Consider the following 72089-nt stretch of genomic DNA (forward strand, 5'->3'; position numbering starts at 1 on the left):
GAAATTGCACTAGTTTTTGTGTGATAACTAAGGGTGGCCGATTTCTAGAAGTGTTCTACTATTCTCTCAAGTTTCCAAGGTTTGTGGTGATTTGTGACTTCCATTTGAGGCATCTACATTATTGGTGCTAGGCTCTCAAACTCCAAGCAATCAACCACTACTAAAAGGTATGTAACTCTACTAGGTTATTATGTTCCAAAGTTCCCTATGCCATGCTAGTTAGGTTAAGAACCTTGGAAAAGCAAATTTGCATGTATCTTAGTAAAACATAGATCCAAGGTTTCTAGGGTTGCATGTACACCATAGGAGTGTTAGAATGATCAAAACCCTTCAAGAATCACTTTAAATATGGAGTTTTGGAGCCTAGCTTAAGAAGATCTCAGCTTCCAACTATCTTATGGACCTTGGGTATGATTCAAGTTTCCACCTTTATGCTTATAAGTTGCTAGATCCAGATTCTAAGCTTGTTTTTGGTCCACTAAATGAAGATTGTATTGTGGGATGTAATAAAATTTTCAACTTTATCATTCTACCTTGTCACAAGAGTATTTTGGTCTATGGATATGATCTTTCATGATCTTATGGGCACCATGCTTGAAGTTAGGATCTTATTTTGGTTAATTTGACCTAGCTTGTGTTTAAGACATGCATTGGACATGCATGTCTAAAAAGAAATGATTTTTATGTGCATATTGGAATGGATAAAGCCTTCTGGAAAGTTGGAGTTGATGAATTAGTGGATTAAGGACTTAAACCATTAAGATTATGCTTCAGATCATGGTTATGTCATGATCTGGAGAGTGTCACGATGTGACGATGAAGGATCCCACAATTATCTTGCCTTCTTGTGCTCACTATGTGACCAAGGAGGGTTCACATCATGGTGCATTCTCACAACGTGACCAAGGGATGGTTACGATGTGAGGGTCAGCTATTAGTATTGTTGGTTGTTGACTTTGACTTTGACCATTGAATTTTCGCATGGGTTTACTTTTGGTCAAACTAAGGGTTTTGGAATGTATATAGAGAGGGTAATCTTTATTGCTGTTAGATGCCATGTAGGATCAGTCTTTGTTGGGTGAGAGTTGTGGTGTTTAGTTGCTACTTGTGAGGCGAGTCTTCTCATTATACTTACATGTGTGGTAGTATATGCATGTCAACCAGTTGGATCTAATTTGTTGATTTCGGATACATGTAAAAGGAGTTGATGATAGCTTTTTTATTGTTATAATTCCATGGCACAACTGATAACCCGATAGGTGCGCTGCAAATCCATAGGGAGTGCTGTTGGCCCATTGGGGACCGCTCATAGTCTCCAGAGTTTGCTGATAACCTTAGTTGATTATTATGTTGTGTTGTATGTTTTATCTTGGGGAAATCACTAATCTTTGTGCTTACAGTTGTGGATTAAATATTTTTCAGGTACTTATCGAATTGCGAAGGCGTGACTGTACACACACATCAACAGCTTTATGATTCGAGATTTCGCATTATCTTCATTATAACTTTGATTTCAGAATAATGGTTTATGAACAAATGATTTATCCTGAATGTAACTGTGTTAAAAAAGGATGATATATGATGTTAAAAGCAAAAAATTTAACCTAGGTTTTTGGGACGTTACAATTTGGTATCAGAATCCTGGTTTCAGGGATTTGGATGGACATTCGTAGGATTCCAAACTCAAACTATGGAACTGAGTGTTTTACTAAGCATTTTTGGAAAATATTCATTTCAAGAGAAGAAAATAGAAGATGTAATGTGTATAGTCAGTCGGAGCTCATAAAACGATTTCACAAAATATCCATAGTTGTTTTATACGTTGTGATTGACTTGTTGTTATATGTGTTATAGTATGATGTGTATGCTATAAGATAGGCTAAGGATCTACTCAGGGTTGCATGCTAGAGTTCCTGCTAGGAGAGATTCCTTTCTGTGTGTGCTATGTGAGCTGTTAGTGATGCATGTGTAGGCCAAGGATCCTCAGGAATTATGTGTTAGAATTGTCTGACCTTTATGATGCCTTTTTCCTATTGGTTTTTCTTCTCGAATGCTACTTTATTTGTGCTATGTGAAACTTATATTGATGTTAGTTAGCTATTAAGCGAATATGTTAAGTTACATGCCACAAGAATTAAATAGTTTTAGAATGTTTGATTTGGCCTATTGTGCAACTCTTGTTTGAGTCCAACCGTTGTAGTGCAGAATCTTTCAGTAGAAGGACTGTTTAATCCTTGTTGCAATTAATTTTATTTGTAAGATAGTTAGTTAACAATGGTAGTAGTTTCTTTCGCAACTGATAACAGGGTGGGGGTGAGTATTCCTAGTGATCTCGAGGGAGTGTTGGAGTGTGTTAATGTGATCACTTGTGAATGAGGAAGTCTAAGTTGGGAATCTAGGCAGTTTGTGATGACTTTCTAAGCTTTTGGGAGTGCTGATACACCTAGCAGTGGTAGGGTTTCTAGAAAATCATTGTAGTGCGTGCTCATATGTGAGAAGAATCCTATAGGGAGAGATTCTAGGATGAGTGGTAGTGTGTGACTGTGGTGATACAAGTATCTAAGATTGATAGTGGTGTGGTGTAGCGACTTAGGGACTTTGAGACACGTACAGATAGGTGTGGAAGGTAGTAGGGTCCCATACTATTTAAAGCACAAGATCCGTATTGTAACAACCCGTATATTAAATAAATAAATAGATAAGGGTTAATATGAATAATAATCCTAAAGTAAATAATATTTAGCGGGGTGTTGGTGTTGGGGAGCCAATTGATACAATTTTAGAAGTTGGTAAATTATTGGGACTTAATTTGAAGAGATTTGTGAGGCTCAAGGGCTGAATGGTAAGTTTTGGATTTATTAGGAAAAGAATTATAGAAGTAAGGGCTAAAAGGTAAATTTCGGATTTAAAATGAAGAGATTGTGAATGGGAGGGACTGGTTCTGCCATTTTCGTTATCAAGTTTGTTTGGAGCGGGTTTACATCGTGCCTTCCATTCCCGCTGTGATAGAGCACCAATAAACAAACCCTAACCCTAAGGACTAACCACCCGCCACCACCTTGGAAGTGTTCTTCAGCCGCCGCCCCTATTGTGACCAAGCACCACCCTACCGTTGCAGCCTCGCCATTGGACGTCGCCATTGCGACATCTACTGTCGGAGACGTAAAGGAAGTCGGAGGAGCCACCGAGACCTACGAAGGAGGCTATGACCGCCGCTGTTTGAGTATGAACGACCGGAGGCACTCGGTAAATCCACCGCAACCCACCTTCTTTTCTCTCCCTCGTTGTTTCTGTGGGTACGACGCCGGAAGCGTCATGGCCGACCCCGGTAGCCGTGGGGCTGCTGTGTGCGTTTTTCCGACGACACCTGCCGCCTAGGCGGCGGTTGTATGGTTGCATATTCGAATATACTTGTTGATTTCTGTGTTCAAGAGGATTATACAGGTGAGTTTGGCGTGAAAAACACACCATGGCTGCCAACCATGGTGGCTGCCGCCGCGTCACCACTACCAGCCACCATATGGTGGTGGCTGTGTGTAATTGTTGTGATGTTATGAGTATGTCTTGTGGAATAGGACTTGTGTTAGCATTTTTTTGGTGGAGGGATTGAGAGAAAAACCACCACCACCACCGTGAGGTGGTGGCCGCCGCCATGAGCCGCCACTGACCACCACTACCTGAGGTGGTAGTGGGTGGTGCTTGGCATAGTAAACCCTAATCGGCCCAAATGCTTAATCAGGACTAGTTGGATGGTTATTGGGCTAGAAACCCTAATTAGGGTTTAGAAAACCCTAATTTTGGGTTTGTTGGTTTGGGCCTATTGGGACCCGCGTTTGGACCAATGGACTAAAGTTATGACTCATGCCGATTTCGTTGTATGATGGCTTAGTGGAAAAATGGACTTAATGGGTTAAGTCCTTAATGGGTTAAGTGAGAAACACTTAACCCTAATCGTCATTTTATGTGAAAACCCTAATTATGCTTGGGCCTTGAGTTGGGCGTTTCTATTGGGCTTTGGTGATGTGGCTATTGATGGGCCATCCAAGAGCAATCATGTGGAATAAAATATTTAGATGGGCTTTAGGGTAAGGCCCATATGAGGGTTTGGGCGCAATTTGGAAAATTGGGCCATAGTTGGGCCATTAGTGGACTTTTGTGGACCCATTTGGTATTGGGCCTTGGTGGGCCCATTGGGCTTGGGTTATTTATGGATCGGATTGGTGGACCATATTTAGACCTAATATGTGAAGGTTTGGTCTTAGATCCTAGTGGGGTTAATTGTGGGTTTGGCTCAGTGTCAGAAGCCAGAGTACAACAACAACATTTATAGGATCTGTCCGCCATCCGAGGTGATTCTTCTCACTATACTTACATGTATGGTAATTTGTGTCTGACCGGAGGGTCTTGTTGGTGTTATTGACCAGGGGGTCTTATTGGTGTTATTGACCGGAGGGTCTTAGTGCATTGTTGACCGGAGGGTCTTAGTACATTATTGACCGGAGGGTCTTGTTTGTGTATATTGCGAGATGTGTTACTGTGCATACTGTCTTTGTGACTTATGTTGTTATATTATTATGTGTATATGTTGATCCTATGTGTTTATATTGAGTACTGTGATATCCTACTTTATGATTTGTTAATTATACTGTGTATTATTCTGAGCTTATTGAGTTAGGACCAGAGGGTCCACCCGAGTTGTGAGACCGGAGGGTCCCACTGAGACACATTGACCAGAGGGTCTGATTTGAGATATAGCCATGAGAGGCTAATAAGATGTGCGTGGTATTGTGGGGACTCACTAAGCTTTGTGCTTACCGTGTTATGTGTCACACCCCGACTGTCGGCGGAAACACCGGGCAGTGTAACGTCATTTCTTGTATCATAGTTATCAAATATATATTGAACAGTACAAAAGAATTATTGTAAACTACGTACCTTTATTGATAATAGAAAGTTATATTATTCCAGCTTATCAAGTTCCTGAAAACACATGCGTTTTGAAAATACGTCAACATAAAGTTGGTGAGTTCACAGGTTTTGACTCTGAGTAAAAATAGTACTCTTTCCGAGTTCAAAAAGTATAAAACATAGTTTGAAAATATTATTCTGACTCATACTTGTTTCTATATAGTATATATAAATCCTAGGTATAATGGTTTACTTAGTAGTATATCTATAAGTTTCATATACTATGCATATAGGTGTTTTTAATTCCATACAAACAAAGGTTACTACGTATAAATCTTATTTCAATTCTATACGAGTAAAAACCGCTACGTATAAATCTATTTCAATTCTATACGAGTAAAACCGCTACGTATAAATCTATTTCAATTCTATACGAGTAAAACCGCTATGTATAAATCTATTTCAATTCGATATGAGTATGTGTGTTAGGTATAATTATCTACTTAATATACAAGTAGTATACCTACCAGTTTCTTGTACTTAGAGTATAAGTGTTTCAGAAACTTATACTTAACATTCATACTTGTATATCGACAAAGTATAATGCTTCTAAAGTTTTGCTACCATGAGTCCGTAACCGCGGTTGTATGACTAGTTTCAAACCTCAGCTTGATGCTACAAGTTTCGCATCTTAAGATAAGTTCCACACGCTTCATCAGCGTCGGAACAATAAACAAATAAAAGGATAGTTCGTCACTAGCTTAAGTTTGGTTGTAGCTAGAAACCACGAGTGGGGTTGTCAACCCGTATCTTATTCATACACCACTTCCTCGCTCGCACGGGAATAGCGGTTACAGGTCAGAGGATTTTCCCTAAGAATTTCCAATCTTTGTTGATGAATACAATAACTCATGTAGACTTGTCGAGTTCCGTTAGTTCTAGTAGTAAAAACATATTCGTGTCTAAAACCCTAAGTTATTAGACTATGCTTTAAGCATTACTCCTAATATTTATAATACTTAGGCAGTACAACAGCTGTAATTAGAATTAAAACCAGGTTTTATCTTAACATAAAACAAATAATAACAACATATAACGTTCCTATTTTTATCTTGACATAAAACCAACAATAACAACATACATATCAATTAACATATAGAACTTCCGAGTATAAATCTGGAACTATATCGCACACGAAATATATATAGAATCCTAAGTATAAATCAAGATCTACATTAGTATACTACTATAACAATAACATGCTAACAAGTTTACGATAGTTGTATAGATACAAAATAATTATATCCTGATTAACGAACATACTATCATATAAATATAGTATTAACTTGTATTCAATATTTAGCATGCGTTTTCCCCCAAAAACATTAAAAAGTGGGGCCGTGAAACTCACCCTAGTAGCGTGATTTTATGTAATCTAACTAGAAACATTCAGCGGTTCGCGATCACCGGGCTCGGGATGCAAGATGGCTTCAGCAAAGGACAACGGAGAGAAAAGAAATGGTGTAAGGAGAGAGGAGGCCGGACTTGCTATTTATAGGCTGTCCAAGACAAGTTCACGTCGTGAACTTGAGGTTCACGTCGTGAATTTGAGTTGAGTCATGTCGTAGACTTGCCATTTGCGTCCTAGCTTCGGAAGGTGTCACGATTCTAGTTTCACGTCGTGTCTTTGATGTTCACGTCGTGAGGATTGAACACCTCATTCCCGTAGACTTCGCACGTGTTTTGTAGCTCCGAAATGTGTCCTGGATTACTTTCACGTCATGAACTTAATGTTCACGTCGTGAATCCAGACAGCTAGGGTTTCCTGCCACGTGTCATGCTCTAAGACAGCTGCATCTTCAGAAGGTCATAACGTTTGCATATGAACTCCGTTTTTGACGTTATTTATATCCACGCGTAGGTAATTCCGAGTACTACAACTCTATATTAGATTCCAATAGCTAATTCTAAGCCTATTTTAAATTCCTATTGTTATAGAGATTTTATAGTGTTCGGTTTATCATAACTTCTTCACGCGAAGTCAGATTTAGATGTTCTCTATATTTTTGGAATCGTATGGACGTATACTTTGATTTATACTATAAAGTATGTATGAAAGTTCATATTTATATTAGGATTATCATGAAATACATAGTGAGTTTACTACATTACCTATTTTGACAAAGTCACATTACATGATTGGTATAATCACATATGATTGTTATTGACCTATTTTGACTAGTGTTACATTATGTGATATGTGTTTCAGGTACTTCTCAGGATCACGGGAAGGCGTCGGCTTGATTGTACACATGAGATGGAGTTGTGTTTCGAGGATCCTGGATTTTAGTCAAATGATTATGAACACGTGTTTTGATAATTGATATATTGAGATTTTGTGAGATGTGTTGATGACACTTATGTGATTTTAAAAATGAAAAATTTGCTATGAAAATTTATGGTGTTACAAGTTGGTATCAGAGCCTTGGTTTGAGGGATTCGGATGTGCTCTCGGGTATGTCTGAACTCAAACTGGGGATTTGAGAAAATTTTCTAAAAAGAAACGATTTTTCTAAAAACGAGAAATAGTTTTAAAGAGAAAAAGAGAAGGAGCAGTGTGTACAATCAGCCAGAGCCCGAATGGTGATTTCCCAAAATACCATTATTTGTTTATATTATGAGATATTTATGAGATACCAGAGCTGCATGCTAGAAGGTAGGCTAGGTATTTCAGAAATTAGGTTTAGAGTTGCCTGATTTATGATGCCTTAGCCTAGGGGATGCTATTGATTGATATTATCTGCTATTTGTTCTGTGTGTACTGAGTAGAAGTACTTAGCAGTAATCTTTTAGAGAGAGTCTTGAGTCGAGGATTAATCTAGGAGAGATACCTAGACGAGCGTTTGAGGAATCTACTAAGAGATTAGTTAGAGATCCACGAGAGGTAAGATTTCCTGAGTCAGTGATGCCTTTTGAGTTATGAAAAGAGTGAGTGGAGTGGTATGCTAGAGTGGTTTCATGTGCTGGTTATTCGATGCCCGAATGCGGCTTTCTTTGTGCTTTGTGGAACTCTCGAATGATCGGAGTCAGCTACTAAGTGAATATGACTATATTCAGGATGTAGATGGCTAGCATCACTAGGAGTTCTTCAGTAGCTGATGGCAGAGAAGTGTGAGAACCTAGGGAGTAATTCCAGACCGAGGAGTACGTTGTTTTAGAGATGAGTATTCTCTTGAGAGCGAACATGTGTAATGGGAATTAGAGGTGGACAAAAGAACCAATCCAAACCGATCCAAAAAAGATGCATATGGACTGAACCAGTCCTGAACCAATCCTGGACCGGTCAGTCCTTTTAACAGTCCACACCGCAGTCCTTAATCAGTCCTTAAAATTGATATACGTGGTAGTCCAGACCAGTCCTAAGCCAGTCCACAATTGAACCGGTCCAAAAATAAACCAGTCCATTTTTTGGACAGCTCCCAATCCAAATCGGTCCAGCCGGTCCAGAAAATGAAAAACATTTGGTAGCCCAATTAAATATGAGGCCTCCAAAATTAAGGTTTTGTTTCAATTTTTTCATGCGAATAGAGTTTCCTTTACATCCTTTTTATATTGCTCCCAGCTTCCTTATCTTTTGTAATACAAGCGATGTGGGACAAAGTGACTAACACAAACTCCATTCGTCCCTACTCCCTGACTCCATTCCTTTGCTTTTTTCTTTTTTACTCTAATAACTAATAATATAATAATAATAATAATAATAACTAATTAATAGAATACTCAACGGCTAGTATAAATGCGATTGTATACAGGCTGATTTGCTTTTTCAAGAAGTTTACAACGGTTAGATTTAAAGCCAACGACTATAAATGTTTTTAATTTGCTGATTTTTTTTACACTATAAATACTTATTTATATCCAAATATTTTTCTCACCTCAAATTCTATCCCTTACTCAAAATGTCTCTAAATTTACACTACAAAGCTTGAAGTTTCCACATCCGGATAATGTCGGGTGGCGAAGAAAGTAGTTCCCGTCTCGTTGGTCGCTCCAGTTTTGATCCGAACCAACCATTTGATGAAATTAGCAAAGAAAATCGTACCGCACCTGTTTGGAATAATTTTGCGCAACTACGTCAACAGAAAAAATTATACGGTAGATGCTATCGGTGTGGAAAAGTTTATGCCGGTGCAAATGCGACACTAGAACGACATGATGTAAGTTTTCTTATTTTTTTATTATCGCTTTAATAGTTTCTTATGTTTAATTAGTTTACTTTAATTTGTTTCGTTTATTTAGAAGTAATTTAATTTATGATTAAGTTAGTTTAGTTTATGATTAATACTAGTCGATATAACCAAGACAATGCAAGTTATTAATTATAAATTATACTAAATTATGTATAATAACTTAGGTTTTGTTTCGTTAATTGTACTAATGTAGTTTATTTTGAAATTATTAGATCTCATGTAGAAAGAAACATGAGAATGCAATTGCGCAAACACAAGTTGATAATGATGGAGTATCTTGGCATTACGATAATGATCTAGTACGCCAATTATCTATGCAACTAGTTATACAAGAAAGTCTTCCATTTGATTTTTTCTCTCGGCCGAGAGTTATTAGATTCATCAATAAAGCTCTACAACCAGATTATTGTCATGTAAGTCGTACAACCCTAAAACGTGATGCAATGAACAAATTTAAAAAAATCCATGAGGATTTAAAGAGGTTCTGTACGAGCTTCTCGGGAAGAGTCTCTTTAACCACCGACGTTTGGACCGCTCCACATGGTACCACTCTATCATTTATTTGCATCACGGTACATTGGATCGATCCAAAAACATGGATTATGCATAAACGAATTCTTGCTTTTGAACAATTTCCTCACCCACACAGGGGTGAACAAATATATGAGATTTTAATTAGAATCATGAACGCTTTTGGTATAAAAGATAAAATACTTTCTATAACACTCGACAATGCTAGTAACAATACTAATGCAATGAATCGAGTGAAACGAGCTTTAAATCCAATATGTGATGGCAAATTTTATCATGTGCGATGTTGTTGTCATATTTTCAATTTGGCGGTTCAACATGGTGTTTCAGTAATGGAAACTCGTCTTTCAAAATTTAGAGATCTAAATGCATCAATTTTTAGAAGTGGGCCTATTGAACAACAAAAATACAAACAATTTTGCAAAAGGAAAGGAAAAAGAGCTTTAAAAATGGCCGCGGATTTGCCAACTAGGTGGAACTCTCTTTACTTAATGATTGAACGTTTATTAAAACAAAAAGATTTATTAAGCGAATATCATAGAGAACATATTCCCCATGAATTGGATGCAGATATTACCGAGATGGATTGGACTCTTCTCCTTGAGTTACATACGGCTTTAGGAGTACTATATCAAGCAACGTTTATGTTGTCACAAACATATAGTCCAACATCTAACATTTCTTTGATTATTATTACTCAAATAATAAAAACATTAGCCGATTTTGAGGGGTTGGATCCGCAATGGGAGAAAATTGTTTCTCTAATGATGGAAAAGCTTGAAAAATATTTTGAAGAATTTCCACCGATTTTTATGATCGCTTCAGCACTAAATCCATATGTGAATTTTAAAGGTGTAACAGATAGTATACTTAGTATCGGCAATCTTTTGGGATCAGATGATATTGACATAACTAAAAATATATCAGTTTTTGAAGACACGATTAAACAATTATATATGATATATGATAATGAATATGCAATTCGAAATTCGTCAACTTTTATCCCGAGGCCACCAACTCAACAAACTAGTTCTTTAACCTCTATCATGAGGCCACCTAGTTCCTTGAGTATCGGATCCTTATGGTTTAGGGATAGTCAATCAAAATGTCCATGATACAATCAAACGTCTTTAGATGAACTTTCAATGTATAAAGATTCTGATTACGCTTCTAATATAACCGATGAACAATTTTCACAATTGGATGTTTTAAAGTGGTGGGAAGATAGAGAACGGTTAGGTCAATATAAAGTCCTAGCCTCAATGGCTAGGGATGTACTAACGGTCCAAGCTAGTAGCGTAGCTTCGGAATGTTGTTTTTCTCTTAGTGGCAGGATATTAAGTGCTCGAAGGTGTATGCTAACCGATAAATCGGTGCAAATGTCGGTGATGCTAAAGGACTACTATGATTCAATGGAGAGAGCACAAAATAGCGCAGATCTTGAAGAAGGGTTAACCTATATGGAAACCGAGATTTTGGTAGATGAAATGGAAAAACGAGGCGCGGAAGTGTCATCATACACTAACACCGATGTTGATGAAGATATTGTCGACACTCAAGAAGCACGCAATGCAAATTTTACAAGTACATCATCTAACATCACTCCCGGCCAAGATTACTCCAACCCCGACCAAGAAGTTCTTTATTCCGACGACAACTACAACTTTTGGAATTTCCCTCCAAATATGACATTCTGATGATATATTTATGTTTTAGAAATTATCACTAATGTTATGAACTTATTTATATTTACTAAGTCTTTTATGCAATGTTATGAACCCAATTTCTCTTTGTTTTCTATGTAATATTATGAACTTAATTTTTAAGTTTATATGTTAATGATATGTCGAAGTTATGAAATCTTGGAATTATTACATATGTATTTGATGGATGATGATTTATAATGTTATGAAATGTATCATAAGACAATTGAAGTGAAATAAAAAACTATAAAAACCAAAACCTAAAAAAATCCGAAACTGAACCCGAAAAAAATCCGAAACCGAACCGAAAACAAAAAACCGAAACCGAACCGAAAAAAGACCGGTATCGGACTAGTTTATAGCAAAACCGATCCGAAAAAAACCGATCCATAAAAAGACTGATCCAAAAAAGGACGGGACCGAAAAAGGACCGACCGAGGACCGATCGGGACCGGTCTAAAAAAGACCGCTCCAAAAAAAGACCGATCCAAAAAAAAAAGATCGACTTAGGACCGATCCAGGACCGGTTCAGGATCGATTTTTGTGCACCTCTAATGGGAATGGTGATCGAGAAGGTTGGGCAGCTACTTAGAAGATCTGGGATGATCCGTGTGGAAAGTATGGGTAGATGTGGCAAGTAGTATGGGCCCGTACTACTGAAACCAGAGGACCCATACTCGAAACAGGGAGAATTCTGGAGGTTCTAAGTAGCAGGATGAGGAGAAATAATATGGTTAAGGTACCATGATTCGTAGCAGAGTGTGTTTTCGCCTTTATCAGTTATCCGGTTGTGATTATTCAGACTGGGAGTGGATATGGGAGATTGTAGGGCCAGAGGGCCATGTCGATTGAGCTTAAATGGAGTATGCCTTGGGTTGGAAAGTTTAAGTTTAGATATTGAGGGCTTTGACTGGTGAGGTGCTAGTTGGAGTCGCAAGACTCAAATAGGGGGTGGAGATGATGCATCGTGGAGGATTGCAGTCTGAGTTGAGTGGTCGGGCGATGGTCTGTGATGCCAAGGTTCTATATTGAGGATTATATTGTTCCTGTTCCCCATTTTGAGAGGATGGGTGAGTGACTTTTTGATGTCAGAGATTAGAAGAAGACCCTGTAGGGCACCAGGTAGTTGCGATATTGGCATCTTGTTGTATGAGAGCATTGAGTTACATTCTTATGTCGGGAAGGAGTCATCGGTGGGGACTGTGACCAACGAGGGCTCGAGTATGCCTTGTTTGAGTTTGGTAAGTCGTATACCAGCAACTGTTTCAGGAAAACGAGAGGAGTATATCGAGATGACGGTTTTCGTGGCTATGCAGCGGATCGACTGTGAGAGTGAGGTCTCCCATGCTATGTCGATTCTTGTAGTGGGGTGATGACTGAGGATTCAGAGAATGAAGTGGGTGATAGCCCATTATTTCCAGAAAATGAGGAAATGCTATTCTAGGACCGTCAGAATAATTGCATGTGCAGTCGGACAAGGTTCTGGGTGACTGGAGACAGTCACATAGGGAAGTTCCGAGGATTTCATCCGAGATTCGGGATATATGGAGTTGCTTGGTATTTCTTTGGAAGATCACCAAGTGTTACGTAGTACGTTCCAAGAGTCAAGTGTGGTGTATCTAGTGAAACATCCTGTAGAGTAGACTGTTGATATGTCAATTGGTGATGGTTGAACCCTGAGTGGGGGAGAACTGGGTATTCTGTTGAAAGGATCAACAATCTGTTCAAGTTGCGGTTAGAAGATTTGGTTATGGGGATTTGCGGTACGGACATATGAGACTTGAGTTATTGGTGGACGAGGCAAGGTGCAGAGCGAGATGATGCATATTGTACGTGTTCAGAAAGGAATGAGTGTATCCACAGCGAGTAGTCGTGGGTCAGGGGTCTTATGGTTGTTAGGGACTCTTCGGGGTTGTAATGGTTGAGTTCGAGGCGGTTGGTGCGTTGAGGTCCAGTTTCAATTGCTGGGATTTGCCAGTTCAATGTGTAGAGTGTTATCTATATTCCAGGAGGAGCAGCAATCGATTTGTCAATTAGTTTCAGAGTCGGTATGAGTAGCTCCGCATGGGTTTTGATCTGTAAGAGGATGGGGTTTCGGATGGTCGTCAACGTGTTCTCAGTCATTCACGATTCCTCCGTGTTCTAATTTGTGAGTGGAGTATTTTGAGGTTATGAGTTGTGCGAGAGGGAAGATCAATGGTCATAGCAAGACATTATGAGATTTTGTGATGGTGTATCTGTAACAACGTAATTTTCAAAACAATTTTTCATTTTATAAAACATAATTCCAATCATAAGATATCATAAAAATCCATTGTATCACATGTCATCATAATAAAACAAATCCCAAGATCTCTAATACATAAATCCCATTCGTGTGTACAGATCATGCCGGCGCCTTCCCGCGACCCTCATTGGTACCTGAAACACATCACACAAACACTGTAAGCATAAATTATAACATCGTAAATTCCAAAACAATTTTTCACTTTTAAAAATATAATTTCATTCATAAATATTATCCATCTCCATGTATCACATATCAAATCCATAAAATTCGTCCCAAGATCACAATACATAAAAACTCCACAAGTGTGTACTGATCATGCTGGCGCCTTCCCGCGATCCTCACTGGTACCTGAAACACATAACACAAAACACTGTAAGCATAAATGCTTAGTGAGTTCCCCAAAATACCACATATAACACATATTAGCCACTCGAGGCTATAACTCTGTGGACCCTCTGGTCCTAACTCTGTGGACCTTCCGGTCCTAACTCTGTAAACTCTGGAATACACACACCATAAATCACATAGAAATAATGCAGTGCAACACATCACATACATAGCATACAAGATACTCTGTCACATACTCTACTTACCACTCAAGGTAAAGTATAGTGAGAAGACTCACCTCGGATAGCTTGGTAAACCTCGAACTCGGAAATACTGATCTAGCCTTCGCCTAATCACATAAAATAATTACTCTAATTAATACGATTTTCAAAGACTAGGCTAATCCCTCTCTAAGTTCTCTAAGAAGGGTAAAAGACCATTCTACCCCTCCAATGGCTCACAAGTCCAAACATTGACTCAACCCTAAAAGTCAACGAAGTCAACTCTAGTCAACGGTCAAACTTTGACCAGACTCATCGAGTGCATCCGGGCGACTCGGCGAGTCCACGCGGGTCCTCTGAATCCTTCTAAGCCTCACTTGGCACGTCGAGTCCCTCCTCCACTCGCCGGGTTTCTCTGCAACGAATTGCGGGGCAACCCCGACTCGACTCGTCGAGTCCAATTATAAACTCGGCGAGTTGCTCCCATGACCACACTCAAATGACCTTCTGAGGTCAGATCTGCTTCTCTAAACTATAGATCTGACTTCCCCACGACCAACAACCACGTAAAGGTCGAATCTTGACTCACATGCAATGCACCCACGGCTTCTTTTGGTGAAATAACCACTAAAATGGCCACCTAGGCTCATAACTTTAAAGGAATGGCATAAAGTAGAGTGATAGGGGCTCTCTGGACCTCTTAAGGTCCAGATCTAAGAACCATTTCACCTTGGGACCTCACACACTCCAGATTCAAGCTAAATAATGCATAAAGAAACCCTAGATTCAACTAAATCATCATAAATACGAGAATGAGCACAGATTGATACCTCCAACAGCTTCCTCTGGTCAAATGGAAGTAGATCCAAGCTCCCCAACCCGCCTAGCTTGTCCTTCCTCCTTCCTTCTTGCTAAAACACACAAGAAATGGTGAACAATGGCCTCCTTTCTCACTCACAAGACTCACAGATGCTCTGGTACTCTCAAAGACGAAGGTAGCCGCAAATGGCACCCAAATCTGACCCTGATAGGTCATAAGCCCTCGGCTATCGGCAACGAACTCAGACATATGCCCAATCACCCGCTCCTTCTTGCGGTTCTCCGACCTCATGGCCTCAACCTGAGCCTCCCGAATGGTGTCCAACACCGGAGTCATCACCGTCAACCTCAAACAAACATCACGTATCGGGACACTCTCTGCCCTACGACTCAGGGCATCGGCTACAACGTTAGCCTTGCCCGGGTGGTACAGGATCTCACACTCATAATCCTTTAGCACATCCAACCATCTCCTCTGGCGCATATTCATGTTGGGCTGATCCATCAAATACTTCAAGCTCTTGTGATCCGTGTATATGGTACACCGGACCCCATACAGATAGTGACGCCAGATCTTGAGGGCGAACACCACAGCCCCCAACTCCAGATCGTGAGTAGGATACCTCGCCTCATGAGGCTTCAGCTGCCTCGATGCATATGCTATCACATGCCCTCTCTGCATCAGCACCGCACCCAATCCCGATATCGACGTGGCACAATACACTACAAAATCCTCCATCCCCTCCGGAAGGGCTAACACCGGGGCTTCGCATAATCTCTGGCGAAGTGTCTCAAAGGAGGCCTGCTGCTCTGGGCCCCAACTAAAAGCCACGCCCTTCCGGGTCAACCTCGTGAGAGGAACAACAATCTTGGAGAAATCTTTAATAAATATCCTATAATAGCCGGCCAACCCCAGAAAACTCCTGATCTCGGTAGGGGATCTCGGTACCTCCCAACTCATCACCGCCTCAATCTTGGCCGAATCGACCAATATCCCATTCAGGTTAACGAGATGTCCCAGGAACTGGACCTCTCGTAACCAGAAATCACACTTGGAGAATTTGGCATAAAGCCTCTTCGATCTCAGAACTCCAAGGATCTCTCTCAAATGCTCCTCATGCTGCTCCCTGGATCTCGAATACACCAGTATATCATCAATGAACACTATCACCGAACGATCCAACATCGGTCTGCACACCCTGTTCATGAGATCCATGAACGCCGCCGGTGCATTGGTGAGCCCGAAAGGTATCACCACGAACTCGTAATGCCCATAACGAGTTCTGAACGCCGTCTTCTGGATATCCTCATCACGCACTCTCATTTGATGATATCCAGACCTTAGATCGATCTTGGAGAACCAAGACGCTCCCTGCAACTGATCGAACAAATCATCGATCCTCGGTAAGGAGTAACGGTTCTTGACCGTTAACTTGTTCAACTCCTAGTAATCGATGCATATCCGGTGTGAACCATCCTTTTTCTTTACAAAAAGGATCAGCGCTCCCCATGGTGAGCTACTCGGCCGAATAAACCCCTTCCCCAACAGCTCCTGAAGCTGTGAGGATAACTCCTGCATCTCTGGTGGCGCAAGGCGATAGGGCGCCTTGGCGATAGGCGCTGCCCCCGGAACCAAATCGATACGGAACTTTACTTGCCTCTCGGGAGGCACACCCGGCAACTCCTCGGGGAAAACATCCGGGAACTCGCGCACTATCGGAACCTCATCGACCGATCTCGGTCTCTCCGCATCAAACCTCGTATCCATCACATAAGCCACAAACCCACTACAGCCCTGCTGTAGGCTCTGCCTCGCTCTAGCGGCCGAACAAAACGCTGACCCAGAATGGGTACCCTCGCCGTACACCGTAAGAACTCCCCCACTAGGGTCTCGTATGGTTACCAGCTGTCGCTCGCAGTCGATAACCGCTCCAAATCCTCTCAACCAGTGCATGCCCACGATGACACAGACATCTCCCATCGCAATCGGGACCAAATCAATCGGAAACTCAATGCCGAAGATCTCGAGTACACATCCTCGAATCACATCAGTGGCATACACCGCTCTCTCGTCAGCTATGGAAACTCGCAGAGGTCGACTCAACGCCTCTCGACGGATACTGATGTGCTGACTAAAGGCTAATGATACAAAAGATCGACTCGCACCCGAGTCAAATAACACCAAGGCAGGTGCAGAACTCACAAGAAAAGTACCTACGCATATCATAATATAAGCACAATATCTCAAACTCAAAATAAATACATGAAAGAATACATACCAGCCATGACAATGTGCGCTGCGCGGACCTCCTCTGCTGTCAACTGGAAGGCTCTCCCTCGTGCCTTCGGTGCCCGCTGACTCTCGGTAGCTCGTACAGTAGCAGGGGCAGATCCCTGCGATGCTCCCTGTGCTGACCCCCACAGCTGCGGACACTCGGCCTTCCGGTGTCCGGTCTGGTTGCAGTGGAAACAGACTGCAAACCCCTTGGGGCAATCCTTGGCCATGTGCCCCTCCTTGCCATACTTGTAGCAAGACCCTGCTCTACAAATCCCCTCATGACCCTTGCCGCACTTGCCACAAGTGCAGCCCTTCTGGTTCCCTGATCTCGAATCGGCGAGCTTGGCCCGCTTGGCTGCCGGCTGGGACTGTGCCGGTCGCCGATCCCTCCCCTGAGACTCCGCCTCCTCCCTAGCCTGAGTCTCAAGCTCTATCTCCCTCTTCCGAGCATTCGCCTGAAGATCGGCAAATGTCCGGTACGACGAGTTCGCCACGAACTCGCGGATGTCTCTCCTCAAAATGCTCAAATATCGACTCATGCGTGCCTTCTCGGAAGACACGTGCTCAGGGCAGAACATTTCCCTCTCATGGAACATCCTGGTGATCACAGTAACAGACTCAGTACCCTGCTTGAGGGTCAAGAACTCTTCGGCCAACCGTTCCCTTTCCACCAGGGGAACGTACTCATCATGGAACATAGCGGTGAACCTCTCCCAGGTCACTGCGGCAAGCTCTACAGAAGAATAGTGCGTTGTCACAAACTTCCACCAGTCCTTCGCTCCCAAGCAAATCTGGTTCAGCACGAACCGAAGTCTCAGATGCTCCAGACAAGAACACGTATAGAAGCATCCCTCGATGTCAGAAACCCATCTCATCGCAGCAATCGGATCCTGCGTCCCATCAAACTCTGGTGGCTTCGTGTTGCTGAACTCCCGGAACAGCAACGCATCACCACCCTGAGGTCTAGCAGCAGCAACAGCTGCGGTAGCTGCAGCGGCTGCAGCCTCAGTAACCGCTGCGTATCTCTCATCAAAGGTGTCAATCAATGTGGTCTTAATAGACCCAAACATCTCCGGAATCTCTGCGCGGATAGCCGCAACCACCTCCTCGTGGATCATCTGACGAAGCTCCTCGTCACTCACATCGCTGGTCTCTGGTCTGTGGCGTGTCCCAACCATGATGTCTCTGAAATACAACATAAGAAATATCAGAGACTCGCTCGAGCATACTCACACTCGGCAACTCAGCCCTACTTGTTCCTCAGTACCCCAAGGATTCTTACTTGGACTGCGCACTGATCCGATGTCTTCAGTAGTACGGGCCCAATACTACCGTCCACACCGCATCAGTATTCACCCCAAGTCCTCCTAGGATCCCAAATCCCAAGTACTCTACTCTCACTATGCATAGGCTACTCTCTAGCAGACCTCTCATAAGCTCCTCGCTGCTATCTACTCACTCTCAAGCATCTCCCAGCAACAAAACCCCTAGGCTAAGGCATCACCAATCAGGCCACTCTAGTCCTAATAAGAATACCTAGCCTACTCTATCATGCATAACATATCATATCATATCTCATAACACATAATATAAGGGTATTTTGGGAAATCACCGTCCGGGCGCTGGCTGATCGTACACACTGCTCTGCTCTGCTCTTTTCAAAACCTTTTATTCCTTTAGAAAAATTTTGTTTTATTTCGAAAAGTTTCTCAAATCCTCAGTTTGAGTTCAAATGCGCCCGAAGGTGCATCCGAATCCCTCAAACCTGGCTCTGATACCAACTTGTAACATCGTAAATTCCAAAACAATTTTTCACTTTTAAAAATATAATTTCATTCATAAATATTATCCATCTCCATGTATCACATATCAAATCCATAAAATTCGTCCCAAGATCATAATACATAAAAAAACTCCACAAGTGTGTACTGATCATGTCGGCGCCTTCCCGCGATCCTCACTAGTACCTGAAACACATAACACAAAATACTGTAAGCATAAATGCTTAGTGAGTTCCCCAAAATACCACATATAACACATATTAGCCACTCGAGGCTATAACTCTTTGGACCCTCTGGTCCTAACTCTGAGGACCTTCCGGTCATAACTCTGTAAACTCTGGAATACACACACCATAAATCACATAGAAATAATGCAGTGCAACACATCACATACAAAGCATACAAGATACTCTGTCACATACTCTACTTACCACTCAAGGTAAAGTATAGTGAGAAGACTCACCTCGGATAGCTCGGTAAACCTCGAACTCGGAAATACTGATCTAGCCTTCGCCTAATCACATAAAATAATTACTCTAATTAATACGATTTTCAAAGACTAGGCTAATCCCTCTCTAAGTTCTCTAAGAAGGGTAAAAGACCATTCTACCCCTCCAATGGATCACAAGTCCAAACATTGACTCAACCCTAAAAGTCAACGAAGTCAACTCTAGTCAACGGTCAAACTTTGACTAGACTCGTCGAGTGCATCCGGGCGACTCGGCGAGTCCACCGGGTCCTCTGAATCCTTCTAAGCCTCACTTGGCACGTCGAGTCCCTCCTCCACTCGCCGGGTTTCTGTGCGACGAATCGCGGGGCAACCCCGACTCGACTCGTCGAGTTGCTCCCATGACAACACTCAAATGACCTTCTGAGGTCAGATCTGCTTCTCTAAACTATAGATCTGACTTCCCCACGACCAATAACCACGTAAAGGTCGAATCTTGACTCACATGCAACGCACCCAAGGCTTTTTTTGGTGAAATAACTACTAAAATGGCCACCTAGGCTCATAACTTTAAAGGAATGGCATAAAGCAGAGTGATAGGGGCTCTCTGGACCTCTTAAGGTCCAGATCTAAGAACCATTTCACCTTGGGACCCCACACACTCCAGATTCAAGCTAAATAATGCATAAAGAAACCCTAGATTCAACTAAATCATCATAAATACGAGAATGAGCACAGATTGATACCTCCAACAGCTTCCTCTGGTCAAATGGAAGTAGATCCAAGCTCCCCAACCCGCCTAGCTTGTCCTTCCTCCTTCCTTCTTGCTAAAACACACAAGAAATGGTGAACAATGGCCTCCTTTCTCACTCACAAGACTCACTGATGCTCTGGTACTCTCAAAGACAGAGGTAGCCGCAAATAAGGGACATAAGGTCCTTTAAATAGGGTGCAGGCCCGGGGATTTAGGGTTTCCACTTACAGCGCCTACTCGGCGAGTCTACTCTTGGACTCGTCGAGTAATTCATTAAACTCACGTGGCTATCCCCGCTTCTACTCGACGAGTTATAGCACCAACTCGTCTAATAGATCAATGCTCCTCAAAATAAATAATTCAAAATAACATACCTGAAAATCCGAATGTTACATAAATGCTTAGTGAGTTCCCCAAAATACCACATACGCACATATACCACTCAAGGCTATAGCTCTACAAGACCTTCTGGTCAATGTGTCTCAGGGGACTTCCGTCCCACAATCCCAGTAGACCTTTCGGCCCTACCCGTAGCAACCTTCCGGTCCATATCATCTTGACCTTCCGGTCCATATCATAATGACCTTCCGGTCCACATCATAACGACCTTCCGGTCCATAGCTTATTACGCATACATAACATAACACATACATATCCAATAACAGCATACAACACATACTTCTCATAACATATAAGACCTTTCGGTCACACATATTACCACTCTAGGTAAAGTATAGTGAGAAGACTCACCTCGTATGATGTCTAGTAACTCACGTGCTCGATATCCCTGAATCTCGAAACAACGACCTAGCCCCGCCTAATCACATAAAGTAATTATTTCAAATCATTAACGGCTCTCAAGGCTAGACTAATCCCTTCCTATGTCCTCTCAGAAGGCTAAAAGACCATTTTACCCTTCAATGGTCCCAAAAGTCCAATTGTTTGACCAAACCCTAAAAGTCAACGAAAGTCAACTGAAGGGTGGTACGCGCGCGTACCAGATCTGTACGTGGGGCGTACTCCGCGATCATCCAGAGTCGGGGAACTCGACCCCTATGCAGCGCGTACTAGGATTACGCCCAGCGTAAGTCCTAGATTTATCCTTTCTTCATTTTTGGTCTGAATAGGTTAAGTCATGGGCTCATATCACAGATCTAGGCTCTCTATTGCCTCTTAAGTCATAAAGTCGAAACCTTTAAGCCTTGCATGGCTATAAAGGTCACCAACCACTTCAAACATATAACATCTTTCCCCATTAAGCCCTAACTCTTCTGACGACTCTGGGCTGTCAGTAACCTCTGTCTGACCTGCTGTATCTGCTCAGTCGTCTTAAGCACTATCTCAGTGCTACCCATCACTCGCTGCCCCACCTCCCCCCAACAGATGGGGGTCCGACACCTCCTCCCATAAAGAAGCTCAAAGGGAGGCATACCAATACTCGAATGGTGGTTGTTGTTGTAAGAAAACTCAGCCAAAGGTAGATATGTGTCCCAACTTCCACCGAAGTCCATAACACATGCTCGAAGCATGTCCTTGAGCATCTGTATCGTCCGCTCACTCTGCCCGTCCGTCTGTGGGTGATAAGCAGTACTGAAGTGCAATCTCGTACCCAACTCCTCATGAAACTTCTTCCAGAACCTGGAAGTAAAGCGTACATCTCGGTCTGACACAATCGAGATCGGCACTCCATGCCGCGACACACCTCTCTCACATACATCTATGCCAGTCTCTCTGCAGAAGAGCTCTCACTGATAGCAAGGAAGTGAGCGCTCTTCGTCAGCCGATCCACAATCACCCAAATTGCATCAACACCCCTCGCGGTCCTCGGCAATTTGGTGATAAAATCCATAGAAATATGTTCCCACTTCGACTGGGGAATCTCTAATGGCTGCAACTTGCCATGCGGACGCTGGTGCTCGGCCTTAACCCGACGACAGGTCAAGAACCTCTCTACTACCCTTGCAACATCCCTCTTCATACAGGGCCACCAGTAGTCTCTCTTCAGGTCCAAATACATCTTAGTGGCCCCGGGATGGATCGAAAACCTCGATCTATGCGCCTCCTCCAACAGAGTGCTACGTGCCTCGCCCGTATATGGCACCCAAATCCGACCACGAAATGTCATAAGCCCTCGGCTATCCATCACAAACTCGGACACCTGTCCAATCACCCGCTCTCTCTTGTGGTTCTCCGGTCTCATAGCCTCTGCCTGGGCCTCTCGAATAGTATCCAACACCGGAGTCATCACCGTCATCCTCATACATGTATCTCAAATCAAGGCACTCTCCGCCCTGCGGCTCAGAGCATCGGCTACCAAGTTATCCTTGCCCGGGTGCTACAGGATCTCACAGTCGTAATCCTTTACCACATCCAACCATCTCCTCTGGCGCATATTCAGGTTGAGCTGATCCATCAGATACTTCAAACTCTTGTGGTCCGTGTATATGGTACATCGAACCCCATACAGATAATGGCGCCATATCTTGAGGGCAAACACCACTGCCCCCAACTCCAAATCGTGGGTGGGGTACCACGCCTCATGTGGCTTCAGCTGCCTCGATGCGTATGCTATCATGTGTCTTCTCTTCATAAGCACCGCGCCCAACCGCATTATGGACGCATCACAATACACCACAAAATCCTCCAATCCCTCCGGAAGGGCTAACACCGGGGCTTCGCATAGTCTCTGGCGAAGGGTCTCAAACGAGGTCTGCTGCTCTGGACCCCAAGAAAAAGCAACGCCTTTCCGGGTCAATCTGATGAGGGGAACGACAATCTTGGAGAAATCCCGGATAAATCTCCGATAGCAGCCGGCCAACCCCAGAAAACTCCTGATCTCGGTGGGGGATCTCGGCACCTCCCAACTCATCACATCCTCAATCTTGGCCGGATCAACCAATATCCCATTCCGATTAACGAGATGTCCCAAGAACTGGACCTCTCGTAACCAGAAATCACACTTGGAGAATTTGGCATAAAGCCTCTCCGACCTCAATACTCCAAGGATCTCCTTTAGGTGCTCCTCATGCTGCCCTCTGGTCCTCGAATACACTAGACTGTCATCGATGAACACAATCACCGATCGATCCAACATCGGCCTGCATACTCGGTTCATGAGGTCCATGAATGCCGCTGGTGCATTGGTGAGCCCGAAAGGCATCACCACGAACTCGTAATGCCCATAACGAGTCCTAAACGTTGTCTTCTGGATATCCTCATCACGCACCCTCATCTGGTGATATCCAGACCTCAAGTCTATCTTGGAAAACCAAGACGCACCCTGCAACTGATCGAACAGATCGTCGATCCTCCGTAATGGATAACGGTTCTTGACCGTTAATTTGTTCAACTCCCGGTAATCAATGCACATCCGGTGTGAACCATCCTTTTTCTTGAAAAAAAGGATCGGCGCTCCCCAAGGCGAGCTACTTGGTCGGATGAATCCCTTCCCCAGCAGCTCCTGAAGCTGCGAGGATAACTCCTGCATCTCCGGTTGCGCAAGGCGATAGGGTGCCTTGGCAATAGGTGCTGCCCCCGGAATCAAATCGATACGAAACTCCACCTGCCTCTCGGGAAGCACACCCGGCAACTCCTCGGGGAAAACATCCGGAAACTCTCGCACTATCGGTACCTCGCTGACAGAACTCGGCCTCTCTGCGGCAGCTCGTGTATCCATTACATAGGCTACAAACCCTCTACAGCCTTGCTGTAGACTCTGTCTCGCTATGGCAGCCGAACAAAATGCTGACCCACATCGGGTACCCTCGCCATATACAGTCAGCACTCCCCTACTAGGGTCTCGTATCGTCACCATCTGCCGCTCGCAGTCTATAACCGCCCCAAATCGGCTCAACCAATACATGCCCACTATAATGCAAACGTCCCCCATCACAATCGGGACCAGATCTATCGGGAACTCAACACCGAAGATCTCGAGTACACATCCTCGAATCACGTCAGTAGCATAAACCGCTCGCTCGTCAGCTATGGAAACTCGTAGAGGTCGACTCAATGCCTCTCGTCGAATACTGATGTGCTGACTAAACGCTAACGACACAAATGATCGAATCACACCCGAGTCAAATAACACCAAAGCAGGTACATAACTCACAAGAAAAGTACCTACGCATATTATAATATAAGCACAATATCTCAACTCAGCATAAATAAATGAAAGAATACATACCAGCCACGACATCGGGCGCTGCGCGGACCTCCTCCGCTGTCAACTGGAAGGATCTCCCACGAGCCTTTGGTGCCTCGGCCTTCACTGGCCGACTCTCAGTAGCTCGTGCAGTAGCAAGGGCAGATCCCTGCGATGATCCCTGTAACAGCTGTGGGCACTTGGCCCTCCGGTGACCCGTCTGGTTGCAATGAAAGCAAACCATAAATCCCTTGGGGGCAGTCCTTGGCTATATGCCCCTCCTTGCCACATTTGTAGCAAGCACCCGCTCGACACACTCCATCATGTCCCTTGCCGTACTTCCCACAAGTGCGGCCCTTCTGGCCTCCAGATCTCGTAACAGCGGGCTTAGTCCGCTTGGCTGCCAGCTATACCTGTACCGGTCGTCTGTCCCTCCTCTGAGACTCGGCCTCCTCCCTGGCCTGAGTCTCTAGCTCAATCTCCCTCTTCTGGGCATTTTCCTGTAGCTCAGCAAATGTCCGGTAAGTTGAGTTCGCCACGAACTCCCAAATGTCCCTCCTCATAATTCTCAAGTACCGACTCATGCGTACCTGCTCAGACGACACGTGCTCAGGGCAAAACAACGCCCTCTCGTGGAACATCCGTGTAATCACAGTCACAGACTCCGTCCCCTGCTTGAGGGACAAGAACTCCTGTGCCAACCGTTCCCTCTCCACCGGGGGAACATACTCGTCTCTGAACATGGTGGTGAACCTCTCCCAGGTCACCTCTGAGATCTCTGCAAGAGTGAAGTTTGTCGTCACAAACTTCCACCAATCCTTCGCTCCCAAGCGGAGCTGGTTCAGAGCGAACCGTACCCTCAGATGCTCCGGACACGAACAGGTGTAGAAGCATCCCTCAATATCAGAAATCCATCTCATCGTAGTAATCGGGTCCTGTGTCCCATCAAAATCTGGTGGCTTCGTGTTGCTGGACTCCCAGAACAGCAACGAGTCACCCCCCTGAGGTCTAGCAGCAGCAACAGCTGTCGTAGCTGCAGCGGCTGCAGCCTCAGTAACCGCGGTATACCGCTCATCGAATGTCTCAATCAACGTGGTCTTAATAGACCCAAACATCTCCGGTATCTCTGCTCGGATAGCCGCAGCTACCTCATCGTGGATCATCTGACGAAGCTCCTCGTGACTCACGCCGCTGGTCTCTGGTCTGTGGCGTGTCCCAACCATGATGTCTCTGAAATATGACACAAAAATATCAGAGACTCGCTCGAGTATACTCGCACTCAATAACTCAACCCTACTTGTTCCCTAGTACCCTAAGGATTCTTACTTGGACTGCGCACTGATCCGGTGTTTTCAGTAGTACGGGCCCTATACTACCTTCCACACCGCATCAGCATTCATTCCAAGTCCTCCTCCTAGGATCCCAGATCACAAGTACTCTACATCTCGCTAAGCATAGGCTACCCTTCGGTAGACTCCTCATAAACTCCTCACTGCTACCTACTCACTCTCGAAGCATCTCATAGCAGCAGTAATCTCCTAGGCTAAGGCATCACAAATCAGGCCACTCTAGTCCTAATAGGAATACCTAGCCTACTCTAGCATGCATAACATATCATATCATATCTCATAACACATAATGTAAGGGTATTTTGGGAAATCACCGTTCGGGTGCTGGCTGATCGTACACACTGCTCCGTTCTGTTTTTCTCAAAAATCTTTTGCTTTTTTTTTAGAAAAAATTGTTTCTTTTATAAAAAAATTTCTCAAATCCTCAGTTTGAGTTCAGATACGCCCGGAGGTGCATCCGAATCCCTCAAACCAAGGCTCTGATACCAAATTGTAACAACGTAATTTTCAAAACAATTTTTCATTTTTTAAAACATAATTCCATTCATAAGATATCATAAAAATCCATTGTATCACATGTCATCATAATAAAACAAATCCCAAGATCTCTAATACATAAATCCCATCGATGTGTACAGATCATGTCGGCGCCTTCCCGCGATCCTCACTGGTACCTGAAACACATCACACAAACACTGTAAGCATAAATGCTTAGTGAGTTCCCCAAAATACCACATACGCACATACGCCACTCAAGGCTATAGCTCTACAAGACCTTCCGGTCAATGTGTCTCAGGGGACTTCCGTCCCACAATCCCAGTAGACCTTCCGGCCCTACCCATAGCGACCTTCCAGTCCATATCATCTTGACCTTCCGGTCCATATCATAATGACCTTCCGGTCCACATCATAACGACCTTCCGGTCCATAGCGTACTACGCATACATAACATAGCACATACATATCCAATAACAGCATACAACACATACTTCTCATAACATATAAGACCTTCAGGTCACACATATTACCACTCTAGGTAAAGTATAGTGAGAAGACTCACCTCGTATGATGTCTAGTAACTCACGTGCTCGATATCCCTGAATCTCGAAACAACGACCTAGCCCCGTCTAATCACATAAAGTAATTATTTCAAATCATTAACGGCTCTCAAGGCTAGACTAATCCCTTCCTATGTCCTCTTAGAAGGCTAAAAGACCATTTTACCCCTCAATGGTCCCAAAAGTCCAATTGTTTGACCAAACCCTAAAAGTCAACGAAAGTCAACTGAAGGGTGGTACGCGGCGCGTACCAGATCTGTACGCGGGGCGTAGTCCGCGATCATCCAGAGTCGGGGAACTCGACCCCCCTACGCGGCGCGTACTGGGATTACGCCCAACGTAAGTCCCTGATTCATCCTTTCTTCATTTTTGGTCTAAATAGGTTAAGTCATGGGCTCATATCACAGATCTAGGCTCTCTACTGCCTCTTAAGTCCTAAAGTCGAAACCTTTAAGCCTTGCATGGCTATAAAGGTCACCAACCACTTCAAACATATAACATCTTTCCCCATTACGCCCTAATCCCAAGCATCTCTTAATCTTAACGTCCAAGATTGGATTTTTATGAACCCACAACGCATATTACACTGAAATAAGGCAGATCTAAGCTTATGGAGGCCATTTGCTCATAAAGTCTCCATCTTGGTACCAAAAACCCTAAAAGTTGGTCCATCAAGCACAAAAAAAAAATGATAAGGAAAGATTCGAGCTTTTTACCTCCAAGTGAAGCTCCACTCTCTGTAGAACTCAGATCCAAGCTTGTACTCCAACTTCTAGCCTCCACAAGAACTTCCTCTTCTTCTTCACTAGCACACCAAGACACTTTCTATCTCAAAAACACAGACACAAGCCTAGAACGATGGTATTGCTCTCTTAGGATTTCTTTCTCTGTGAAATGGTGGCTGAGGATAAGACCATATCATTCCTTTTATAGTCCTCAAGTCTCATTAGGGTTTTGCATCTGGGCCGGTTACGCCTGACGTAACCTTGGTACGCCCAGCGTACCTAATCGAGTCTGCGTCCAGCTTAAGCGCATGAGTACGCGCAACGTACTCTTCAGTACGCCCAACGTACTCATTTGCCATAACCTTCTTTTAAGGGCTAAACTTGACAACTTGGAAAAGAAGAAGGGTTTAAGAGATGCACCTGAATTTCGGGATGTTACAATTCTCCCCCACTAGAACCAGACTTCGCCCCCGACGTCTCATGCCGCGAACAACTCCGGATGCTGCTCCCGCATCTCCGACTCCGGCTCCCAAGTCAGCTCGGACCCTCTCCGATGTTGCCACTGGATCTGAACCAGAGGCACCTCCTTGTTCCTCAGAACCTTGATCTTCCGATCCAAGATCGCGATCGGCCTCTCAATGTAATTCAGACTCGTATCCACCTGAATATCCTCTAGCGGCACAACCGCCGTCTCATCGGCAATACACTTCCTCAACTGGGATACGTGGAAGGTATCATGGATCTGACTCAACTCCTCGGGCAGCTCCAGACGATAAGCTACCTTACCCACCCTCGCGGTCACCCTGAACGGACCAATGTATCGGGGACCCAGCTTGCCCCTCTTCCTGAATCGGATCACTCCTTTCCAAGGAGATAGCTTCAGGAGTACGAAATCTCCAGCCTGGAACTCGAGCTCGGATCGCCACCTATCCGCATAACTCTTCTGACGACTCTGGGCTGTCAGTAACCTCTGTCTGACCTGCTGTATCTGCTCAGTTGTCTTAAGCACTATCTCAGTGCTACCCATCACTCGCTGCCCCACCTCTCCCCAATATATAGGGGTCCGACACCTCCTCCTATAAAGAAGCTCAAAGGGAGGCATACCAATACTCGAATGGTGGTTGTTGTTGTAAGAAAACTCAGCCAAAGGTAGATATGTGTCCCAACTTCCGCCGAATTCCATAACACATGCTCGAAGCATGTCCTCGAGCGTCTGTATCGTCCGCTCACTCTGCCCGTCCGTCTGTGGGTGATAAGGAGTACTGAAGTGCAATCTCGTACCCAACTCCTCATGAAACTTCTTCCAGAACCTGGAAGTAAAGCGTATATCTCGGTCTGACACAATCGAGATCGGCACTCCATGCCGCGACACCACCTCTCTCACATACATCTCTGCCAGTCTCTAAAATTGTAACAACGTAATTTTCAAAACAATTTTTCATTTTTTAAAACATAATTCCATTCATAAGATATCATAAAAATCCATTGTATCACATGTCATCATAATAAAACAAATCCCAAGATCTCTAATACATAAATCCCATCGGTGTGTACAGATCATGTCGGCGCCTTCCCGCGATCCTCACTGGTACCTGAAACACATCACACAAACACTGTAAGCATAAATGCTTAGTGAGTTCCCCAAAATACCACATATGCACATACGCCACTCAAGGCTATAGCTCTACAAGACCTTCCGGTCGATGTGTCTCAGAGGACTTCCGTCCCACAATCCCAGTAGACCTTCCGGCCCTACCCGTAGCGACCTTCCGGTCCATATCATCTTGACCTTCCGGTCCATATCATAATGACCTTTCGGTCCACATCATAACGACCTTCCGGTCCATATCATAATGACCTTCCGGTCCACATCATAACGACCTTCCGGTCCATAGCTTACTACGCATACGTAACATAGCACATACATATCCAATACCAGCATACATTATATACTTCTCATAACATATAAGACCTTCCGGTCACACATATTACCACTCTAGGTAAAGTATAGTGAGAAGACTCACCTCGTATGATGTCTAGCAACTCACGTGCTCGATATCCCTGAATCTCGAAACAACGACCTAGCCCCGTCTAATCACATAAAGTAATTATTTCAAATCATTAACGGCTCTCAAGGCTAGACTAATCCCTTCCTATGTCCTCTCAGAAGGCTAAAAGACCATTTTACCCACCCCTTAATGGTCCCAAAAGTCCAATTGTTTGACCAAACCCTAAAAGTCAACGAAAGTCAATTGAAGGGTGGTACGCGGCGCGTACCAGATCTGTACGCGGGGCGTAGTCCGCGATCATCCAGAGTCGAGGAACTCGACCCCCTACGCGGCGTGTACTGGGATTACGCCCAACGTAAGTCCCAGATTCATCCTTTCTTCATTTTTGGTCTGAATAGGTTAAGTCATGGGCTCATATCACAGATCTAGGCTCTCTACCGCCTCTTAAGTCATAAAGTCGAAACCTTTAAGCCTTTCATGGCTATAAAGGTCACCAACCACTTCAAACATATAACATCTTTCCCCATTACGCCCTAATCCCATGCATCTCTTAATCTTAACGTCCGAGATTGGATTTTTATGAACCCACAACGCATATTACACTGAAATAAGGAAGATCTAAGCTTATGGAGGCCATTTGCTCATAAAGTCTCCATCTTGGGACCAAAAACCCTAAAAGTTGGTCCATCAAGCACAAAACAAAAATGATAAGGAAAGATTCGAGCTTTTTACCTCCAAGTGAAGCTCCACTCTCTGTAGAACTCAGATCCAAGCTTGTACTCCAACTTCTAGCCTCCACAAGAACTTCCTCTTCTTCATCACTAGCACACCAAGACACTTTCTAGCTCAAAAACACACACACAAGCCTAGAACGATGGTATTGCTCTCTTAGGATTTCTTTCTCTGTGAAATGGTGGCTGAGGATAAGACCATATCATTCCTTTTATAGTCCTCAAGTCTCATTAGGGTTTTGCATCTGGGCCGGTTACGCCTGACGTAACCTTGGTACGCCCAGCGTACCTAATCGAGTCTGCGTCCAGCTTAAGCGCATGAGTACGCGCAACGTACTCTTCAGTACGCCCAACGTACTCATTTGCCATAACCTTCTTTTAAGGGCTAAACTTGACAACTTGGAAAAGAAGAAGGGTTTAAGAGATGCACCTGAATTTCGGGATGTTACAATTCTCCCCCACTAGAACCAGACTTCGCCCCCGACGTCTCATGCCGCGAACAACTCCGGATGCTGCTCCCGCATCTCCGACTCCGGCTCCCAAGTCAGCTCGGACCCTCTCCGATGTTGCCACTGGATCTGAACCAGAGGCACCTCCTTGTTCCTCAGAACCTTGATCTTCCGATCCAAGATCGCGATCGGCCTCTCAATGTAATTCAGACTCGTATCCACCTGAATATCCTCTAGCGGCACAACCGCCGTCTCATCGGCAATACACTTCCTCAACTGGGATACGTGGAAGGTATCATGGATCTGACTCAACTCCTCGGGCAGCTCCAGACGATAAGCTACCTTACCCACCCTCGCGGTCACCCTGAACGGACCAATGTATCGGGGACCCAGCTTGCCCCTCTTCCTGAATCGGATCACTCCTTTCCAAGGAGATAGCTTCAGGAGTACGAAATCTCCAGCCTGGAACTCGAGCTCGGATCGCCACCTATCCGCATAACTCTTCTGACGACTCTGGGCTGTCAGTAACCTCTGTCTGACCTGCTGTATCTGCTCAGTTGTCTTAAGCACTATCTCAGTGCTACCCATCACTCGCTGCCCCACCTCTCCCCAATATATAGGGGTCCGACACCTCCTCCTATAAAGAAGCTCAAAGGGAGGCATACCAATACTCGAATGGTGGTTGTTGTTGTAAGAAAACTCAGCCAAAGGTAGATATGTGTCCCAACTTCCGCCGAATTCCATAACACATGCTCGAAGCATGTCCTCGAGCGTCTGTATCGTCCGCTCACTCTGCCCGTCCGTCTGTGGGTGATAAGGAGTACTGAAGTGCAATCTCGTACCCAACTCCTCATGAAACTTCTTCCAGAACCTGGAAGTAAAGCGTATATCTCGGTCTGACACAATCGAGATCGGCACTCCATGCCGCGACACCACCTCTCTCACATACATCTCTGCCAGTCTCTAAAATTGTAACAACGTAATTTTCAAAACAATTTTTCATTTTTTAAAACATAATTCCATTCATAAGATATCATAAAAATCCATTGTATCACATGTCATCATAATAAAACAAATCCCAAGATCTCTAATACATAAATCCCATCGGTGTGTACAGATCATGTCGGCGCCTTCCCGCGATCCTCACTGGTACCTGAAACACATCACACAAACACTGTAAGCATAAATGCTTAGTGAGTTCCCCAAAATACCACATATGCACATACGCCACTCAAGGCTATAGCTCTACAAGACCTTCCGGTCGATGTGTCTCAGAGGACTTCCGTCCCACAATCCCAGTAGACCTTCCGGCCCTACCCGTAGCGACCTTCCGGTCCATATCATCTTGACCTTCCGGTCCATATCATAATGACCTTTCGGTCCACATCATAACGACCTTCCGGTCCATATCATAATGACCTTCCGGTCCACATCATAACGACCTTCCGGTCCATAGCTTACTACGCATACGTAACATAGCACATACATATCCAATACCAGCATACATTATATACTTCTCATAACATATAAGACCTTCCGGTCACACATATTACCACTCTAGGTAAAGTATAGTGAGAAGACTCACCTCGTATGATGTCTAGCAACTCACGTGCTCGATATCCCTGAATCTCGAAACAACGACCTAGCCCCGTCTAATCACATAAAGTAATTATTTCAAATCATTAACGGCTCTCAAGGCTAGACTAATCCCTTCCTATGTCCTCTCAGAAGGCTAAAAGACCATTTTACCCACCCCTTAATGGTCCCAAAAGTCCAATTGTTTGACCAAACCCTAAAAGTCAACGAAAGTCAATTGAAGGGTGGTACGCGGCGCGTACCAGATCTGTACGCGGGGCGTAGTCCGCGATCATCCAGAGTCGAGGAACTCGACCCCCTACGCGGCGTGTACTGGGATTACGCCCAACGTAAGTCCCAGATTCATCCTTTCTTCATTTTTGGTCTGAATAGGTTAAGTCATGGGCTCATATCACAGATCTAGGCTCTCTACCGCCTCTTAAGTCATAAAGTCGAAACCTTTAAGCCTTTCATGGCTATAAAGGTCACCAACCACTTCAAACATATAACATCTTTCCCCATTACGCCCTAATCCCATGCATCTCTTAATCTTAACGTCCGAGATTGGATTTTTATGAACCCACAACGCATATTACACTGAAATAAGGAAGATCTAAGCTTATGGAGGCCATTTGCTCATAAAGTCTCCATCTTGGGACCAAAAACCCTAAAAGTTGGTCCATCAAGCACAAAACAAAAATGATAAGGAAAGATTCGAGCTTTTTACCTCCAAGTGAAGCTCCACTCTCTGTAGAACTCAGATCCAAGCTTGTACTCCAACTTCTAGCCTCCACAAGAACTTCCTCTTCTTCATCACTAGCACACCAAGACACTTTCTAGCTCAAAAACACACACACAAGCCTAGAACGATGGTATTGCTCTCTTAGGATTTCTTTCTCTGTGAAATGGTGGCTGAGGATAAGACCATATCATTCCTTTTATAGTCCTCAAGTCTCATTAGGGTTTTGCATCTGGGCCGGTTACGCCCGGCGTAACCTTGGTACGCCCAGCGTACCTAATCGAGTCCGCGTCCAACTTAAGCGCATGAGTACGCGCAACGTACTCTTCAGTATGCCCAGCATACTCATTTGTCATAACTTTCTTTTAAGGGCTAAACTTGACAACTTGCAAAGGAAGAAGGGTTTAAGAGATGCACCTGAATTTTAGGATGTTACAGTATCGCGGTATCCAAGTATGATGTCGTGTGTGGAAGATCAGTGGTTGACGCAAGCGAGCGTGAGATTCTATGATGGTGTATCAGGGTATCCAAGTATGATGCCCTAAGTTGTTGGATTATTTTGAGACTCGAGTTTATGAGATGGCAAGTGGAGTACCGAGTAACTATTGTTCCAGTGGGAACCCATCAACTAATTGTCATCGGGCGGGGATTGTCCAAGAATGTGAATTGTATCGAGAGAAAGTGTGTTGGTGAGACAATTATCGTCAGGAGTGGCGATGCTCAGTCTGGGTGGGTGGGTGCACCTGTCCATGATGGATCGTGAAGCATGAGTTTAGTGAACGCAATATGGTGATCGATTAATGATGAGATTGGGGGTGGTAAGAGAGTGGAAGGTTCCAGGTGGGAGTAATCACTTTGTAATATCAGGGAAAACCATGGGGAGAGCCCATGGCGAGCGAGTGAGTGATGTAAGCCTGCGGGGAGTCGTAGCATTCACGATTCAGTGAGTGAGTGTCGTAAGCCTGCGGGGAGCTATAGCATTCACGAGTCGGTGTGAGAGTGTCGCAAGTCTGTGGGGGAGCCGTAGCACTCATTATTCAGTAAGAGAGTTTTATAACATTGCGGGGAGCCGTGGTATTCACTAGTCAGGGTATGACACAGAGGAGTTCTTAGGCTTAGGTAGCCTTAACGACTGAGTCTTTGGGAACCTGGAGGTCGGGCCAGGGGCGAGACTGAGGTCTCCATGATGGTCGGGATCCGTTATATCTCGAATTGGGGAGAGGTTGTCGCAAGTCGGAAGGAATTGGAGAAGTAATGTACGCGTAGATTCGCGGATCACGAGTCATGAGTTGAGTATTAGATTGGATAGGAGTAGTTCCAATTTTGCTGTCAAACTAGACTCTCGAGTTTGAGTTGGCCCTATTTGTATAAAGGACAGATGAGTTGAGATTTTAGGTTCCTGATGGATTTCATTTTGAGTGGTTATGGTTTGCATCTGATGTTCTAGACTTGGGAGGGTCGGTTCGTTTGGTTTGAGAATGACCGTAGCATGCATGGAGTTAGTGAGTGTTAGACGACAGAGGTCGGGAAAAATGTGTGACTACAGATCGGTTGTAATATAGCATGGAGTAAAGCGAACTTAGTGGTTGCATGTACATGTGGATGGTTGAGATAGCTCTGTTGGATTGAACGGTTGGGGGTATGCTCGGGCTTGTGGCCATGCCGTTCAAGTTGTCGGGCGTGTAAGGGATGGTGAGGAAAGATTTCGAGGACGAAATCTCATTTAAGTGGGGGAGAGTTGTAACAACCTGTATATTAAATAAATAGATAAGGGTTAATATGAATAATAATCCTAAAATAAATAATATTTAGCGGGGTGTTGGTGTTGGGGAGCCAATTGATACAATTTTAGAAGTTGGTAAATTATTGGGACTTAATTTGAAGAGATTTGTGAGGCTCATGGGCTGAATGGTAAGTTTTGGACTTATTAGGAAAAGAATTATAGAAGTAAGGGCTAAAAGGTAAATTTCGGATTTAAAATGAAGAGATTGTGAATGGGAGGGACTGGTTCTGCCATTTTTGCTATCAAGTTTGTGTGGAGCGGGTTTACATCGTGTCTTCCATTCCCGCTGTGATAGAGCGCCATTAAACAAACCCTAAGCCTAAGGACTAACCAGCCGCCACCACCTTGGAAGTGTTCTTCAGCCGTCGCCCCTGCTGTGACCAAGCACCACCCTACCGTTGCAGCCTCGCCATTGGACGTCGCCATTGCGACACCTACTACCGGAGACGTAAAGGAAGTCGGAGGAGCCACTGAAACCTACGAAGGAGGCTGTGAGTGCCGCTGTTTGAGTATGAACAACCGGAGGCACTCGGTAAGTCCACCGCAACCCACCTTCTTTTCTCTCCCTTGTTGTTTCTGTGGGTACGACGCCGGAAGCGTCATGGCTGACCCCGGTGGTTGTGGGGCTGATGTGTGTGTTTTTCCGACGACTCATGCCGCCTAGGCGGCGGCTGTATGGTTGCATATTCGAATATACTTGTTGATTTCTATGTTCAAGAGGATTATACAGGTGAGTTTGGCGTGAAAAACCCACCATGGCTGCCAACCATGGCGGCTGCCGCCTCCTGCCGCCGCGTCACCACCACCAGCCGCCATATGGTGGTGGCTATGTGTATTTGTTGTGATGTTATGAGTATGTCTTGTGGAATAGGACTTGTGTTAGCATTTTTTTGGTGGAGGGATTGAGGGAAAGACCACCACCACCACCGTGAGGTGGTGGCTGCCGCTGTGAGCCGCCACTAACCACCACTACCTGAGGTGGTAGTGGGTGGTGCTTGGCATAGTGAACCCTAATCGGCCCAAATGCTTGATCTGGACTAGTTGGATGGTTATTGGGCTATAAACCCTAATTAGGGTTTAGAAAACCCTAATCTTGGGTTTGTTGGTTGGGGCCTATTGGGACCCGCGTTTGGACCAATGGACTGAAGTTGTGACTCATGCCGATTCTGTTGTATGATGGATTAGTGGAAAAATGGACTTAATGGGTTAAGTCCTTAATGGGTTAAGTGAGAAACACTTAACCCTAATCGTCATTTTATGTGAAAACCCTAATTATGCTTGGGCCTTGAGTTGGGCATTTTTATTGGGCTTTGGTGATTGGGCTATTAATGGGCCATCCAAGAGCAATCATGTGGACTAGAATATTTAGATGAGCATTAGGGTAAGGCCCATATGAGGGTTTGGGCCCAATTTGGAAAATTGGGCCATAGTTGGGCCATTAGTGGACTTTTGTGGACCCATTTGGTATTGGGCCTTGGTGGGCCCATTAGGCTTGGGTTATTTATGGACCGAATTGGTGGACCATATTTAGACCTAATATGTGAAGGTTTGGTCGTAGATCCTAATGGGGTTAATTGTGGGTTTGGCTCAGTGTCAGAAGTCGGAGTACAACAGCAGCATTTATAGGATCTGTCCGCCATCCGAGGTGAGTCTTCTCACTATACTTACCTGTGCGGTAATTTGTATGTAACCGGAGGCTCTTGTTGGTGTTATTGACCAGGGGGTCTTATTGGTGTTATTGACCGGAGGGTCTTAGTGCATTGTTGACCGGAGGGTATTAGTACATTATTGATCGGAGGGTCTTGTTTGTGTATATTGCGAGATGTGTTACTGTGCATACTATCTTTGTGACTTATGTTGTTATATTATTCTTTGTATATGTTGATCCTATGTGTTTATATTGAGTACTGTGATATCCTGCTTTATGATTTGTGAATTATACTGTGTATTATTCCGAGCTTATTGAGTTAGGACCAGAGGGTCCACCCGAGTTGTGAGAACGGAGGGTCCCACTGAGACACATTGACCAGAGGGTATGATTCAAGATATAGCCATGAGAGGCTAATAAGATGTGTGTGGTATTGTGGGGACTCACTAAGCTTCGTGCTTACCGTGTTATGTGATATGTGTTTCAGGTATTTCTCAGGATCACGGGAAGGCACCAGCTTGATTGTACACACGAGATGGAGTTGTTTTTCGAGGATCCTGGATTTTATTCAAATGATTATGAACACGTGTTTTGATAATTGATATATTGAGATTTTGTGAGATGTGTTGATGACATTTATGTGATTTTAAAAATGAAAATTTTGCTATGAAAATTTATGGTGTTACACGTATGGGGATCAAGAAGGGTTGAAAATGTTTCTAAGAAGCTAGTGGATGGTAGACAATGTAGTATAGCACTAGCGTTAATTGCAGTTATCCCCGTCGATATCAGCCAGTTAGCTATGATTATACATAGTAAGACTGGTAATCGTTTGGGCGTGAGTGTCTGTGGCAGTTTGGGGCTGGTTGTTGTAGACCTATGAGGTTTAGCTGATTCAGAGACATCGAGGACCTTGCTCTAAGTAGTGCCAATGTGAATCGCGGGAATCAAGAAAGAAGCTGTTGTGATGACCCACTCGAGGATTACAACCTGAAGCTGAGTGGTCAGCCAATGGCAATGGGATGTTACTTGCTGCATCGGGGTTGGGTTTTCCTACCTCCTATGCTCAAGGGAGGAGAGATAAGTTGTGGGTCAGTCGATGGCTAAGATAGGAAATGGTGTTCTCCTCATCGGTTCTATTGAAGGAAGGTGAATTCTATTTCGCAGTAAATCGCCTTTTATAGCACCCGAGTCGCTAGGTATGAAGTTAATCTTTTATTCTATTTAATTCAATTAAAAAGATGGTTAAGTGTTTGTGAGTACGTTGGGTGTACATTAGGTACCCACGTCGTACTCCTTGCATGCGCGCCTTCGGGGTGATCCCGGCGTATGCTGGGCATACTCAAGTCAAGGGAAAACCGTAATTTTTAGGGTTTGCAGCCTATTTAAGGTCCTTAAGTCCCTCAAGTCCATCACCCTTTCAGCCTCCATTGCCCTTTTAGTGTCAATCTCGAACCCTAGCCATCTTGAGTGTATTTTGAGCTTACTTGAAGCGTTTAGGTGCTCTTTTGGTGGTTTTGAAGAAGAAAGAAGTTTGAGAATAAGCAAAGGAGAAGAATGAGCTTGTAGATCCAAAGTTTGTGCATTATTTCTAGCCTATTGAAGGGAGAGGATTTCGCGAGTCATCCACTGAGTGCGATTTGATACCTTCAGTCTGAGGTGAGTCTCCTTCGCTGTATGTGTGGGTCAAAGTCACCAATGCCGACCCACTAGTTTATGATGTAGTATGATGATTGTCTTCGTGACAATCGTCAGTTATGCATGTATTTGCTTGATGACTCTGTGATTCTTTGTTGTGATATTATATGGTAGTGGTAGGGGTGAAACAGACCCACTATCCAGTTGAAATAGACCGAAGGAGATTTCAAGCACCCATATATGCTTGACAGTATCCAGTTGAAATAGACCGAAGGGGATTGCAAGCACCCAAATATGCTTGATAGTATCCGGTTGAAATAGACCGAAGGGGATGGCAATCACCCAGATATGCTTGGCTGTATGTTTATATAGTATATGGTATTTTGGGGGAACTCACTAAGCTTCATGCTTATAGTTTTCAGTTTATGTTTAAGGTAAGTTCAAAGGGGAAGGGCCCGGCCTGATCGCACTGCATCACCCTATGATTTCCGTATTTTGAGATTTTGGGATTTTGCACTCTGATAATATGTTAACATGATACACATTTGACTGATTTGATATGAGTATCGTATGTTGTGAATGAAATTAAAAACAAAATTTTTTATCTGTATTTCGGGATGTTACAAGTTGGTATCAGAGCCTTGGTTTGAGGGATTCGGCCATACTCTCGGGTGTGCCTGGACTCAAATTGAGGGTTTGGTAGATTTTCCATAAAAAAAGAGAGAGAAACATTTTAATCTAAGAATTTAAATAAAAGAAAAGGGGTGTGATGCGTATAATCAGTCGAGATCAAGTAAGTCTTCCCAAAATACCCATACATGTTATACGTTTTATGCTATGATATGAGAATTGCATGCTAGATTATGGACTAAGTATCTGCTCAGAATTGCATGATAGAATGCTAGGAGAGATGCCTTTGTGTACCTATTTGTTTGAGCTTATAGATTTGCATGCTAGTATCAGATCGGTTACTCGTTAGGATGGCCTGTATAGGTATGTTCTGAGTTGAATTGCCTGATGCTTGAATGATGCATGCTTTGTGCTTTAGGAAATTTTGTTGGTACTAACTAACTAGTGGATGAATGCTTTGGATTACGTGTTATCTTAATTAGATAATTTTAGAAGGGTAGGTATAACTCTATTGTGCAACTCTTTTTTGAGTCCAACCGTTGTAGTTTGGGACCTGTCATTCGAAGAATTATCTAGTACTGATAGTTTGTAATGGTGTTCATGTAGTAGTTAGGTAGTATTAGTCGAAGTTCCTTCTACAGTTGATAGCAGAGAGGGGTGAGGAAGGGAGTCATAGGAATTTCCTGAGAGATGCACTGGTGTGTAGGATGCCTTATAGTATGAGGAATGTGCCAATTGGGATGAGCGACTTGGAGGAGTTGGGTTAGTCCTTGAGGAGGGTATAAATATGTGTGGAAGGTATTATTGGGCCCGTACTACTAAAAGCACATGATTTATACCCGAGACCTGGAACACCACGATGATTCTAGGGAACTCGAGAGTGTGAACCTTCTCGTGTGTTTGCTAATTATTTATGTGGTTATGTTTTATTATGGTGGTGACGTCATGGAGCAGGGGGTTCAGGATCTGGATCTGGTTCGGGCACGAGCACCGAACCAATTGATGAGAGGCTACGTGAGTTCATTGCATATGAGGTTACTAGAGGCATCTTTGATGCGACCCCGGTGATGTTTGGGTCGATCAAGGAGGGTATCATTGAGCTGATGGAGGATCGCCTTCGAATCTTCAGGGACGATTTGGCCGCTAGCCAGTCTGGGGCCCGCACTCTCTCCTTCAAGGATTTCAGGGGATGTGGGGCACCATATTTCTTTGGGATGAAGGACCCCATCGCAGACAGACGCTGGATAGCTGACACTGAGTGTGCCCAGATGACGAGCTTCTGCCCTGAGGGGTCGAAGGTGAGGTTCACTACAGGATGTTTGATGGAGCGAGCTTGATATTAGTAGCAGGATGTCGGCTATGCTTTGGGATCCCTAGCCATCGAGGCCAAGACCTGGCCAGATTTTGTGACCCGATTTCCATCAGAGTTTGCACCAACTGTTGAGGTGCAACAGTTAGCTAGGGAGATTCATGATGTGAGGCAGACGACTGAGATTGTGGCATAGATCACCGCCAAGTTTAGGGATTGGGCTTTGCTGGTACCCCAGAACGCAGCTGATGTGGAGATGAGGAGGATCCGATACCATGATATGTTGAGATCTGACATTAGGGAGTTTGTTAGTTTTTCTGCTTGACCGACTTTAGATGATATGATATCTAGGGCGCGGGAACGAGAGACTGATTTGGTGCACATAGGGAAGAGGAAGGCGGAGCATGGACAGACGGTTGGGGTTTCGGCGAAGAAACCCAAGGGTTTCGACTCTAGGTCGAAGGGCCAGCAGGGCCGGAGCCACTGTGGCAAATATGGCAGGTCGCATGATAGGGTTTGCAGAGCGGCTGGTTTGGGCTGCTACAAGTGCGGAAAGTCGGGGCACTTTAGCAAGGCTTGTACTATTGTTATGACCACCGCCTATGCATCAGATATAACTTGCTTTCATTGTAGTCAGAAAGGCCACAAGAAGGCCAACTGCCCGAGCTTAGCATCAGGAGGACCAGTAGCAGCACGTGCTCCAGCGACCCTACAGATCACTGATGGCCGCCAGAGAAAGGTGGATGTGGCTGTTGTGAGGAGCAGGGCTTTTCAGCTGACTGCCGAAGTGGCGCGTGCTGCACTAGATGTGGTGACAGGTATGTCTCTTCTCCTTAACTCTTTATTTATGTCGATTTCTCTGCATATATTTCTGAGTTTTGTTTTAGGATCGTTCCTTGTGAATGGTATCTCTGCCTTGATATTATTTGATTCGGGGGCTACCCGATCTTTCGTGTGTCTTGCGCTCAACAAGAGGTTTGTTGGAGCTCCGGGAGAGCTGGATCATCCATTAGAGGTTGAGATTGAGGATGATCGATCCGTCAGGGTATTGAGGGTTCATTGGGATTGTGTTCTAGAGATGTTCAACGAGCACTATCCGATCGACTTGGCTCCCATTCCTTTGCGCGGGAACAAGGTTATAGTAGGGATGGATTGGTTGAGCCCCAATGGGGCGGTAATTGATTGCGAGCGTCAGATGGTGCGCGTTCAGACCCCAAGTGGGGGAGAGTTGGTGGTACATGGAGAGGGCTCTCAGTGTGGGCTGATCCTATTCTTAGCCGCTAGGGCCAGGCGCTATCTTCATCAGGGGTGTTATGGTTTCGTCGCCTATTTTATGGATACCCGGGAGAAGGGTAAGGCAACGGTGGATGATGTGTCGATTTTACCTGGATGTGTTTCCGAAGGATTTTCCTGGGGTGCCTCCATAGAGGCAGGTGGAGTTCCCGATTGACTTGGTTCCTGGTGCGGCTCCGATAGCCAAAGCACCATATCGGTTAGCTCCACCAGAGATGCAGGAGTTGTCTACACAGCTGCAGGATTTGTTAGACAATGGGTTCATCCGACTGAGTAGTTCACCTTGGGGTGCGTTGATCCTGTTCGTAAAGAAGAAGGATGGGTCGCATCGGATGTGTATTGACTACCGGGAGCTGAATAAGCTAACGGTAAAGAACTATTATCCACTCCCGAGGATTGATGATTTGTTTAAACAGCTTCAGGGTGCATCTTGGTTTTCCAAGATTCATCTTCGTTCGGTTTATCATCAGACGAGGTTCAAAGAGGACGATGTGTAGAAGACGGCCTTCCGGACTCGTTATGGTCATTACGAGTTTGTGGTGATGCCCTTTGGGCTCACCAATGCTCCAGCCGTGTTCATCGACCTCATGAACCGCGTGTGCCAACCGATGTTGGATCGGTCTGTGATTGTATTCATCGATGACATCCTGGTCTATTCCAAGACCCAGGAGCTGCATGAGGAGCACTTGAGGGAGATATTGGAGACCTTGAGGAAGGAGAGTTTGTATGCGAAGTTCTCTAAGTGTGAGTTCTGGTTGCGCGAGGTGCAGTTTCTATGACACCTTGTCAACCAGAATGGTATTCTGGTCGATCCGATGAAGGTCGAGACCGTGATGAGGTGGGAGGTTCCGAGGTCTCCATCTGAGATTCTAGTTTCCTTAGGTTGGCAGGTTATTACCAGAGATTCATTCAGGATTTCTCCAAGATAGCGGTTCCCCTGACTCGGCTGACGAAGAAGACTGCCACTTTTCGTTGGAGGCCTGAGCAGCAGGCAGCGTTTGAGACCATGAGACAATGATTGTGCGAGGCACCGATTCTGACCCTGCCGGAGGGTGTTGAGGATTTCTTGGTTTATCGTGACGCGTCTATCACAGGATTAGGCGCGCTTTTGATGCATAGGGGTCGTGTTATTGCTTACGCTTCGAGGCAGTTAAAGCCTCATGAGGCGAATTATCCAATGCATGATTTGGAGCTGGGGGCTATGGTTTCCACCCTCAAGATTTGGCGACATTACCTCTATAGGGCACGCTATACTATTTAAACGGATCACAAGAGCCTGGGGTATTTGATGGATCAACACAATTTGAATATGAGGAAGCATTGGTGGTTGGACGTGGTGAAGGATTATGACTATGAGATCCTTTACCATCCGGGGAAGGCCAATGTGGTCGCTGATGCTCTCAACCGCAAGGCGGTCGCGGCTCCAATCAAGGTTATCTATATGAGGATCACAGTGATTACTCCACTCTTAGAGCAGATTCAGGAGGCTCAGGTCGAGGATATGAAGGAAGAGCATAGAAAGAGTGAGCACATAGTGGATCAGGTGGCTTCCTTCGATTATGATAATTGGGGTTTATTGACTCTCCATCAGCGAGTATGGGTTCCTTATTGGGGACGTGCGCATTAGGTTCTGGTGGAGGTGGCACAAAAATCGAGATTCTTCATTCATCCCGGGGCAACGAAGATGTATAGAGATCTTCGTCCTGATTATTGGTGGCCAATTTTATGAAGAGGGACGTTGCTTGGTATGTGGAGAGGTGCTTGACTTGTAGAAAAGTCAAGGCCAAACATCAGCGGCCTCACGTCAAGATGCAGCCGTTAGAAATTCCCGTTTGGAAATTGGAAGAGATTACCATGGATTTTAATACGAAGTTGCCTCGAACAGTGCACAGAGTGGATTCGATTTGGGTCATCATGGATCGATTGACCAAGAGCGCGCACTTTATCCTGATTCAGGAGAGTATCTCGGCGGAGAAGTTGGCTGGCATTTATATCAGGGAGGTTGTGGCATGACATGGGGTTCCGGTTTTGGTGGTTTCAGACAGGGATGTCAGGTTTACTTCCAGGTTTTGGAAGAGGTTTCACGAGGAGTTGGGTACTCATTTGCATTTCAAAACGGCCTTTCACCCGTAGACAGATGGTCAGAGCGAACGGACCATACATACATTGGAGGATATGCTGCGAGCATGTGTTTTGGATTTCGGAGACAGCTGGGATGCGTATCTTCTTAAGCGGAATTTTCGTATAATAATAGTTATCACGCCAGTATCGATCGACCTCCTTTTGAGATGCTCTATGGGAGGAAATGCAGGACCCCGATATGCTAGGGTGAGGTCGGTCAGTGAGTCATGGGGAGTACCGAGGTGGTACTCAAGACTACTGAGTTGATTCAGTAGGTTCGGAGTAGACTTCAGACAGCTTAGAGTCGACAGAACAGCTATGCCGACAAGCACCGATCAGACTAAGAGTTCCATGTTGGGGATATGGTTCTCCTGAAGGTGTCACCTTGTAAAGGTGTCATTCGATTCAGGAAGCGGGGCAAGCTGGGCCCCAGGTATATCGGTCTTTTTAGGGTTGTACCCCGGGTGGGCAGGATAGCGTATCGATTGGATCTTCCGGAAGAGCTCAGTCAGATTCATAGTACTTTTCACACCTCTCAGTTGTGAAAGTGTTGGTTGATGATTCTGTTGTGGTTCCATTGGAGGACATTCAGGTGGACGACCGCCTGAACTACATTGAAAGACCGGTAGCGATCCTCAACAAGAAGACAAAAACCTTGAGGAAGAAGATTGTTGAGTTGGTAAAGGTGTGGTGGCAGCACTACAAGGGTTCAGAATGGACGTGGGAGCCGGAGGACGAGATGAGCGAGCATTACCCAGAGTTATTTCCGACAGCTGACTTCGAGGACGAAGTCTGATTCAAGTGGGGAAAAATTGTAGCACCCGAGTCGCCATGTATGAAGTTACTCTTTATTCTATTTAATTCAATTAAAAAGGTGGTGAAGGGTTCGTGAGTATGTGGGGCGTATATTAGTTACGAACGGCGTAGTCCTTGCATGCGCGCCTTCGGGGTGATCCCGGCGTACATTGGGCGTACCCGTGCATATGCTGGGATACTTAAGTCAGGGGCAAACACTAATTTTTATGGATTGCACCCTATTTAAGGTCCTTAAGTCCCTCAAGTCCATCACCCTTTCAGCCTCCATTGCCCTTTTAGTGCCAATCTTGAACCCTAGCCATCTTGAGTTCATTTTTAGCTTACTTGAAGTGTTTGGGTGCTCTTTTGGTGGTTTTGAAGAAGAAGGAAGTTTGATAAGAAGCAAAGGAAAAGAAGGAGCTTGTAGATCCAGATTTTGTGCATCATTTCTAGCCTATTGAAGGGAGAGGATTTCGCGAGTCATCCGTTGAGTGCGATTTGATACCTTCAATCTGAGGTGAGCCTCCTTCGCTGTATCTGTAAGTCGAAGGCACCAATGTCGACCTACTAGTTTATGATGTAGTATGATGATTGTCTTCATGATAATCGTAAGTTATACCTGTATTTGCTTGATGACTCTGTGATTCTTTGTCGTGATAATATATGGTAGTGGTAGGGTGTGAAACAGACCCAATATCCGGTTGAAATAGACTGAATGGATTGCAAGCACCCATATATGCTTGACAATATCCGCTGAAATATGTCGAAGGGGATTGAAAGCACCCAGATATTCTTGGTTGTATCCGGTTGAAATAGACTGAAGGGGATGGAAAGCACCCATATATGCTTGGATGTACGTTTGTATAGTCTGTGGTATTTTGGGGGAACTCACTAAGCTTCGTGCTTACAATTTTCATTTTATGTTTCAAGTATTTCTAGTTCGAAGGGGAAGGGCCCAGCCTGATCGCACCACATCACCCTGTGATTTCCTCATTTTGAGATTTTGGGATTTTGTACTCTGATAATATGTTACCATGATACACATCTGACTGATTTGATATGAGTATCGTATTTTTTGAATGAACTTAAAAATAAAATTTTTTATCTATATTTTGGGATGTTACACCTTTGTGTTGTAGCGAAGGGATATTTGAGACTAGGTTGTTCTTGTGGTTCGATGGCCAAGGTAAAGGCCATGCCGCAAGGGGGAATACATACGCAGATTCTGGGAGATCGGTGTATCCGGGGAGACATAGAGTTAATCTTGTTTTGGGTGGAAGAGTTATGTGGAGGTGTTGAGTTTTTCAGAGCTGTGTTTTGCGCATCTATATGGAATTCTTGAAGTTTCAATGGGAGGATGAGGCTGTAGATCAACTCTCCAATTGTATGGTTTCCTCTGAGTAAGTTCAGTTCAGACTGTGCTAAGTCTATCCATTGGTGTTCTGGCTAATTTCACTAGGTTTAATGTGTGATGCTGGGAGAAAGGTCCTTGAAGTCTCCATCTGAGATTCATAGATTTCTTGTTCTTAGGATCATCTTGTGTTGTGATATGCATCATAATATTGAAGTCGTGTATGTCCATGGTTAAGCTGGTTTGAGGCTTTAGGGTTGCAAACGTTAGTCGTTGATGGATCGAACCCTAAGTGGGGGAGAACTGGGTATTCTTCTTGGAGGACCGTCTAGCGGTCTAATATTATGGTTTCATTGAGATGGGTAAGAGTAATCTGCAGTTTAGGGATGTTATATTTTCGTTCAGGGTTTATGGCTACATTGGGGAAAGAAGTGGGCTATCATCAAAGTGTTCATGATCTGGAAGTTTCCAGTTGCATTCCACAGGGGTCCGTCGGAGCCCTCCATTGACACAGAAAATTTAAGGATTGGTCTGTGACAACCTAGTGAATACATCCTTAGCCACAGCTGATAGTCAACGTCAAAACATGATAGTACAATCTTGTAAACACCTAAAATTTTAACCATCACTCTTATTAATGTCAAACATAGACTCAAAAATAAGTGCACAAAAAGTCACGTCATTTTGCGAGCAGGTTAACACATTTAGATTCTACACACTATCACAATTCTAGAGATATATATGTCGCAAGAATCTGACACATTATGAGTAATTTATGACATTTATAGTAAATAAAGGTTTTTCGTACTTAAAAAGTTACAACGATGAAAACTACATGGAGATTGGTCGACTTTTGGGAAAATTTGCCAAGTAGACAATCGTAGTACTACTTAAAGTAGGAATTATGAGGTAAAGAACGCCTAAAACGGACATCATATAAGAGAGATATTATTTTTAACAATAATAAAAACACGTCGAAAAAAGAAAGTCAAAACTAGACAAAAACGTCCAAAAGGAAAGTTGTAGAGAACGAAGAAATCTACACGAATATATAAAAGTGGTAGAAAAAGGAGTTCGTACGTGAGAGTTACGGAATTTCAAAGTTGAATATTCTCATCATGAAAGTGCGCCGCGGGCACTGACACACGATTCCGTCGAGATACGAGATGACGTGGCACACTAAGATAAGGACACATGGCAGCAATCTACGGTTCATGCGTATTTGCAAGGTGTGCAATATGCGGCGCGCACTCTGAAACTTGATATAAATAGAAAGCTTATGTAGACCATTTTTCTCACCCCTCTTACTCACTCTCTCTATATTGAATCTCATGCCACTATCCCGGAAGTCTCTCGAAGTACTAGCTTGGGGTTTTTCTACCCTACATCAATGGTTTCATAACTCACATGTGAGTTTCACGGTCCTATTTTCCAAATCTTTCGGGGGGAATACATGTCTAAAATGAAACTTTCCATAATTATTACTAACTTTAGTTAGATAACTATGCTCACAACATTAGGATGATATTATGCCTGGTAGATACTCTGCCCAACCTCATTAGCTAATATTATGCCTAGTTCTTATACTAAACCACTATGATAATATAAGATGATACCTACTTGTCACGCTAGCCAATTGCCAAGAAATGCTGAAACTCGTTATTATAGCCACTTTTAGATAAGCTTAGTACCTAGTGTTACTCTGCCCAATTTTTCGGCTACGCAAAACACACGATATATATATATATATATATATATATATATATATATATATATATATATATATATATATATATATATAATAAGTAAACCATATAAATACAACGCGAATAACAACACGAATGACCAGGGGAGGCCCACACGACAAGAGTTAGATAAGACACAATTCATCAACATGCTGATAGACTTTCACCTAACACGTGACCTATAATCATTAATTATTAAGTGAGCGAGAGAGGTATGTAGAGATCTGTACGGGATTGACACTCCCACTTGTGGTTCCTAGCTACAACCTGACGGCAAGTCGAAGCAGGCATAACATTCTGAACACTACAACGTCCGATGAAGCGTCGTGGTATTTCTTTCGAGATCAACAGTCATAGATCGATTATAGGAACTCATTGTAACTTTGTCAAACGAAAACTAGCTATCGTAAACTACTAAGAATTAATCCAGTAGTGATAGTACACAAAAACTCGAGGAAGCAAGTTTAAACCAAGCAACATATAACTATCTTAGACTACTACTAGGAACCGACCTAAAAAAATAGTGATAGTACACTCATACTCGAGGAAATGGGTTCGAACTACGATCATAAAACTAAATACCCACAAATCTTGAGGTACGCCTTGAGAAGCAGTGCCTATAATACGATAAGGAGAAATACTAGGGGGATATTATCAAAACACTAACCTTAAGTTAAGGTAACAAATAAAATATACCTCTTTTATCCCAATCAGGATTTAGATATAGTCACTAAACTATCTGAATCCTACTACTAAAACACTAGAGATTAAGCTAACACCCTAGCATAGGTGGAGATTTATAACAAGTGCTAACTTAAGAACATCGACAAAGTATTTTCACGCTTACCAAACCTGTGAACTCACCAAGTTATGTTGAACTCTCAAAATGACATGTATTCCTAGGTCAACCAACAGAGGTAAAAGACTAACAACATAGTACATACGACTCTCAGATAATCAATGGAGATTGATATTTAGGGCGAAACTCAACACAAAGATCTTTTCCATAAGCCAATGATTTCGAAAGTCGCTCCGCTCAGTGTTTCCCCCCACCAAGCCGAGGGTGTGACAAATTGGTATCAGATCTTTAGGTTTATAGCGAATTAGTAATTCTTTAGGAAATACGACTATAACCTAGGGACATATACTCTATAAAGATTTGTCCTCAGATCTACAACAAAAAGTATTATAAAAGACACTACCGATAAACTACTTACGGGTGAGGTGACTAGTTTGGAGTATCGCATGGGTTGTTGGATTTCAGAACGACTATATGCTAAAATGATCCTCCTCTCCGGTACTTTTCATCTGTCTGATCCTTACTTGATAGTCTGAAAGTACAAAACCAAAACTAAATTACACAAGAAATCAAGATTTTAGGTTAAGTACCCTAGATAAGTTAATAGTACATTAGCTAAGCCAAAACTAGACATAGAACTGATCAGCTATGTTTTATTTTGGATGGGTCTAGTGCACTACTAAACCTAAATATGGTAATTAATAAAGTAAAAGCTTGAGAAATTCATAAGAGCATAAAACAAATACAATGATTAACCGATAATGATATAAAATGTATATACAATACCAAAAAGAGATCTATAAAGATACATCGTAGATTTATTTAGCAAAATGGAGCTATACACCCATACATCACCACTAAAACATACATACCCAAAAAGTAACAACAAATAAACACAACTAAACAACAAACTCCTCGTCATCCCCATCACCACTGTCACCATCGTTATCATCGTCATCATGATGCTTCACTGAAGTGCCCGCCTCATCACTCTGTCACTGATAAGGGGGATAAACAAATCCCTAAAAATCAAACTAATCATTCATGGTTCCCGCCATCCACTAGTGGAAATGGCGGATATCATGGACCTCCCTAGTCAGCTCGTACATACGCCTAGAGAGTTGGGTTATATCCATCTCAGGTTGCGGACCACGCTGAGCAGTAGGGGGAGCATGATGAAGTCGATGCTGACGATGATCCTGCTCAAACTCTCTTTCCTCTCCGTGCTCCGGATCCACCTGATAGATGGGCACATCAACGTCATTAGCTGAAATCCTCAAAATCCTGTATGACCCACGAACGACCGCTCGTAACCGCGTCAAAGTCGCTTCATCCAACTCCCAAATGGGATAATGAGTCATCCCATGAGTATCAACCCCATATGACCGTGCCAAGCGGTAGATAAAATGGCCACCGAAGATCTTGCTCCGTGGTTGGGAGCCCAAAGCTAGAGTCGAAGAAAGGAAGGAGACAATAGTGTAAGGGATATGGAGCTGAACATCGGTGTGGAGAAGGCACCACATATGAAAAAGGTCACCTGAAGGGACCTTATCATGCTCCTCGCGATGATGGACCGTGGAGGCGATAAGGCGGTGGATGAACCGATGCAGAGGAAATCTAAAGTTGCTCACCTTCGTCGACCTCGAAAAATACTCCCCGATGGCAAGTGCCTAGACGCTTAGATGACTGTATTCCCTCAGCGCCGAGAAAATAAAATTATCTAAGTAGGCCTCCAAAAAAGGATTATCAATATTGTCACAACCAGGAAATTCTAATGCTTTTGTAAACATTAACAAGGATAACATTTGTAACTAAAACTTGAAAACATGCATGATGATCATTCAATAACACCAAAGTTCTATCAAACACCCTATGCAAACACTTCAAATAGTCAACAAAAGATTGGAAACCCTAAAAAATCTCGGTTTAAGTCCAATATGGACTAGGATTTCCTTATTGGGCCTAATAGACCAATAAGCTTCCAATTTGACTACTTTGGGCTTAGAACCCTTAGATGGGCCCTAATTGGACCCACTTTCATGAAAATTAACATTTTGGGCCATAATGGGCCTAAAATGGATTAGTTTACCTTTAATGGGCCTTATTGGGCCATAACAAATCTAATTAGCCCTAATGGGTCATAAATCCATTCTTTTATACAAAAATTGGGCCGTGAACTACCCTAAAGGCCCAATGGGCCGAAAACTTTTCTATGGACTTTACATTTACGAGCAAGACCAAGAATGGGCCCAAGATGATTCCTTTCCTCTTTCTTTAGCCCATTTCGGCCCAACACCATTTAACAAAAAAAAATGAAATGGAAGGAGGGGGAGTTGACTTTGGAGGTGCCACCTCCATATTATCCCTCATGCAACGAGGTAACTATCTCATACATCCATGCAATTGTTGGATTAGTGTCTAAGTCCATAACTATAATTGGTATGTACTTGACCCGACTCGGCATGGTCCATTTGGGTTGCATGGCATCGGAACATTTGGATAGACCGTTTATGAGGAAAAGACATTTTGTGACATATTAATATATTATAAGTTCTAATATATTAATATGAAATCATGTTATTTAATTAGTATTGATCAAGAATTAATTTGGACTTAATTTAGTGATCAAAAAGAGACTAATTAAATATATGGGGATTGATTGTGTAAATCATTCATTCTTATATATGTGGGCTTATGATCCAAGATTCCTTTATGTTGGGTTTAACCCATGTGGTGATCCATGGATACTCCATGGAGGTTAAAACCCATGGAGCATAAGGAATGGGTAAAGTCATGAGTTACATGGTGTAACCCTAATAGCCACACTATATAAGAACCCCTTTAGTTCAAGAAATGGGCACTAGTGATACATATTTTGAGGGCTAGCCAATTTGAACATGTATGTCTTCTTCTCATGGTTATTCCAAGAGTTCATGATGTTGTGTGAACCATTTGAGGTGTCACACTTGGGGCACTAGGCTCTCAAGCTTCATGGAGTCAAGCAACAATAACAAGGTATGTATTCTATCTATTTTAGTATCCTAGTATCAATGTTTTGATATGCTAGTTAGGATAATACCTTGGATAATCATATTTGCATGTATAATAGAGAAAACATAGATCCAAGGTATTTAGGGTTGCATGTACACTTAGGAGTGTTAGAATGCTCAAAACCCAACAGTGGTATCAGAGACTAGGCTTGTTTTCAATTATACTTGATGCAAATTGCTGAAAAATGCTGAAAAAGTCGAATTTCGGGCATTCTGAGCACTGTACTCGCCGAGTCCACTGATGAACTCGCCGAGTACATGAAGAAAATCATCCTACTCGGCGCGTAGGTTGATACACTCGACGAGTAGGAGCCCCAGACAGCATATTTTCGAGGTTTTTGGCTAGAAATGGACTAGGAACATTACCCTAAGCTGTTTTTGGACTTATAAACTTGTTTTTGATGTGGTAATGTTCATACTAATCCAATTTCAAAGATAATTGTCAATATATTCATGTTTTGTATTAGTTTAGTGATTAGGCTAATTACATGAAAAAGTTTGATTTGAATTATCTTGTTCTTATGAGTTGCTTAGATTAATAGAAAAGTTAATTGATTATGTGTTTTCAATCCATTTTTTAATCTAAGAGTTGATTCTAAAATGTGTTTTTGTAACTTGTCCTCAAGTTATATGAAAAGTCACATTTAAGTTTCATAAAACTCATAAAAGTTGGCAATGGTTACAAAAATGAAGAGTCTTGTCCTCAAGTTATGGAGGTTCAAGAGTCACTTCATTAAGTAATAAAATATGTAACCTTAATTAATTCCATAAGTTATAAAATAAAGAAAAAGTTACATTCTTTTATTAGTTTAAAGTCTTCCATAACTTGTCCTCAAGTTATGGAACTTGAAGAGTTTTTTAATTAAAACTAATTTAAACACATAAGTTATGGAATTAATTAGTTTTGAATAGTTTCAAAACTTGCCCTCAAGTTTTGGAATTTGAAAAGTTTCACTTATGAATACTTTAATTCCAAGTTAGCCCTTAGAATTTTAAAAGTTAAAATTCAAACCCTTATACTATTATTATAATTTTAATTATATAGATATATATAAGATAAAGTCAATCTTACCGTTAGTAGGCCTCATTCACGAAGCCGGTCTATAAGGGGGGTATAAGGTTACTGCCTATAAAATGGCAGTTTAATGGGTGTCCACTCTCACCCACCGCTTCCTTGACTGGTGGAGGGTCGTTAGCCGAACGGGTAGGACAAAGATTATAATTCTCCCTTCATTAAAAGTGTTAATGATAAATACTAAGTAACTAAACATTTATAAATTCCCAATTCTTAGTTACTTAGGAAAATGTGAAATTGGTGCTAGCCCATAAAATTACACTTTGTACCTTACCAAGTCGTTAGTGGAGCGTGTGTGGTTAACCGGCACACTAACATGGACTAGTAAGAGTGGCAAAGGGTAACTTAACTTTATTATAGATCGGTGGAGCGTGTGTGGTTAACCGGCACATCGATTAGGTAATATTGTTGAGGGTACCAAGTCAATTTGTATGGTTATTCACACCTTGTTTGTGATCCTCGGCATCCCAGTCACAAACTAGAAAGGGCACAATCGAGATTCAAACATGCCATTGAAAGTTCAATGTATCTCAAAAGATCTAGGAGTTTCAAATCCAATTAAAACTTAATTATATTTCGTTTTTCTATGGTGGAAATTGGTAAATCGTCATTTACCTACCTTTAACTATTTTATAACTTGGATTACGGCATCCCTCTTCCAGTTATAAATAGGTTATTGGGTCCTAGCCTTAATATTTCATATTGGGTGTTATATTAAGGACTTTAAATCAACTCTCTTAAATATCTCCCAAAAGATGATCTTCCCAAATCTCTTGAAACAAGTTTTCCTAAAATGAAGATGATGTCCCATGGAAATCATACTTCTTTCACCTCCTCCAATTATTCTCCCTAACCCACAAGTTCCTGAAAAGTTTAAGGTCACTCAAGCCCTATTGGCAAGCAAAGGTCTATGTGTGATCACATCTTGGAGATGTAGTCACATATTGACAAGCCGGGAGAGTTGGGTGTCAAAGTCTAGAGGAAGCTGATGATCAATCACTTTCTAAGTCACATAGTGAGTTCCTTTGGGACTCCTATGAAACAGACTATGACATGACCCTTAATGATCTTATCTATTTGCTAAGATCAACTTCCTAAAACTTTATGGACATTGACAATGATGACATTGGATATCCAGTAAAGCTCTCTCTTCCCAATGGAAAGGGATTGGCCATAGTCAACTCGGTTGACCAAATGGTAAAGAGAACGGCTAAGTCTGAGATAGTCCCATTATCAAGGGTCTATTGACAAAGAAAGGGGCATTGGTTGCGAAGCTGCCAAATTTACCTAAGGATGTTAAAGTCAATAAGTTTGACTCTACTTCAGGTAAAGTCCACTATCTAACTCTGCTAAGTTTCTATTCTGAGATTCTTGATACATGATGTGACTGGGTCACATGGTGATGTTTTAAGAATCAAAGAAAAAGTGAAGAAACTTAAAGAAAGAATATGCTGAATCTGATCGCGTAGATGGATTTCTATCACATAGGTTGAAGATCGGATTCTTGAGCTACTTCTTAGGAGTTATGATATTTTGCTTAGGAATAGATAACAACAAGTTTTCATATGGATTGTAAGGATGAGTTTTTCCGCAAAGTTTTAAAATAAAAGGTAAATCTTTTGATTTTATTTATTTTAAAATATCCTTACAATGGCATTTGTGAAAAACTGTGTTGCTTATAAGATTCCATTAAGAGCAAGAGTGGAAATATGAATTTGATTCTTTTATTTGTGGTAGTGTCTAAATTTACCAAATAAGGAAAGATTCTCATACCCTAAGTTTCAGTTGGATAGAAACTTGGAATCATGCGAGTTGTATAGCATGATGAATAAGAACTTTCAAGCATTGGAAAAATTAAGACTAAGTACTTGTTCACATGGATGTGTGAGTCAAGTAAAGGATCGAGTACACATTCTTGTGCACTGATCAAGCCCACCACAAATAATCGTTAAGACTATTCGTCATTATTTACTAAAATTCAGTAAATATGGTTATACTTACAAGCTTAAGTGTAATTCTGAGACATTGGAAAAGGTTTCAATGTATGGCAGAGCGAATAAGAAGAATCAACTTAGGCAGAAAGATAAAAGTTTCTCGAATCTGAAAAGATGGGAGAGTACTTTAGTATCATGTTATATAATCATCTTAATGATTAAGAGACCTTATCACAATTCATCCTCTAAGTGCATTCTGGTAGCTAAGAAGAGGAGCTATGAATTGTTTAAGTGGTTAAATCAAGAAGATGATTTATACTTCGTTCCAAAAACAATTCTTAGAGTTATACACTAAGATTGTAACTTGAGTGACATGTCTTAAAGAAGGTTTAAAACACTTGTCAAATGTAAGAGTAAAAGTTTTCTACTCTTGTACATTTGAAATTGGTAAGTTGTGATGTTTTGGATAAAACAAAGACCAACTAAGGCCAATTGTGTGAAGTGTTTGTCTTGATTAGAATCCACACTATCTCTTGAACATCTGACAAGAAAGTCTTATATGTCAAGAGGACAGTGGGAGTCTTAAAAGGTCTTGAAAGTCTCAAGAACTAATCAAGAGTAAAACCTAAAGTTCTTCACTAGCACACGACTTGAGGTTTATAACCTATCGTGTCGACATGTCTGTGCCTATTCAAGTTGGCTTTGCATAGGAGTTCTGAGAGTTCTCAATTGGTTGCACAGCTACTTGGAAGCAATGGCAGGCCCTTGAGCTGCCAAATGGCAAGAATTTAAGATTGCATAAGTTTAATCCATATAAGTGTGGATTTGTCAGTAACCTTGTCTTGTAATTATGGTTTTGACAAAATTCATATGGATAGGAACTCATACACCATAAAATCTAAGTGTCATAAGGTTTCTCTCCGATCCATGAAAATGATGGTGAGGAAACACTTTCACTAAGTAGATTTTAGCTAGATAGCAATTGTGATATTTGCATTCTCAAAGTCGTTAGTGGAGCGTGTGTGGTTAACCAGCACACTAACATGGACTTGTGAGAAGTGGTAAAGGTTTAAACAATCGAGACTATGATTACGGCATCCCTTTTCATAGTTCTTAAAATTGTTTAGACACACCTGTGAGCTATCTAAGATAAGGTGTATGATATTGATAAAGTTTTATCAAAGCAATCTAGTATCAGAAATCTGAACTTTGGTAAGAAAGTCAATAAAGTATTGATTTCTAGAAGTCCAGCTGATTTCTGATTACATGTCAAAGCTAGTGGGAGCATAAGTGTTATGCTAATAATCATCATGTTAGTGGGAGCATGATAATTATGATAAAGGTTGCAAGTTAGCAATGTTAATTATAGAAAACAAAAGTTTCAATTTGTGAGGCTGCAGGGGTTGAAAAAGTTGTTTTGCTATAATTAAGGGAGAGAAAATTATACTTCATTTCAATTCTAAAAGCTTAGATTGAGATTTTAATCGTATTTAGTCAAGGATATATATATGAATTTCATGTTGGAATGGCTCAACATAAGGAAATTCTATATATGGGTCCATTATTTGCGTTCTAAAATTCGATTATGATTACGACATCCCTTTTCATAATCTGAATTATGAGAACTTGGCAAATAGAAATGGAAATGTTATAGCAAAAGACTGGTTTAGTCTTTATGTGAGACATCATGACTCGTGTCCCATATGCTTCGGATATAGGATCGATTACATGTACTATATTTATCCTTTCTAAAATTTTCCAAATGCCTGGGGCATTAAGAAGGGAAAAGGTCTAGAACTGGATATGACTAAAAGGATTAAGCAATTGTTGAGGACAATCTAAGGTTTACCAAAGATTGGTTGCTCAAGGACAGTTGGAAGTATAATGATAATTCTGGAAGGACCATATTGACATAATCTGTAAGGAGGAAACTCTTGTTCAGAACTGATAGTCAAAATGGAATATGGAAATGTTTCAAAGTTGGAAATTATTCAATCTGTGTAAGATTAGGAAACTTAATGCAAGAAGGATGTTTCCAATGAGTTGATCTCCTTGGAATGCTCTGTAATGGTTGTTGTCAAGTCTTTCTGACTCTGTGCATAATCATTACAGGAGGATCAATGCATATAAGTTTAGAATCTAACAGATTTCAGTAAATGGCATGAATTTGGAATTCTTGCACTTGCAGTAAGGATTTGGGACTGTGAAAGAGGATCATTGCAGTTATGTTCAATTGATCTAATTCACAAAGTGAAGATCATAGACAAACATAGTATGCATACTTGGTGTATGGCATGACTAGTGTTTAGAAAACATAGTGTACATGCTTGGAGCATGGGACAACTAGTGTTTTAAATTCAAGAATAAAGTTGATAGCTGAAACAGTATACAATGAATAATGTGTAATCATATGGTGATAAATAAAAGGTGTTTTATTTATGTTCATAGGTTTTGATACCATATTAGATTCTATTATTATTGTGTTTCATTTTGCATGTTTTGACTTCCAGAATAACTAGGTCGTTCTTCCTGATTGACTAAGTTATTCAAACTATCCACAGTCGGTCATATTTTGGAAGTAGATATGAATCAAGACTGTCATGGGTTGGCTTGTAGAGGTCTAAGATGTTGGACAAGGGGCTACAACACTCCTGAGTGCTCATAAGTTCTGAGTATTGGATTCAACCCGCGCTCATTAGAATCACTTCATGGATTTTATCATGAGTGATCATGAGACGATAATATCTTATATTCTTCAAACCTAGAGATATGAGTTGTTACTATGAGTTGGTTGTACATTGATTGCACGAAAACGCATTCGGTAACTCGGTGTTATAAAACGTGCCTTTGTGTATGATTCAACAAGTAGTAGAACAAGCCATATGAGTCGAAGTTTATCCATTCCTTTTACCTTCGGGATAAAAGCGATATATGTGGGCCCCTCGATGATTTGGTGATGACAAATGTAAGTGCTCGGCCGGGCCTGTACTGATTTGATTTGTTCAATTAGTCAATCGTCATAAATCGGAAATCGGGAAACAACAAATGGACAGAGAGAATGATTATAACCCATGTCTCAGTCCATATGATATCTAGAATGGAGGAATATATGATCCCTTATCTAATGGACAAGTCATTGACAAAGGTCAGAGTTCATCTACAAGGTCAGAGTTCGACAGCGGCTTTTGAGAGCTACGATTGCCAGTTGGTTCCTGAAGTCATACGCAATAATAGTTTTAGACTTATCCAAGTGGGAGACTGTTGGATTAGTGTCTAAGTCCATAACTATAATTGGTATGTACTTGACCCGACTCGGCATGGTCCATTTGGGTTGCATGGCATCGGAACATTTGGATAGACCGTTTATGAGGAAAAGACATTTTGTGACATATTAATATATTATAAGTTCTAATATATTAATATGAAATCATGTTATTTAATTAGTATTGATCAAGAATTAATTTGGACTTAATTTAGTGATCAAAAAGAGACTAATTAAATATATGGGGATTGATTGTGTAAATCATTCATTCTTATATATGTGGGCTTATGATCCAAGATTCCTTTATGTTGGGTTTAACCCATGTGGTGATCCATGGATACTCCATGGAGGTTAAAACCCATGGAGCATAAGGAATGGGTAAAGTCATGAGTTACATGGTGTAACCCTAATAGCCACACTATATAAGAACCCCTTTAGTTCAAGAAATGGGCACTAGTGATACATATTTTGAGGGCTAGCCAATTTGAACATGTATGTCTTATTCTCATGGTTATTCCAAGAGTTCATGATGTTGTGTGAACCATTTGAGGTGTCACACTTGGGGCACTAGGCTCTCAAGCTTCATGGAGTCAAGCAACAATAACAAGGTATGTATTCTATCTATTTTAGTATCCTAGTATCAATGTTTTGATATGCTAGTTAGGATAATACCTTGGATAATCATATTTGCATGTATAATAGAGAAAACATAGATCCAAGGTATTTAGGGTTGCATGTACACTTAGGAGTGTTAGAATGCTCAAAACCCAACAGCAATGTCACCTCACCTTCTCTCCCCTCTTTTCTTCTTCTTCTCAGCCGAGAACCAAACACACACACACACACACATTCTTCCAAATCCTCTCCAAACTCTCTCAAAGATCATTCTCTTCTTCTTCCAAGATCTCGAAATTTTGCTAGAGTTCTAAGGATCTTCATCAAGTATTTCCAATCTTTGGTAAGTTATTGTGTAACTCCAATACTTTTGATTCAAGTTAAGTCTATAAATCTCTCTTTCAACCACTCTCATTCGTGATTTAAGCTTCTAAAGATCATCTTGGATTCAAAACTCTCATCAAGAAGTGATCAAGGCCGAAACCTCCGTCTTTTCTTCAAAAACACCAAAACAACAAACCCAAGGTGAGTTCATACCCCTTGTTTTCGGTTTTTACATGTTTTTTTGGGGAGAATCCAAGTACTATGTGTTGATCTATGTGTGTATGCTTGTTATATGTGATTTCTTTGGGTTATGTTGAGAAAACATGATATTATTTGATAAATCTTGAAATCTATGGCTAAAGTGTGAAGGATACATAAACAAATAACATAATAAACAACTTACTTCAAAGATCTAAGGGTCTTTTGGCTCAAGAAGTGAAAACAAAGTCAAAATCCTTATAAGTGTCATTTTTGCAAAAATAACAAACATTTGGGTAAAATATAATATTTTCGGTTCTATAAGGATAAAATGGTATTATTCACATAAAAATCTTACTTTTATGAAAATAACACTTTTCTAGGGGTCAAAAACATAAATTTTGGCTTATTGGGCTTTAATTTGGGCCTCACGAGTTTGGGCCCAAAGTTGCAAAAAAATGAAGTGTTGAGGGACTGAAATGGAAAATTTAACAAACTATGAGTCTAAAACGTGAATAAACTATTTTTAGGGGCTGAAAATGACTTTGATGCAAAAATTGGACTAAAAATGCAAAGTTTTTGATTTTGGGGTCAAAATTGTAAAACTTACGGAATTTGAGCCAAAAGTGTAAACTTTTTACAACTAAGGGCTGGAAATGGCAAATAAAATAGTTTTGGGCTGAAATTATTATTTAAATAAAGTTTGGGTCTAAAATGTCAAGAAAAACGGTTTAAGGACCAAAAATGTCAACTTTCATAAAAGGAGACTAAAAGTGCCATTTTTATATATATAGGGGTTGAAATGGTCAAACTAAATTTTTTTTGAGTCAATTAGACAAATATTAAATTATTGGGTTAAAAATATCAAGTTTATAACGCATGGTTTTAAATATATATATATATATATATATATATATATATATATATATATATATATATATATATATATATATATATATATATACGTATAACCAAAGCTTCGTTATAAATCAAACGTCAAAGTATTTTAACACTTCGAATAAACATTTAGCTTACAACAAATACCTACATTACGAACTTAAGATCAATAAATTATAAATGATTCAATGGTTGGGCTCAAATATCTTCTATTCGTGCTATTGGGCCTTTGTGGCCCAATATCATGATTATTGGGCCCAATATATTCACACATGTTTATCGGGCTTCCGGTGACCCAATTACATACCCAATGAGCCTTTATCAGCTTTAACATGCTATTGGGCCTTAATGGTCCATTTGCATTACTAATAAGACCCTAAACATTCATAATATGCTTAATGGGCTATAACGTGTCCGTAGCATACTCGACAGCCTGTAATAACATACAAAGTTAGTAGGCCTCCGTGTCCTCTTTTCTTCGTCTGTTAGGCTTACCTTTTATACAAGTAAACATAAATCGGGTTGTAAAACAACGTTATTCAATTTCATTTGGATTTAGTGAGAAATAACGGGTGACACCAATAAGTGTCGGTCGTAGTCTGTAGTTATAATCAAAGTCTCCTGGAGGGAGAGCGATAGTTTGTGTATAGATCTATACGGGGGTGACTCCCCCACACCTAAGCTATTCGCTACAGTTAGACTCGGCCAGTCTAGGGTGACAAAATCTTAATTCAAGACCGGCATTCGATAAAATGCCAAGACAGGCGAATTAGTCATTATTATGCATGGTTATAACGGCTCACATAGAGATCTATTATCATCTAAGTAATCATTGGAAATCATATTCATACGTTGTGACGATGCAAAAAGATTATACAATAATACAAAACTATCATACTATTTATGTCGGAAAACATCGGGGTTTCCGGGGAAACAACATTATTCATTTTTACTTACAACAACTATAATACAAGAAACTGTTATGAAAGACATTTCACTTTTACATGTTTTGAAATCATATACACGTATACTTATGGATCATCACACCTTTTTCATAAACAGTTTTCATTTCAGAAAATATCGGATTTTATGGGTTTTACAAACCATACAAAACGTTTTTACATCAAACCTGCTTATGAACTCACCAACATTATTTATGTTTACCGTTTTCAAAATAACTTGTGTTCTCAGGTAACCGTTAGAATGAAGAATTATCAAGCGTGTTTCTGAAATGTCTTTTGTGTGATGTCAATCGATAAACAATTTATGTTTTGGATTATGTAATGTAAACAATGTACTCGATGTGAACAATGACGGTTGTAATGTCTTAATGCATGGTGATGTTTATGTTATGTTTCATGTATATTCATTGTGATGATATTTCAATTTAAGTCACACGAGCCCTCGGACGTTTCTGCCGTCTGGTTCGGGGGTGTGACAAATATCCTTGGTAGGATATATCTCCATACGCTTCTCGAGCTCTAACATACTTGAAGAGCGGGCAACTCCACCTAGCCTGAAAGACAAGGCCGAGTCACCCGACCAAATCCAGGTGTCCCGGTTGAACCAGACAGTAGAAAGGAACTCTATAATGAGCTCCCTGAAGAAGATCTCCCAGAATCCAAAAATGTGACGTCAGACGTGCCTAACGAAAGTAACAAGACCTATCTCATCGCGAAGATATCGTGTAAGAAACGGCTCCAGTAGCACCGTCAAATCCAACTCGCCCGCAACACGCTAGTCGAGAGGCTGCATAATGTTGATCTACTTAGTCAGCAGCTCCGAAACCCTCCTATCATAAGACTCTCGATCAGGAAGAGTAGCACGGAAAGACAAAAACGGGTGTGTCGGCCAATCATGAGGAAAATGCTCGGCTCGATGTCATCGGTTCATCGTGGAACCTGAAAAATCAACTAGGAATGTTAGGGAATTAAAATAAAACTTAAAAATGGAAAAATCTAGAAAAAATTCCCCTTGCGCGCATTCCTTCACGCACAACGTGCATATGAAGATGCGTCTCGGGCATCTTCATATGCATCACGCGCCTCAAGAACACAACAAAGAACAGGTCGGAATTGGGTCTGATTTCGTCTAAATTTCAGTCTAGGAAGCATGGGGGTTTGATAATCAGTACTCCTACAGGCTTTTTACAACACCGATTTGGTTTAAAACGCAATAGAAGTCCACATTCAAACCAAAACCCTAAGTTTTTTCCCAAAAACTCGAAAAACACCAAATTGGGGGAAAATTATCAGATCTTAACGATAATCGACTATATAACTACTATAATCGGTCCATGTAATAGCTAATTAACCTATCAATTTCACAATATCACAAAAAAGTTTAGAAATCCCAAAATTCTCAAAAACCTAAAAACAGGAAATTGGAACCTATTATCAATGGAAAGATGTTAAGTGTTAGGATACGTCTACCTGAAAGGAAGGAGAACCGGATGGGGGAAAACCACAAAACCCAAAAAGCGCGGCGTGAAAACCTCGTGTGGGGCCCATAAATCGCGAAAAATGGAAGAGAAATTGGAAGTGCACGTCGAAAGAGGGGTACCAACGCGCTTATTTTATACCTGAGTCGATTGCACGCGACACACATGCATGCCCGACGTGCATTCCAAGAAGCCTGGAAATATTTTTTATTTATTTTCCCCAACCTCTTCACGTCTGAAAGCCCTAGAAATTTACCTAGGATACTCATCCCTCAAATTAAAATGAGCTCTAGATGCACCAAAAAGGGCCATAAACCAACAATGAAAGAATGAAAAATAACTTAAGTCAACAACCCTACCTGGAAAGCGATAAGCAAACATGTTGCTAAGAAATTTAAGTAACATAAATAGAAACCCGAAAAATTTAACATCAAAATTTTAGGAAGGTATCTTTAATGGAGTAGCAACCAAGAAATGTCTACCAGAAATTCATTTGTAGCTAGTCAGAATCCATCCACAAGGACAAAGGAGCAACTAGTTTAAACCCTTAGGCAAAGGAAATAGAAGCCATCTTACGAGCCCATAACAGTGAGCCCACAACTAATTTAATGGGGTTCTGGTGTCCATTGTCTTAGAACGTGATGTTCGATTCACCTCCCGTGTCTGGCAGAAGTTCCACGAGGAACTGGGAACGAGGTTGCACTTCAACACTGCTTATAATCCGCAGACCGACGGCCAGAGTGATCGGACGATACAAACCCTTGAGGATATGTTGCGGGCCTGTGTTATCGATTTCGGTGGGAGCTGGGACTCCTACTTGCCTCTTGCAGAGTTTTCCTACAACAACAGTTATCACTCCAGCATTGGCGCTCCACCTTTTGAGCTCGTGTATGGGTGGAGATGCCGTACCCCGGTTTGTTGGGGCGAGGTTGGTCATAGGGTGATGGGGCGGACCAAAGAAGTCCTTCAAACCATAGATTTGATTCAGCAGATCGGGCAGAGACTGCAGACCGCTCAGATTCGGTAGAAGAGTTATGCCGACCGGCGTTGATCCGAGTTGGAGTTCCAAGTCGGTGATATGGTATTACTGAAGGACTCACCTTGGAAAGGTGTGATGCTCTTCAGAAAGAGGGGGAAGTTGGGTCCCCGGTATATTGGGCCTTTTTCGGGGGATTGTCAGGGTTGGCAAGGTTGCTTACAGATTGGATCTTCTTGAGGAGCTCAGTCAGATTCACAACACTTTCCATGTTTCGCAGCTGCGAAAGTGCGTATTGGATGAGGATGTAGTGGTTTCCTTGCATGATATTCAGGTCGATGATCGCCTGAACTATGTTGAGAGGCTGGTGCCTATCTTGGAGAGGAAGATGAAGGTTTTGCATAAAAAGGAAATACCTTTTGGTAAAGGTACGGTGGAAGCACTGGAGGAGCTCCGAGTGGACCTGGGAGCCGGAGGCAGAGATGCGGGATCATTATCCTGAGCTGTTCACCGCAGCGGACTTCGAGGACAAAGTCTAGTTCAAGTGGGGGAGAATTGTAACATCCCGATGTTCAGGTACTTCTAAATTCATTCCTATAATTCTATTTCATGTCATTTTGGTCCGTAAGTCCAAGAAGTTATGCTTTGTAGCCCTAGTGGCAATTTCGTAATTATGGCAGGAGGAGTACGCCATGTGTACATGTGTGTACGTTGGGCGTACACTTATGTATGCGGGGCGTACTAGCTTCATGAGGAGACCCTGATTTTTAGGTTTTGGGTGGTATTTAAGCAACATTATGTCTCATTTCTCCTCACCTTTTCAGCCTCCACACCCTTTGAGACGTTTTTGCAAACCCTAGCCCCCTTAGTATGTGTTTTGAGCTCAAGAGTGTGTTTTTGGTGTGTTGAAGGATGAAGAAGTTGCATTAAGGAGCCTTGAAGTGGAAGCAAGCTTGTGGATATGGGATCTTGGCCTTCTTGAGAAGCTCCAGAAGGTATAAAGTCTATACCTTGATGTCTTGGTTGTTAGATCCCATTTTTGGGTGTTTTATGTTGCTTTTCTTGTCCCAAAGGTCCCATCTTGTGCATGGTTTGTTCTTGTCATTTTGGGCTGTCCTTTCAGACCCTAAGAAGGGTCCTTAGCCATAAAAATGAAGTCCCTTTGGTTAGATTTTCTCCATGCATCTCGTAGAAGGTCTTAATGGATCAAGACCTTGTGTTAAGCACTTTGTGGACTTGTAAAGTCATAATGTTGGAAACTTTATGACTCTAGGGTGCATTTGGACCGTAGATCTGAAGTATAGGCTTAAGTGCTTAAGCCATTAAGCACTAATTAGAGTTTGGAGGCTGTGAGGGTACACCCCGCGTACTCAGTCAACAACCCCGATGGTGGTTTTCTGCGAGGCTTCTTGTACGCTAAGCGTACCTCCGGAGTACGCCCCGCGTACTCGCATGGGTTAGTGGGTTTGACCAGTTGACTTAGTGGGTTTGACCAGTTGACTTTTGACTTTGACTTTTACCAAGTTTGACCTTGAGGGCATTTTGGCTATTTTGGGATTTTGATGGAATTGGTCATTTGGGTGGAAATAGGTGTCGATTAGAGAGCTGAGATTCGGAGTCGGGCCTCATCAGTTCTGTTCAGTTTGCGAGGTAAGTTTTCCTCACTGTACTTGCGGGTCGAAGGCACCAATGCCAGCCCATTGGGTTGATATCCTATTATGTTTGCTATTATACTATAGTGATATGTTAGATCGGTATCCTGGTATATAGGATATGCTATGCTTAGTGATTTGTAGCTTTGTTTAACTTGTTGTAGATTGTTATATGATTATCTATTATATATGCACATGTTTGGACGGTGGCTTAGGCTTCACTACGTTGTGCGTAAGCCAACAGATGGGGGCATACCAACCCGATGGTTGAATGAGTCCGAGGGCATTCCATCTCGAGGATGATTAGACCCATAGTATGTTGGCATTCCAACCCGATGGTTGAGTGGGCCCGTAGTATGCCGGTATTCCAACCCGATGGTTGAGGGGCCTGGGATATTCCAACTCGATGGTTGATTGGACCCATAGTATGTTGTTATTGTATATTTGTTATTGGTTTGTGTGTTGGTACTTTGGGGGAGCTCACTAAGCTTTCGGCTTACAGTTTTGGATTATGTTTCAGGTACTTCAGATGATCGCGGGAAGGCAAAGGCGTGTTTTGATTTATGATTTTGGGAAAACTCTGATATTAAACATGTTTTGAAAACTACTTTGTAAACAATGATGATTTGTGGATTTGTTTTAAAAGTTTAAAATTTTCATGATTTTTATGGGTGTTACATGAAGTCATTGGATTTCTAAGTCTACCTCAGGTTGTAGATCATTACTAAAATCAGACACAAAAATTTGCTAATGCTTGTGAATTTACTGAGAATCTCGGCTCATATTTGATGTCATATGTGATGAGCTTCACTAACCACTTAGTCATTTTGCCTGACATTTTTAGTTTTCTCGTGACATTCTTAATAAGATAGTGAGTTTTGACATGCATAGTATGAGTTTCAAAATAATGTCATAATTTGGTATAAGTTGTAACTAGTGCAAGTATTAGTTATTCAAGGACAGAGTACCTAGTTTCAGGATCCAAGAGACTTTTACTTACATAGTAAATCGGTTGTAGTTCGCCATCAAGATCCTTGGCCAGAACAACACTTACAACATCCGAAGATACTGAAAGATGTAGGAGGAGTGGTTCCCCATTCAAAGATCCTTGGTCAGGAGTCACTTCTATTCCCCTCTTGGTGACCATGTAACCAATGAACTTGCCAACTTTCATTCCAAAGTGATATTTGAATGGGTTCAGCTTCATGTTGTATTCATATAATATATTAAATACTTCTTCAAGATCCCTAAGGTGATCTTCATATCTTTTGGATTTGACCACCATGTCATCAATGTAGACTTCCATGGTGTCCCCCAGTTTGTCCTTGAGCATCCGATTCACTAGTCTGTGGTGTGTTGCACCTGCATTTTTAAGACCAAATGGCATAACAATATATACGTGTGGGAGTTATGAAGGCAGTATCCTCTCGGTCAAATGGTTCCATTTGAATTTGTTGGAACCCTGCTGAGGAATTCATGAATGTTAATACTTCGTGATCTGTCGTGGCATCTATCATAGAATCATTCTTCTTCTGCACTACGACCACATTGGCCAGCCACCTTGGGAACTTGACTTCCTTGATCATCCCTGTTTTGAGAAGTTTTTCCACTTCCTATTGAATGATCAGGTTCCTTTCAGGTGCAAACTTCCTTCTATTTTTATGTATGGGTCTGAACGAAGGATCAATGTTAAGTTTATGAGTTATAATATTCTTATCTACACCTGTCATGTCTTCGTATTTCCATGCGAAGGTTTTCCTTTTTTTCTTTCAGGAATGTAACTAGGTCCTTTTTGATGTCTTATGGTATTGAGGATCCTATGAGTACTTTGGCGCCAGGATCCTGAAGGTCTAGGGGCATTTATTTTATATCTTGCTCATTCGCTTCTGGTACGTCTCGTGCCCCGTGCTTTAATTATTATGCTTGCATTGGTACTGAGGAAGGCTTCATTGAGGTCTTGTAGCATTATTTGGATTCTTGCTGATCAATGATGACCTTCACTGTCCCCCAAGGGGTAGGAACCTTGACGCATCGATGGTACATCGATGGAACCGCTTTCATGTCATGGATGTAACGCCCCTTCAACGTAGATAGGCATATCGATCTCTCCAATAGTATCCTACGAATCCTATTAGTACTGAAGATCTTTTGATTATCTTGGATTCCGGGATGTTCATCCTAGTTAGGGAATCTAAGAGTATGATGTTAACCGAGGATCCTCCATCAATAAGAATCCTTCTGATAAAATGGTTGGCGACGTAGAGAGTAATCACCAATCCTTCATGGTGGCGATCTTGGATATCTTCTGTATCTATTTCGTCGAAGGTGATCTCCTTCCCGTTTCTGATCGACGTATTCTAGTGGGATTTTTTTTCTCTACTTTAGACACCTTGGAACGCCTTTTTGCTGCAGAATAAGAAGTTCCACAAATTTCAGAACCCTTAAAGATAACACTTATTACCTTGGCGTCCGCAGGAAGGAATCCTAGTTTTTCTAGGATCTTAGGAGGATCTTGATCCTTGTTTCTGGATTTTTCTATTTTTCTCCCTAGAATCTCTCTGAGGTATCCTTTGCTTAGGAGGTGGTTGATATCCTTCCTGGGTGCTATGCAATCTTCTGTAACGGCCAAAGTCTTAATGGTATGCACACCATTTGGACTTATCCTTCGAGTCAGTGGACTTTTCTCATTTCCTTGGCCTTGTTTCTTTATCACCAAAATCCTATATAGCATAGTTTAGACCTGAAACATCCACATAAAACAATAGTCGGTTTTTTTAAGGAAATTCACCTCCCTCTCCTTCATCTTCAAGGGCATTAACCCTATGATGATCAGGTTTGGAATATGGTTTTGACTTGTAGGATCTTTAGAACGAGGAATCGGTCTTCCTATTGGTGTTTGGAGGTCAAGATCCTCGATTATTTTGCTCCTCTTTTGGATCTCCTTTTCCTCTTCCAGCTAGATGAACCTTAATACTCTGCTTCTGACCTCATCTATCCTTTTGCATGGAGTCATTACAAGGTCTTTATAGAAAGGAGAGTCCTTTAGACCCATTTTGAAGGCTTCTACGGAAGTTTCCATGTTGATGTTGGGGATACTCAAAGCTTCCCTGCCAAACCTGTTCACAAAGTACCGAAGGGATTCCTTAGGATCTTAGACAACCCGATAAAGATCACTAGTGATCTTTTCGAATGTTTAGCTACACGAAAATTGATCGTTAAAAATATTAACTAAATGTGCAAATGGAGTAACAGAGTAAGGAGGAACATTAAGAAGCCATTTTAAGGCTGATCCTGTAAGATTTGATCTGAAGCCTTTTCATAAACAAGCTTCCTTTAAGTTTGGTGGAATAGAAATTATCTTCATTATCCCTCTTTATTGCGCTATGTGTTGTTCAGTGTAACACCCATGTTTCTAGGCTAGGCATTAATGATGATATAATGGTCTAGGTTAACCTTTGTAACTCGTTTTGAAATAATAGAAATGTATTATTTGAGTATTTTGTGTTTTATGCTTAATTGTTGTGATTTAAATGAATTAAGGATAAAATATGAGTTAAAATGAAATATTAGATAAGCCCGATATCTATACATGAAGTTGTAGTGGTCGTTACGAGGATTCCGAAAATATAAAGAATGCCGAAATCCGAGTTATAACGAAGAAGTTATGACTTGTCGAAGTTTCGCGACAGAACCTTTACGACACTGCGTGACGTAAATAGTGAATTTACGATAGAGCGATATTTAGCCTTAGTGATCTAAACTAAAGTCGTATAGTACGTTAAACCGAGAGCGTGCATAAAAAGAACGTCTAAATCTGACTTCGTATGAGTAAGTTATGATTTTTCGAAGTTTCGACTTAGCGGTATGCAGCCTAAAGTTCGAATATGAGATCGAGTGGTTTCTAGCCGAAACAATCTAAACAAGAATCGAAGATCTCATCGATAGTAGTCCAACGGTAAAAAGACAGACGAAAACGGACGTCAGATGAAGAAGTTATGAATTTCTAACGGAGTTTTCCTGTCCCGGCCTACTAAAAATAATATAATAAAAATAAAGTCAAAATTGGCCGACGGAGTATAAACGAAAGTTGTAGAGGATAGTCTCACCTATGGGTGGATATAAAGAACGTCAAAAACGGAGCTCGTATGCAGAAGTTACGAATTTCTGAAGTTTTTAAATAAATAAAATTATAAATTCGGAGCTTATCCGAAGTTGTGACTCGTCCGGTCTGATCCACCCAGTACGCACAGCGTACTAGGCGTACGCCCAGCGTACATGTCGACAGTGGAGTACTCCCAGCGTACTCTTTGAGTACGCCCAGCGTAAATCGGGGTTCAGCCCCTATAAATAGAACTCAAGGGTTGCCGATCTTTTTTCTAATTTTCCATTTCTCCCCACTTTTTCTTTCTTCTACTTGGCAAGATATACCCCCCGAAGCCCTGGTATCATTCCGACACCCGAAGCGAGTCCCGAAGCCCCGAAGATCCTGACAAAATAAAGTTGTCGACCCGAAACTCTGCCCGCGAGAAGCCCGGTTGTTGTGAAGATCTCACGGTTTCATCGAAGATTATTATTTTAAAGAGCCGTAGTGCTGTCCGAGCATCGTCTTATCAAGTGAGTGTATATTCCTTTTCTTCTAACACATAGATATGAAGTATTCTCTATAAAATATGTGTTATGTGTTTGTATATTATTTGCTTATTTGAAATAATTGTTGAATGAATGATATGTACAGGTTTTAAGCTGTATATAAATGTATATATTTTTATCTACTAATATGTTGGGTAGAACATGGGTAGACAGATGTTGTGTGATGAAATAAAATGATGAGAGACCTCGTGTTGTTGTTGATCTAGTCATCTAGCGGAGTATGGATGACGACCACAGACTCTTTGTAAACAGTCCAGTGGAACGCTGGCAGGTTCATAACCTGTAGGTGTTGTGAACGATGTGTTCACCGGTGTACTGTATCCCCCTCATGGTTGCCTTTATGACATCTATTGTCGAGGAAACCCCCTCTTCAGTAATGTCCATCCCGATGAAAAATCCTAGACTAGGTCCCTTGTGATAGTTGTTGTTTTAGGGACGTAAAGTGAGGATAACGGGAATGGGTAATCGGGTTATTGTTGGTTGGTGAAATTAAATATAATTATTTATTGTGGGTTGAAAACCCTATATGCTCACCAGGCTCCCAAGCCTGACCCACTCAGTTTTAGTGCGTGTTCGGCACGGAGCTTTTGGGAGCGTTTGAGAGCTTGTAGCTTCTAGCGTTTGACAAAACGCTCCATTTTGAATAGAAAGCCTTGTTTGGCACTACAAGCTTCTAGCGTTTAGTTTAAACAAAACGCTCCAAATCCAAATGCTACTTCATGTAGCGTTTAACAAAACGCTACAAGCTACAAGCTACCCGTCACCCGCTACAAGCTACCCTCCTACCAGCTAATTTTGCCGAACACGTCCTTATTTGCATTACAGGTAGTGGCGCGAGAGCATAAGTTGGATAAATCATCAAGATATTTTGTTTATAGGCCAGTAGTTGTATATAACTGTTGTAAGGCCTATAATGTGCCGTTTATGCTTTTGGTCTGTATCGGAACATGACATCCCGAGTTTTGTTATATATGAAAATACCTTTCTTTAAGAAATGCTTTGATAAAAATTTTTTTATCATATTTTGTTTTGGGAACAAATTCCGCAACTCTTTTAATCAAAGAATTACTCTAAAATTATTTTAAAAGCATAAATTAAATCGGTCTTATCTTGTCGTGATTTTGGGGATGTCACAGTTGGTATCAGAGCATTAGTTTAAGCGAACTAGGAATTTGTAGGATTTCTAGACTTAAACTTAAAATGCTAAGTGAAGATTGTGGGATGAGTGTCGGTTATATTTAAGACACGAGCACTAGTTTATTTTAGGAAAGTTTCCTAAAATGCTTTTATGTGCTAAATGTTATATGTTTGCCATATATGATATTATTTGTATGGATCTACGGTTTGTTGCTAACCGGATCTGGAGACCTTATGTGTTTAGGATTCTAAGCGTGCGACTACGGAATTAGAACTAGCATGTAAACGTTTCGGAGTGATTTGGATAATTTAATTATCTATCGTGAAGAAGGATCTAAATTCACCTTATTCGGTGTATAGATCAACGATGGCAAGAACAAGAAGCGGAGTTGGAAACGGGAACGAAAACAGGAATCAACCACCTGTAATCGAGCAAGCACCTGTTGTAGCAGCAGCACCTGAGCCAATGACAATGGCTGGTGTACAAGCGATGATCCAAATGATGTTGGATCGCCAAATGGAAGAAACTAGACGTCTGCTTCAGCAGAATCGCGAAGAACCTTCAATGCCGATTGAACAGCCCGAATTGAATGAAGGGCATTCGGAAGGAGGAAACTTCAGTGGAACTGTTGGTCAAGCCAACCCACCGATTGTTAGGCAAATCAACCAGGATGGAGGAAATGATGGGCGTGGGTGTAAGTATAAGGATTTCATGGCATCCAAGCCACCATGTCTATCCGGAAGCCCAACGCCGGTGGAAGTTATAAACTGGATCTCCGAAATGGAGACAATGTTTGAAAGTTGCGAATGCAGCAACAGACAGAAGACCGATCTTGCGATCCCTCTGTTAAAATCTGGAGTATTGAGTTGGTGGAAGCTATTAGCCGACTCGATGCCCAAGGGAGAAGCTAGCAAGATGTCTTGGGAAGACTTTGTGGAACAACTGAAACTGCAATACTGCTCAGAGCAGGACCTTCTGGAAATCAATAATGAGTTTCAGAATTTGAAGAAGGGAAAAATGAGCGTTACTGAATACGCTGCAAGTTTCACAGAAAAGATGAAGCTTCTCCCATACCTAGTTCCAACAGAACTCTCAAAGGTCAATAATTTTTCCCTCGGATTACCATCAGACTTTGGTCCAATGGTTAAACAAGTAACCACATTGAAAGTCGCCATCTGGGCTGCTAGAAATGTTGAGACCCAGATCAGGGAGAAGGGTCTGGATAGGTCAGAGGTTGGTGAGAAGAGGAAGTTCGACGGACCCTCAGGGTCCAGCAAAAAGAGTAAATTCTCGAAGTCTAGTTCGAGAGGAGGTGGAGGAAGTGAAGCGAAATGGTGCGACAAATGCAAGAAGAAGCATCTTGGGAAATGTGGCGGGGAAGCCACATGCTTCAAATGTGGAAAGCCAGGGCACTATGCCAACGAATGCACCCTTACCAAGAAAGTCTGCTATGGGTGTGGTGAGGAGGGGCACATCTCGAGGGATTGTCCGAAAAAGAAGGAGGCAGCAAAACCCAACATTCCACCAAAGCCGAAGGCGAGAGCCTTTCAGATGACACTGGAAGCTGCTAAAGAAGAAGCTGATGTCGCTTCAGGTACCTTTCTCGTAAACGAATTGCCTGTCCAAATTTTATTTGACTCAGGAGCCAACTACTCCTTTATTTCTCATGAATTTGGT

Source organism: Lactuca virosa, chromosome 5 (genome assembly GCF_052849685.1).
Source record: "Lactuca virosa cultivar CGN04683 chromosome 5, Lactuca_virosa_CGN04683_v6, whole genome shotgun sequence".
Taxonomy (NCBI): domain Eukaryota; kingdom Viridiplantae; phylum Streptophyta; class Magnoliopsida; order Asterales; family Asteraceae; genus Lactuca; species Lactuca virosa.